Here is a 72,089-nt window from a genome sequence, read left to right as displayed (position 1 = left end):
TCTCCTGCTTTCTCCCCATAACCCATGACACCCCTACTAATAGTAAGATTAAACGAGAACTTACCAGTTTGAAGTTTGATCTGTATTTTATGAGGAGTTACGATGAGGGATTACGTGAAGAACCCCGCCAGGACGCATGCGTGTCATTCTTCAAAGCAGCGGTGTGAAATCACAGATAACTGTAATGACTAAACATAGTAAGATTAGAGAAGAGATACCAGTTAAGTATATGATCAGGGTGGGAGCGGAGGGCACGTAATCCCTCATCGTAACTCCTCATAAAATACAGATCAAACTTCAAACTGGTAAGTTCTCGTTTAATCTTACTATTTTACTTCGGAGTCACGTGAGTGACTACGTGAAGATTTTAAAGCTCTGTGATTTCATGCCGTGGAAATGAGTCCATGCATCACGTCTGCCTTGACTGTGGGAGGAATAGTGTTAACATAATTTGGACATGATTCGTCATTGAAATCATAAAATTTATTAACACAAATTATAACCCCTTTTATGGGTTTAATTAATTTACAGAACTTTAAAAAATTTCTGCAAATGTTCCAGATTTCATCACTGGTTTATTGTAAAATAACTGGAAAGTTCTTTCCCCTGACCATCCTGCTGCTTCGAGGACTTGGTCCATGGGCACATCTAGTTGTACTGCTGCCGATGTAGCTGCAGCCCTGGTGGAATGAGATTTAAAAACGTTAGTATCCACCCCAGCCTGTGTCAGCACCTGTTTCAGCCATCTCGAGATGGTCTGGACCGTCACTCTTTTGTGAGGTTGCTTATGGCTGATCAGCAGTCCCTTCTCATTGCCTCTTAGGATTTTTGTTTTCTCTATGTATAATGACAGGTGTCTAACTATACAGAGACGGTCATCTGAAGGGTATGACCTAAATTGTATATTGAGGCCTGCTGATCCCTGTCTGTTCTGCTTTACCAGTTCGTAGATGTGGAATGTAATATCGTCAGGTGAGGAGGTCATGTTGTCCAGTCTGAGTTTATGCAGTGACTGAACCCTCTGTGCCGTGACCAGTGCCATTAACATGACTGTTTTCAAAGTTAGTCTGTGTAGGGACAGAGTTGATGCTGGAGACCAGTTCCTGAGCGTTTTCAGGACAATGCTTACATGCCAAATTTGGGAGTACCTGGTTTTTGGGGGATTTGTATTAAATATTCCCCTCATGAGCTTTGTTACCAGAGGGTGAGTCCCTACAGTGTAACGCTCTGTCCCTTGCCATAGGTAAGTCGACAGGGCACTTCTGGCGCTGTTGATGGCACTGTAGCTGAGCCCCTCATCATAGTGGAGGCCTGCCAGATATTCCAGAACAGACGGGATGTTCATGTTTCTGTTGGTGATGTTGTTCTTATGACAGTACATTTCCCACTTCCTGATGTAGACCAGATATTGTTTTTTAGTTGATTGTCTTTGGGCCGCCGAGATCATGTTCGCTGTTCGGTCCGTTAGTCCCAGTTGTAGAAGTGGTGTTTTTAAATTCTACAAATTAACAGGTTCAAGCTTTTATGGCATGGATGGCTATCCCCTGTCACGGGATGTAGCAACAAGTCTGGTCTATGTGGGATGGTAATACATGGTTCTAATACCATGTTTTGCACCACTGGGAACCATAGTTGTGTAGGCCAATCGGGTACTACCAAAATACCAGACACAGAGTCTTGTTGTACTTTCCTTAATACCCGACTGATGAGGCAGAAAGGAGGGAATGCATAGATAAACAATTTCCCCCAATGCAGCGAAAATGCATCTGTTGCTGCTGCCCCAGGGTCTGGTTCCCATGAAACATAGTTAGGTATCTGGTTGTTTAGTCTGGATGCGAATAGATCGATATCTGGTGTTCCATATTTTGCTGTAATATCAGAAAATACCATTTTGTTCAACATCCATTCGGTGTTTTCATTAAATTTGCGTGACCTGGTGTCTGCCACTAAATTTAGTCTCCCTGGTAGGTAAGTGGCTGATATCCAAATATCTCTCTGGATGCACCATTGCCAAATTGAATTAGCGAGATTGTCACATGATATCGATTTGTTACCACCCATGTGGTTGATGTATGCTACCACGGTGGTATTGTCTATTTGTAATCTAACATGCTGGTGATATGACCCAGTACAATATGACTTAAGGCCATGGAATGCACCCAACATTTCCAAGTAGTTTATGCCCAGTGTGAGTAAGAAAGATGCCTCCTGTGCTGTCCATCTACCTCCACAGCTGGTGATGGTATTGGTGGCTCCCCACCCAAGTGCACTGGCATCGGTTTGTAGTACCATAGAAGGGTTACTGACAATGATTGGGTTGGAACAAAGCCAGATGTTATCTATCCACCATTTTAGTTCCGTTTTGGCTTGGATTGGTAGTCTCATAGGTCTGTCAAAGTGACCTGCATTGATTTTGAGAGCTTGTATTTTTGCTCTCTGTAAGTTTTGGTAATGTAGAGGTCCAAATTGTGTGGCTGGGAAAGCAGCCACCATTTTACCAATTACCTTTGCTACCAATCTGATGGATGGATTTCTGATGTCAATGAGGTTATTGCAAGCCTCTATTAAATCTCTAGCCTTTCCCTTAGGTAGTGTCACCGTCATGTGAACTGAGTCAATGGTGAATCCCAAATAGTCCATAGTAGTGGACGGTGTTAGTTTAGATTTAACTGGATGGATGATAAATCCCAGTTTTTCAAATAACTGTTTTGTGGCTGTAACAGTTTGTATGGCCAATTCCAAAGTTATGCCCACAATGAGTATGTCATCTAAATATGCCATAACCATGTGTTTACGTTTCCGTAGAAACGCTAGGGCTGGTTTTAAGATTTTCGTGAACAGCCTGGGGGCTGATGATAGACCATTTGGCAGTGCTTTATATTGCCATTGTTGTCCCATCCAGTTGAATTTTAAGTAACATCTGTGGTCACCTCGTATGGGTACTGAACAGTAAGCATCTTTTAAATCGATGCTGGCCATGAAGTAACCTTTGGAAATTAATTGTTTAGCAGTAACAAAGGTTTCCATTTTAAAGTGAATATATTGTAAAAATGTATTCAATTTTGTCAGATCTATGATGATGCGACAACCACCATCTTTTTTGGTTTTGGTAAAAATATTGGACACGATTCTAATGGTTCGTGTTGAGTTATCGCAATTACACCTTTTATGTAAAGCCGCTCCAGTTCAGCTTGTGCCTCTGATTTTTCTTTATCAGAGAGTACGAACACTCGGTTCGGTCTATGTTGAACTGGAGGGCTGTACTCGTGTATAAACTCTATTGTATATCCCTGGATACTGCTTAAGATGTAAGTATCGGTTGTTAGCATGCTCCATGCATTCAAAAACCAGTATAGTCTCCCCCCAACCTCCATGCTCTCCATATCTTTTAGGGAACCAGACCCACCTACCTCCATTGTTACTAGTGGCAGGTTTACTTCTTTTTGTAGTTCTTCCGCTGTTGTTGTTGCGCTGGTGCCTGGTTTCTCGGGTTGGTTGGTGTTGGCATTGGGGTTCCCCGCATCTTCCAAGAAGGCCGGCCTGGGCCATGGCCTAAAAAAGACTCATGTTTGGAAAACCGTGCCTTCGAGCTTTCACCAGTTCTGCTGGTGGGTGCGTAGGGGTGCTGTCTTTGGCTGTTGTGGGTTTTTGTTGGTGTTCCTTTTATTAATCCCAAGGTTTTGGCTTCCTCATCGAGCTCTTTAACCTGCTTCGATAGGTTGCCACCGAACAAGAGAATGGGTGGTTTCGTGGGCCCAGGTTTGCACAGTCCCGCAAATTTTGGGTTCAGTGTGGGTTGTATGGCACTTTTCCTGATGTTATTTATTTCGTGCTGGGTATTACAGAATAGTGCCAGCGCATCTTGTTGGTCCTGGGACATATTCCTGTCGTCCACTGTACGGGCAAATGCTGTTATCCCTGCGGTCAGTAATTTCAGTACTTTTTGTAATTTTACATCCATACTCCTGACCCCTGTTCTGATGTGTTTCCATATACAGTTGTTGATAATTGGAACGTTCAGGGAAATGCAATTGCCCGGTGCCAGATGTCTTCCTGTGGTGTCCAGTACAGCCTGCTCTTGTAACTGGTTTAGTGACATGTAGTCAATACTGGCAGCAAGCTTTGGCTCCAGATTTTTCCCAGTCTGTTCCGGCTGTATAAAATTGGCCACCATGTCCAGCAAGTTCTCTTTTTCTCGCACCCCATGCACACTTATCTGTTCTTCTGCGGACCCCTCTTCCAGGTCAGCCCAGAACTGACCCGCAGTGCTCCCCTCCGATGAGGTGGAAACACTATGCAGCCCTTGAAAAGGTACTGCTGTGGGTTTGTCATAGGGCCCACAGTGACCCGACTCCATCTCCCGGAGTCTGTCACGTTGGAGCAAATGCTCCATACACCGCTCCATTCGGCTCCAGCGCTCTCGGTCGCTGGCCGCCCGCGGTGGTTCAAAGTCGGACTCCTCCGAGTCCACGACCTTGTTAGTTTTGTATTTTGCCTTGCCGCCCGGCCGCGTGGATTTGGCCGGTGCGGCGGCGACATCGGGCACAGCTGATCCCACTACGGGTGATCCAAGTGCCGTCGGCTGCTCTTGCTGGCTGCCCGCTAATCCGCGGTCCTCCCTCACCAGCTTTGTCGCAGCCCTTGTCTTCTTTGTTTTCTCCATTTCCCTGCCTGTAGTTGGGAAAGGAAACAAAAAAGACCGCAGAGTAAACCCTTACCTGCAATTAGCGGCTTTTAAACTGCCGCCGCGGAGGAACGTCCTTCCGCCGCGTCTGACGTTTCGCAATGCGTGTAGCGATATGACACACATGCGTCCTGGCGGAGTTCTTCACGTAGTCACTCACGTGACTCCGAAGTAAAATCAAGAATCTATCTATCTTTGCCTTAAAACTGTCCATTGATTTGGCCTCCACAGCCTTCCATGGCAAAGAATTCCACAGATTCACCACCCTGTGAAGCCCAGGTGAAGGGCCTCACCAATGCCTGAGCTGCTCACAAGTCCCACAGATGTCCTACAGGGAGCAATACATTGAAACACTGCTGGATTAGTGAAATCCAAGCCTGTGAAGTGTTTAATTAAGGTAGATGCAAAAGCTGATCCTTCACCACTGGGACCAAAATCTCGGCCGTTGTTAAAGGCATATTCATACAAATGGTAATAAATACAAACATCTTGGCAGGTCAATTGCATTTTTAATTGGTGAAAATGGCTTAAATCACATATAGCACACTACAGCTATTTGATACATTTAATTGCATAATTTTATATATACATTTAATTTTAGCCGCTTCAGAGCACTGCATTTCCATATTCCTTCCATCACATTGTACTATATGGTACATTAACACTGGCAAACTTTAGGTGATGTATTGAAAGCACTGCAACCCACTGCAGAACAGCAATGTTCCATTTAACATTGCTGCTCATTTTCTAATTCTGGTCATTGTGCTGCAGCCACCATACAACAAATAAAGCACCAGCAGCAGTAGGTTTCATATTTTCTTATCATTATTTCTCCTGCTGAACGAGTGATCGGATTTATGAATGGCATATAATCCATTAATTTCAATGTAGATAAATCATCTGAATACTTCTCTAAATTAATCATATTAACTATTCTTATTGGTGCTGCAATAGAATTATACTTATTTAATTAAAAAATCTTAATTAATGTTGCATTGCAAAACAACTACAATAAAGCAAGAAAAAATGAACCATTCCAGTTTTGAATTTTCTCTCAAGTCTACAAAACAGCCCATTTTGTAAAGTAATCTTGTACCAGCTTTAAATCAGACCATAGATTCAAATAATTTATTCATTAACTGTACCATCTGATTAAAAAAAACCTTCAAAATCCCCTCTGTTATGTTTGGGGTATGTAGCTCCAATAAAACTATCTTCGCCTTTGATACAGTGTTTTTTATTTGCTTTATTTATATATTTCATAATTAAGAATCCAATTTTACAACAGACTGAGAAAACAGATTGTTATTCAGTATAACCTGAACTGGAGGATTTTGTGAAAGTTGGAATGAAACTGCTGAATACTGCACACACTGGCCCGGATGGTACGATGCGAAAAAAAAGGCTTTGCAATTAAAAAATAAATTTAAAATCTGGTTTTCTAGGTCAGAGATCAAAAATGAGTGGTGCTCTACAACACACAGGGCCCAGAAAAAATTAATTTCACATTCTTTAATTTTCAGAATAAAATAGCCAGCAATTTCAGGGCAAATAATTGTCTGAACCCTGGATTTTATTTTTAATCTGTGAAGGCTGCTGAATTTAGGGTCATAGTAAGGGTTGATTAGGTACGAGGTGTACAAAGCTCTCTTCGGTCGATGCCATTGAAAGAAGCAAGTAATTTAGATTCAGAATTGGTCTAGGATTGAAGCTCACTCCATTACCGACCATTTTCAATTTCAGCTATACAATAAACATCAAACTCAGCAAGGAAATTAGTGCATTTGGTAATGTACTGGAATAGATGGGTGGGCCTCTGACAAGATGACAGTTATCACCAAAGCTTCAGTAAATGAAATCCTTGAGTGGTATCTGCATTTGACATATTTTGACATTTTTTGAAATTGTATCCTGCTTTTTTTAACAATGTTCATGTTAGAAGCATAAGTTCCACCGACCCTTCAGGAAGCTCAAGAAAAGTATTTTATCATAACTATTAAAATATGTTTAATTAGCAAATCTGTAGACTAAATCTAACAATTCATTTATAAGGCTTTCTGACTACGGAAAAAGCTATTCCAATTTAGAAATCAAATGTCAGAATTCTAATAATCAAATAAAAATTTGTAATGTTATGTTTTCAGTTTCAAGGTCGCAGATCTGGTCTCCAATATATTTGCCATAGTTGAAGTATAAATATATAAAACAGGTACAGGTATTTGTAATTTTTATATTTCTCTGTCCACTAGCTTAGAGGACATAATCGACTTCTGACGACAACCTAATGCCTGTATGAAAGAAATAAAAAAACACTTCTCATGTCATAAGGAATAAATGAGGTTTACGTGATTGTGTTGTGATAACTTAAAAGGATAAGTCTGAACAATATTTTATTATTAACCACAAAGACCTTCGGAAATGAAGTGAATTTTCATATTTATATTCATAATAATTTGTATTTTGTAATATGAAAAATTATAACATTGTATAAATGTAATAAGTATTTAATTAGCTTATCCCTCCGTGTAGCTAACATTTTTGAAATAGCTTTTATTATTTTCCCCACATTGCTTTCTGAAGAGACTGGAGTTTGCTTAGTTATTAACTGCTGCCATTATCTGCTTCAACTTCAACAAAATGGAATTATTATGAAAGTTATTTTTTAAATATTTAATTCAAATCTTATTTAATTTCATTTCAAGGTCAAGGTCAGTTTATTGTCACATCTATCAATTAAGGTACAGTGACATTTGAGTTACCATACCATCACACTAAGTGAAAAGAAATAAGACACTCAACCACATAAAAGTTAACATAGACATCCACCACAGTGGATTCCACATTCCTCACTGTGATGGAAGGCAATAAAGTTCAATCTTCCTCCTCTTTGTTCTCCCGTGGTCGGGGCATAATATTTACATATTATATTGAATTAATTTGGAACTACAGGTCGGCAGAAACTACATATGAAAACCTAATGCAAAATAGAAACTAGTGATAAGAAGTTTCTGACTGTATAGAACAAAACATATTTCATTGTCATGTGCTGTCCGTGAAGAATAATAGACAGCATTCTGGAGGGATCTAAATAATTGGACTGAAGGACCATCTTCATCCAAACCTATCTTTTGATTTTTATCTCTGCAGTGCATAGCAGGGGAGAAGGCAGGCACGGGTTATTGATAGGGGACGATCAGCCATGATCACAATGAATGGCGATGCTGGCTTGAAGGGCTGAATGGCCTCCTCCTGCACCTATTGTCTATGTTTCTATATTTCTATTTAGCATTAGATCCTGCCTCAATGCCCATTCGCATCCATTCCTGACAATCTCACCATATTCAATATGACAATATGCAATCAAAGATTCCTATTAAAGTGTTGGGTTTATGAGGTGCCAGTGTACTGGTCAAAACTACACTCCTCGCATCAAATTCCCACATTCCAATTCAAGCACTGGCAAAAAGAAAAGATGCTACAGTATGTGGGCCCTGTGAAGATTAACTGTCTTACCTGTTAGCCAAAGAATAACATGTCACCCAGAGTGAAAGGGAAAATAGATTGAGAGAAAATATAAATAGAATACCCAAGAGAAAATACAAAAAAAAATGGCAAAGGCTACTGCTGGGAACATTGCAGGTTCTTTCTCAGTTTGTAGTACCATCAGAACATGTCTTCTTGTGTTATTCTTTTTGCATCAAATTTCTGAGTCAGTGTGGAGCCGATTTTGCTGCAAATCACAGCATGTTTAGACACAGCAATTTGAAAAAAAAAGCAGTGTGTAGGGAGGCAGGTGCTGATGGAGGGCATTTAAAACATGAGTTTGCCATCAGGACCTCTTTCCACAGATTAATTTTAATGACAGCCTTTCTTCTTGCACAGCGAGTAGTGTTGTTTTCATTGCACTTAAAGTAAAACAGAGAAGGCACTGGGACAGAAAATGTTAAACAAAAGGAAAAAGGGGAGCACAACAGAAGCGATGAATGGGAAAAAGGACGAAAAAAATAAAAGGAGTGAATTGGGATATTTGATGTAATTTGCATCTTGTATTTGTGAGATTCAAATGTGACTATTTGATGCTCCAGCCGAAATGAAGCACGCAACTTGCATTACATTAAGTCTCTGAAGAACACAGTAAATCCAAGGACACGATAAAGCCACTGAACTGACTGAAGCTTAACCATCTAATTAAAGCCAGTGATCATACCATCTGAGTCCTTCCATCAATCCCTTGTTACTCTGAAGTTGATTGACAAATGCAGATCCTGATCATCTCTCAATATCACTTCCAACTGAGAACCAAGAAGTTGGATAGTAGAAAAGAGAAAATTGAAGGAGCTATACAGTGGGAGTAAAATGTAGGGGGGAAAGCAGAACAACATTGGGGTGGAGTGATGCAGAGAGCAGAGTAGAAAGGAGCATTCTCACACTGCTTTAGGACAGAAATGGAGGCATTTGGCCCATTGAGTCTATGCCAGTTCTCACTGAGCAATCCCATCAATCTCATTCACCCTGTAACCCATTCTTTCTCGCATGCTCATCAATTTTACTCTGATTCCCCTGTCAGCCTTAACATTAAGGATAATTTACAGTCATCAATTAACCTAGCCAAGAATAAGAATAAAAGAGAAATAGATGAAGCTGAAAAACTATCTGCATCAAATGAAGCCGGATACAAATAATGGCAGGAACAATTCCAGGGCAGAAAGGAAAGAAAAATCCCAGTTTGAACGGATGGTGCTACAAAGAATGCAATTGGGTTGGTTTGGAGAAGAGTGAGTGACAAACTCAATTTACAAGGAGATTAATTAAATATATATATATATATATATATATATATATATTAACAATAATCGGTTAATCTGCAAAGTGGGAAGTTCAGAGAAGGAAGCATCACTGTGGAGAATGGGAAGCTGGATGGGGTATAGTGCCTTCACAAACTAGGCCCACAGGAATAGTGATTTTAAGAACTACAGGAGTAATTTACTTTGCTTTATTTCAGAGAGACAGCGCGGAAACAGTCCCTTTGGCCCACCGAATCCGCAGAGACAAGCAATCCCTGCACATTAACATGATCCTACACACACTAGGGACAACTTACATTTATACCAAGCCAATTAACCTATATACTTGTACATCTTTGGAGTGTGGAAGAAAACCGAAGATCTCGGAGAAAACCCACGCGGTCACGGGGAGAACGTACAAACTCCATACAGACAGCACCCGTAGTCGGGATCTAACCCGGGTCTCCGGCGCTGCAAGCGTTGTAAGGTAGCAACTCTATCATTGCGCCACCATGCTGCACGCCTTATAATATAAACCACAATGGAAAAACCTAGGCTTTAGTCATAAGAGGATTAACAGGGACTTGAACCCTGGACCCACAGATTAAAAGTCTGATGCTCTACCAACTGTTCAGGCCCTGGATAGGAAGATTGACAGGAAGAATGATTGAGGGAAGTCTTAAGCAATAGAATGTTTGCTTAATTGATAATCCAGATCCCAATTTATTTCCCGGACATTTCACCTTTTGCAAACCTGTGTATAGATATAGTGAATATAATTTTAGATGTCACAATTCAACATGGTAATGGAAAGCAGTCCTTGGACATTTCCATTAACAGAGCATTTATAGAGATCACCTTTTACAGAGTAAAACATCCAAAGACTTTTTACAGGAACATAACCAGAATGTACTAAGCTCATAACCTTCAGTTTGTGATCATGGTCAAAATCCACCAATGTAGTATTGATGGCAGCAGGCGTAATTGAAGAATTAGTAAGAGCAGCAACCAGCATCATCCTGTATCCTACAACTAGCATCTTCCCCTAATATGAAGATGGACACAAAACACTGGAGTAACTCAGCAGGACAAGCAGCATCCCTGGAGAGAAGGAATGGGTCGAGGCCCTTCTTCAGACTGGTTAGGAATAAGGGAAATGAGAGATGTAGATTGTGATGTGGAGAGATAAAGAACAATGGATGAAAGATATGCAAAAAAGTACCGATGATAAAGGAAACAGGCCATTGTTAGCTGTTTGTCGGGTGAAAATGAGATGCTAGTGCGACTAAGGTGGGGACGGGTTAGACAGAGAGGGAATGCCAGGGCTACCTGAAGTGAGAGAAATCAATGTCATACCACTGGGCTGTAAACTGCCCAAGCAAAATATGAGATGCTGTTCCTCTAATTTGTGTTTAGCCTCACTCTGACAATGGAGGAGACCGAGGACAGAAAGGTCTGTGTAGGAATGAGAAGGAGAATGAAAGTGTCCAGCAACCGGGAGATCAGGTTGGTTCAGGCGGGCTGAGCGAAGGTGTTCTGCGAAACAATCGCCCAGTCTGCGTTTGGTCTCGCTGTCCCTCTGAGTTACTCCAGCTTTGTGTGTCCATCTTCGGTTTAATCCAGCACCTGCAGTTCCTTCTTACACATCCCCTAATATGGTTTGATAAGACATTAACATTATCCTATGAATGAGGAAATCATCTTTTTACCCTCTAGATCCCAGGGGAGTTGCTCCTTTATTTTTGAAAATGTGAAACGTTATTTGTCATTGATATTAATATTAAAATTATCATCAGTTGTTTAGTTTAGTTTATCGTCACATGTACCGAGGTACAGTGAAAAGCTTTTGTTGCATACTAACAAGTCAGCAGAAAGTTGTACGTTATTTTCAATCATGAATGATGAAATATATTTAATCACAATTGCCCAACAACTTCACAATGATATGATAGCCAGAGTAAAAGATTATGGAGAGTCTATAGACCTTTCCTGGCCATTGACGGTATGAAACAAGTCTGTGTGCTTGCCCCCAGGCTGTTTAGCATAAACCGAAGATAGACACAAAATGCTGGAGTAACTCAACGGGACAGGCAGCTTCTCTGGACAAAAGGAATGGGTGATGTTTCGGGTCGAGACCCTGCTTCGGTCTGAAGTTTGAAGTATGAAGAAGGGTCTCGACCCGAAACATCACCCATTCCTTCTCTCCAGAGATGCTTCCTGTCCCTCTGAGTTACTCCAGCCTTTTGTGTCTATCTTCGGTTTAAGCCAGCATCTGCAGTTCCTTCCTACACTGTTTAATATAAAGTTCTTTGCAGTGCTGTCTGATGCCACCCTGTTAAAGAAGACAGAATCAACCTTCGATCTAGACAGACAGTCCTATTGTTAACCTAAAGAGGCTCTAAGCCAGAGCAATATTATGAGACACTACTACCTTAAAGAAGTTTTTTCTTTGTTAATCACTGTGCACTCAAAACGTTGATATTCAGGTAAGCTTGGGCAAATTTGTCAGTGCCAATGGTAACTTTGGCATCACTATTTGCACAAAGAAAACAAAAATTATGCACCAACCTGCACCAAACACCCCATCCAGGGAACCAAATATCCTTGTGAATGGTTACTGGCTTTTGGTAATGGATAAGTTTACATATCCTGGCAGCACTCTTCTCAAGATCAGTCAACATTGATGAAGAGGTCAAAATGGCAGGATAGCAAAAGTCAGATTTGCTTTTGAAAGACTAAAAAATAGAGTGTAGTAGTAAAGAAGAATCAGACTAAAGACCATGCTGAAGATGTACTGTGCTGCTGTCATGCCTAACGTATTCTATACTTTGGACAGTATCAGCAGACAGGCCAGACAACTTAACCACTGCCACATGATCTGTCTGCACAGAATACTTCACCACAAGCGGTAAGACAAGGTCACGGACACAGAGATTCTGTCCCAGATAAACTGCTCAGCATCTACACATTGTTGAAAGATTCACTGAGCAGGTGGCAAGACATGTCAGAAGAATGTCACCTGTGTGGAAGGATGATCCGTGCCCAGATTGGTCTAATTAGACATCTCCGTACACATTGCACACTAGAGACCAGATGCCATGGTCTTACTCAGGAACAAGTGATGAACAAAGAAATTATATCCTGACATTACATCTCCAACTTTACAACTAGCAGTGCACTCTTCAATCAATCAATCAATCAATTTTTTATTTATATAGCACATTTAAAATCAACTCACATTGAACCAAAGTGCTGTACATAGAAGAATTTGGGTTGCCATACATCCAAACAAATAAAAAGAAAAACACAACACACTATAGAATTTAACATGAACGTCCCCCCACAGCAGAATCAACGTGTTCTACTGTGAGGGGAGGCAATAAAAAGTCCAGTCCTCTTCCTCTGTGTTCACCCGTGGTCGGGGCCTATTTCAGGCCTCCGCTGTCGCCACAGCGGAGGCCCGATGTTTCAGGCCCTCTCTTCAATCTATACAGAGCACATGTAGTTTTATAGCTGCATATCAGTGGTGCAGGGTGTGAAAATGTCATCTTCATGTGGTTCCATGAGGTTGGCAGCTCAATGCTTATTCTCTTTGGCTGATCCCTTTTACTAAGAGTGATCAGTATAAAATAAAGACACCTATTTCCAAACTTTCAATATTCTACAACTTAGCATTTCTTCAATGACAAGTTTTAATTTTGCTTTGAAAATCAAGCATCTCTTTTTGATAAAGAGACATGTCGCAGTGTCAAAGGAGCAATACTGCCAAGCAGGAATCGTAAAATTAATTTAGTGCCTAGCCAAGCTGTTTAAAGCATTTCAATGTATTTTTCTCCATACTAGATAATTAGTTACACTTCAAATGATACCCATAAAATCGCATTCATAAAAACAAGCACTGTTGACTGAATCTCTTACTAAGAAGTGTATGTCATTCACAATATATGAAGTGGTAGCTAGTTACCAGTCAGAGATTTACTGACAATGTAGCAGATTTCTTTCAATTCAATGATACACAAAATGCAGCGCAGGTGAAAATCAATGTTCATGGTTTTATTCATGTCGTCATCTCTTTTACTTCATGGGAAAGAGTAAAATCTAACTTTATGCATGTTTAATTAATTGTTTTTATCTAGACCACAATGCAAACTTAGCAAGCTGAAGGCTGGTGAGTATTTGAACTGAACAACCTCAAGACTCAAAGAATCTTGGAACAAGGAATTTAGTCAATTGCTTGAATATATATCATAAGCCTTAATTTACAAATTCATGACAAACGTGCAGTGAATAACGACAGTGTACATAGTGTTCAGTTTGCACAAAAGTAAAGTCACCAGATAAATATTTGAAGGTGCTATGTTACTTGTTTTATCTATCATTACAACCAACGCCAATCCATTGTCTGCAAAGCCAACATGAATAAGATATAAAACATGATTTACACTGATGCTGAACTCTTCTTGCATCAGCAAAGTGAAGATAATCTGTTATGGGCCTGTCCCACTTAGGAGACTGCAGGAGACTGTGCGGTCACCACATGGTCACCACATGTTCGCGGGTGGTTTCCGGGGAGTCGCCTTCATTGTCGTGAGAAGTTCCCACATTCCGGGAACTAGTTACGGCCTCATTATGGCTGCCGTGAATTTTTCAACATGTTGAAAAATTAGCGGAGACCAGAATGAAGCCGCCATGGAGAGTAGCGAGAATTCTCGTGCCGTAGGTGGGTCGTCAGGAGGTCCTAGTGGGTCGCCAGGAGGTTGAAGGTTCTCGTAGGTTCTCATAGGTTGTAGCTGACCGTTGAATTTCATTGTCTCATTGGGAAATAAAACGTAAGCAGTAGTTTTCAGGACCAAGGTTAACTGACGGGTAATGTTAAATTCCGCCGAGCTTCACAGCCATGTATCTCTGGCTTCTTAAAAGTTATCTCCACTCCTTTTCCACTCCTTCTCCCCCTCCCCTCTCCCTCCCCCTCTCCTTTAAAGTACTTACCGTACACTGTGCTTTAGCCATCTTTAGTTACCTTCCTGTTCATCATGGTGTGTGTCTGTATCACCATGGCTTTGCACCGTGTGAATTTCACTCAGACAGCGCCCCACCCCCATGCTTGCCCTGTCCCCCGCCTGCATAACAGGTGGTGAAGGAAGCGATGTGTGTGTGTGTGTGTGTGTGTGTGTGTGTGTGTGTGTGTGTGTGTGTGTGTGTGTGTGTGTGTGTGCGCGTGTGTGTGTGTGTGTGTGCAACTAGCTACCACCTCATGTAAGACATCATGTAATTACATATTTTTTGATGATATGGCTTGAGCCCATCCAAACAGTAGAGTTCCAAATATTTATGGCATAACCATTTCTTATTCTTAAATGGGTATTTCTAACAGAGCATATTAATAATAAACTTAAGATAGGCACAAAAAGCTGGAGTAAACCTTAAAAGGCTGAAAAGAATTCCTACCAATTGGTGCAAACAGGGCAGCATGGTTGCTGACTTACAGTGTTTGCAGCACGAGAGACCCAGGTTCAATCCCAACCAATGGTGCTGTCTGTATGGAGTTTGTACATTTGTACATCCTGTAAAGGTGTACAGATTTGCAGGTTAATTGGCTTGGTATTAAAAAAATGTGTAAATTGTCCTTAGTGTGTGTAGGATAGTGTTAATGTGTGGGGATCGCTGGTCGGTGTGGACTCGGTGGGCCGAAGGGCCTGTTTCCACGCTGTATCTCTCAACTAAACTAAACTGAACTTCATTGGCAATTAACTAAAAAAAAGAGAAAAAAACATCTGGCCGTAAAATGTCAATCTTCTCTCACTTTGGTGTTTGGCTACATTCAGGTTGGTTTCAATATTTTCGCTTCTACTAACTCATACGTTCATCATTTATTTATATCAATTCTTCCATTTAGTTTGAAATTTACTTTCAAAAATGTCAAATCTTCTTTATAGTTTAGTTTAGAGATACAGCGTGGAAACAGGCCCTTCGGCCCACCGAGTCTGCAACGACCAGCGATCCCCGCATATTAACACTATCCTTCTACTAGGAACAATTTACACATATACCGAGCCAATTAACCTGCAAACCTGTATTTCTTTGGAGTGTGGGAGGAAACCGAAGATCTCAGAGAAAACCCACTCGGTCACGGGGAGAACGTAGAAACTCCGTACAGACAGCACCCGTAGTCGGGATTGAACCCGGGACTCCAGCGCTGCAAGCGCTGTAAGGCAGCAACTCTACCGCTGTGCCACAGTGCCACCCAATTCTGAATTTACTTTTGAGTCTTAAGGAATAATGATATCCTGGATTTTTCTGATCATTTTAATTTCATATACTTTTGCAATCATCTTTCCGAACAGCGAGTCTTGAACTTTTATGTCCCTTTCAAAATTTCAGCTCGTTTAAACTTATAATAGCCCTTAATATTTCTGTATGAATACAAATTGACTACATGTTGTGTTACAATATTATTTATGTAATTAAATAGGTATTTTATTTGCATTAAAATATGGGTATTGTTATTTGTTTAGAAATACATATTAATATGATGAGATTTGCAAAGAGAAATAATGCCAACCGCAACTGTTTGAGTATACGCTACTTATAAATGAAAATAGGACAGGCAATTACTACTAACAATAACATTTCTACAATCTTTTAATGGTAGTTTCCACAGCAACTATGTAAAGGAAATCCATGAATAGCAGAAACATAGGACATCAACATTATCTATTCTCTTTTCGTCAACAGTGGAGTAGTTACTTATTCCGATGTAACTAATGCAACTAACCTATTTGCAAACTATCATAATATGCAAAAAAGTGTGCATTTTACCAATGTAGTATTCAAAGAGGCTAAACTAAAGAAATCCTGATGTAAATGAATGCCTATACTTTGTGTGCAAAGATATATTATATGTAGAGGAAACAGACTCAAAGGGGTGGTACAATTATTAACAATTACCAGATAATGAAAATAAATTCACCTTTCTGAATAACAGTTTGCAAATCTATATTACTAAATCTGTGATCTTGACCGCTTTTGGCCCACTGTGCTGCAATTTCCGACAGAACGCCGCCACCTACGGCCGTCATTTTTGGCCACCTCGCTCAGAGCCCCGTTCCGCCTTACGGGTGCGGAGGATTTTTCCCATCAATGACAAATCAGAGAGATATTAATGTTTTTTAAAAATTCACCATTCTCTCTGCTGCCCCTGCTGGAGGGAGGGGGAGGGACTATAAAACCAGGAAGTTGTGTGCCTCACTCAGTCTCTGCAAGATGGTTGAAGCCAAGGGTCACGTTTCTCTGAGCTCTGAATAACACTGAACAAATGTCTACACAACTGTGAGTACCCTTAATGTGGTTTGAAAATGAAAATATGGTTTATTTGAAGTAAAAAGGCACTGCCTGCAAATGGTTGTTTGGGTGCTTTGGCTTGAAGTTGAAAGGCACTACATACTGCAAGTGGTGGCTTGGGTGCTTTGACTTGAAGTTGAAAGGCACTACTAACTGCAAATGGTGGCTTGGGAGCTTTGGTTTAAAGTTGATAGGCACTACATACTGCAAATGGTGGCTTGGCAGCTTTGGCTTGAAGTTGAAAGGCACTACTTACTGCAAATGGTGGCTTGGGTGTTTTGCTTGGTTGAAAGGCACTACTTACTGCACATGGTGGCTTGGGTGCTTTGGCTTGAAGTTGAAAAGCACTACTTACTGCAAATGGTGGCTTGGGTGCTTTGGCTTGAAGTTGAAAGGCACTACTTACTGCAAATGGTGGCTTGGGTGCTTTGGCTTGAAGTTGAAAGGCACTATTTACTGCAAATGGTGGCATGAAGTTGAAAGGCACTACTTAATGCAAGTGGTGGCTTGGGTGCTTTGACTTGAAGTTGAAAGGCACTACTAACTGCAAATGGTGGCTTGGGAGCTTTGGTTTAAAGTTGATAGGCACTTCATACTGCAAATGGTGGCTTGGCAGCTTTGGCTTGAGTTGAAAGGCACTACTTACTGCAAATGGTGGCTTGGGTGTTTTGCTTGAAGTTGAAAGGCACTACTTACTGCACATGGTGGCTTGTGTGCTTTGGCTTGAAGTTGAAAGGCACTACTTACTGCAAATGGTGGCTTGGGTGCTTTGGCTTGAAGTTGAAAGGCACTACTTACTGCAAATGGTGGCTTGGGTGCTTTGGCTTGAAGTTGAAAGGCACTATTTACTGCAAATGGTGGCATGAGGTTGAAAGGCACTACTTACTGCAAATGGTGGCTTGGGTGCTTTGGCTTGAAGTTGAAAGGCACTACACTGCAAATGGTGCCTTGGGTGCTTTGGCTTGAAGTTGAAAGGCACTACTTACTGCAAATGGTGGCTTGGGTGCTTTGGCTTGAAGTTGAAAGGCACTACTTACTGCAAGTGGTGGATTGGGTGCTTTGGCTTGACGTTGAAAGTCACTACTTACTACAAATAGTGGCTTGGGTGCTTTGCTTGAAGTTGAAAGGCACTACTTACTGCAAATGGTGGCTTGGGTGCTTTGGCTTGAGGTTGAAAGGCACTACTTACTGCAAATGGTGGCTTGGGTGCTTTGGCTTGAAGTTGAAAGTCACTACTTACTGCAAATGGTGGCTTGGGTGCTTTACTTGAAGTTGAAAGGCACTACTTACTGCAATTGGTGGCTTGGGTGATTTGGCTTGAGGTTGAAAGGCACTACTTACTGCAAATTGTGGCTTGGGTGCTTTAGCTTGAAGTTGCACTACTTACTGCAAATGGTGGCTTGGGTGCTTTGGCTTGAAGTTGAAAGGCACTACTTACTGCAAATGGTGGCGGCTGATTTGGCTTGAAGTTGAAAGGCACTTCTTACTGCAAATGGTGGCTTGGGTGCTTTGGCTTGAAGTTGAAAGGCACTACATACTACTACCTACTAATTATAGGAAGGATGTTAACAAAATAGAGGGAGTACAGAGGAGATTTACTAGAATGTTGCCTGGGTTTCAGCAACTAAGTTACAGAGAAAGGTTGAACAAGTTATGTCTTTATTTTTTGGAGTGCAGAAGGTTAAGGGGGGACTTGATAGAGGTCTTTAAAATGATGAGCGGGATAGACAGAGTTGACGTGGATACGCTTTTCCCATTGAGAGTAGGGAAGATTCAAACAAGAGGGCATGACTTGAGAATTAAGGGACAGACGTTTAGGGGTAACATGAGGGGGAACTTCTTTACTCAGAGAGTGGTAGCTGTGTGGAATGAGCTTCCAGTGGAAGTGGTGGAGGCAGGTTCGATTTTATCATTTAAAAATAAATTGGATAGGTATATGGACGGGAAAGGAATGGAGGGTTATGGTCTGAGTGCAGGTAGATGGGACTAGGGGAGAATAAGTGTTCAGCACGGACTAGAAGGGCCGAGATGGCCTGTTTCCATGCTGTAATTGTTATATGGTTATATGGTTATACTTACTGCAAATGGTGGCTTAGGTGCTTTGGCTTGAAGTTGAAAGTCACTACTTACTGCAAATGGTGGCTTGGGTGCTTTGCTTGAAGTTGCACTATTTACTGCAAATGGTGGCTTGGGTGCTTTGGCTTGAAGTTGAAAGGCACTACTTACTGCTAATGGTGGCTTTGATGCGTTGGCTTGAAGTTGAAAGGCACTACTTACTGCAAATGGTGGCTTGGGTGCTTTGGCTTGAAGTTGAAAGGCACTTCTAACTGCAAATGGTGGCGGGAGCTTTGGCTTGAAGTTGAAAGGCACTACGTACTGCAAATGGTGGCTTGGGTGTTTTGCTTGAAGTTGAAAGGCACTACTTACTGCAAATGGTGGCTTGGGTGTTTTGCTTGAAGTTGAAAGGCACTACTTACTGCAAATGGTGACATGACGTTGAAAGACACTACTTACTGCAAATGGTGGTTTGGGTGCTTCGGCTTGTTGTTAAAAGGCACTACTGCAAATGGTGGTTTGGGTGCTTTGGCTTGAAGTTAAAAGGCACTACTGCAAATGCACTTACTTCCTGTTTGCACTCTATATTGATTTTAGATAAAACGCTACCACTTACAGCCGTGATTTTTGGCCATCTTACTCAGTCCCCCCTCCACTGAGCAGGTGCAGAGAATTCTTCCCATCAATGAAAAATAAAAGTGTTATTAGTGTTTAAAAAATGTTGAGAATCTCTCTCCTGTCAATCACGCCATGAAGGCCACACCTTTTCCGGTGGAAGGAGGAGGGGTTATAAAACCCGGAAGTGTGGTTGTGGCTCAGTCTCTGCATGATGGGGGAGGGAGAGGTCATGACTCTGTTTGAGCTGTGAATCAACTGAACACACTGAATGTCTACTGAACTGTGGGTTTGGTGTTTTGTGTGGTTTTATGGTGGTTTCACCCTGCATGAAATGGTATGAAGCTGCATTCGAATTTGGTGCCCTTGCACCCTGCTTGAAGTGGAATGAAATTGCACTTGAATTTTGCGGCCTTGCATCCTGCTTGAAGTGGTATGAAACTGCTCTTGAATTCGGTGGCCTTGCACCCTGCTCAAAGTGGTAAGAAACTGCACTTGAATTTGGTGGCCTTGCACCCTGCTTGAAATGGTAGGAACATGGATTTGAATTTGGTGGCCTTGCACCCCGCTTGAAATGGAATTTCAGGGAATAGTCATGAGTTAACTGCCAGCCCACCAGCCGTGAGTGAGCTGCCAGCAGATCAGGCTTGAGGGACTGAACTGCCACCCCAAGAACCCATACCAGCGCTCCAGAAAGCCCCCCCACTGGCCACCAATATTGGAATTGGTGGAGAGGTGGAATATTGCGTCGGGGGACCAGCCATCCCATGTGAACATGGGACCCAACGGGCCCCACTTTGAATTTGAATTGAATTTGAATTTGAATCCTTTATTTGTCATTCAGACCTTTCGGTCTGAACGAAATGTTGTTGCCTGCAGCCATACATGTAATAATAACAACACACAATAAACACAAATTAACATCCACCACAGTGAGTTTACCAAGCACCTCCTAACTGTGATGGAGGCAAAAGTCTTAGAGGTACTGTCTCTTCCCTCCTCTTCTCCCTCTGCGCTGAGGCGATACCCCACCGGGCGATGGTAAGTCAGTCCCGCGGTTCAAGCTCCGCGGCCCGGGGGTGGTCGAAGCTGCCGCCCTCCAGTCCAGCGGATGCAGCTGTTGCCACGGGAGCTCCGGAAAACAGGCACCAGCCTGTGCCCTGCAAGCTCCCGACTATGTCGCCCACTGGCCCGCGGCCAAGCCCCGGATTCAGGTCGCTACCGCCAGAACGCCGCCTCAGCCACCGGAGCACCGTCTCCGCCCCGCCCACACGGCAGCGTCTCAGCCCCCATGGGAGCACCTTCCAGCCAGGAGCCAGTCCGCCCACACCGGAGCACCTTCCAGCCAGGACCCAGGCCGCCCTCACGGGAGCGCCTTCCAGCCAGTAGCCGCGCCGCCCGCACGGGAGTGTCTCAGCCCCGCGCCGTCCGCCCTCGCCGGAGCGCCGAGTCGTGCCGCTGCCCGAACTTCGCCGCAGCTCGAAGACGGCCAGCCTCGCTGGCTCTACCTCCGGATCCTCGAGGTTGGTCGCAGGTTGGAGGCTGCCAGCTCTGCCATTATGCCTCAGCTCAGGAGGGGGAAGAGAAGGGGGATACGACAAAAAAGTTGCATTCCCCCGAAGAGAGAGACAGAAAGCCCTGTTTCACCCCCCCCCCCCCCCCCACACACACATAACACCACCTAATAACCAAAAATTTAACTGAACTAGACAAAAAAAACAACACAAAAAAGTAAAAACAGACAGACTGCAGGCGAGCCGCAGCCATTTCACAGCGCCATCACATCCGGTACTTAGTCTAGTATCCACTAAAAATATTTCTAAAATAAAGCTATCTCTTCCTGAAATAAGGTCTACAGAGCACTAAAATAAAGTGGACAAACCTTGTATGCTACTGGTTAAATTGCTCATTTTATAAACTAAATTTCAAAAATACAGCTACTTGACAGATAACCTTATCATCTTCCTTAGCTTTAATGACTAGTTTCCATTATATTATCGACAATGAAGCATGCTATAGTAAATTGATATTATTCATTTTAATTAATAGGTCAAACCCACTGGGCTAGAACATAGAACATAGAACGGCACAGCACAAGAACATGCCCTTCAGCCCACAATATCTGTGCCAAACATGAAACCGACCATCTCTTATCTACCTGCACATAATCCATGTCTCTACATTCCCTGTATATCCATATGCCTATCCAAAAGCCTTTTAGATGCCACTATCGTATCTGCTACAACAACAAATCCTGGCAGCACTTTCCAGGCACACACCACCCCCTACGGAAAAAAAATTGCCCCGCACATCTCCATTAAATGTTGCCCCTCTCACCTTAATGCTATGCCCTCTAGTATTTGATTTTTTCATTCTCGGAAATAGGTTTTGACTGTCTACACTATCTATGTCTCTCATAATTTTATATACTTCCATCAGATCTCCCTGCAGCCTCCAGCGTTCCAGAGAAAACAATCCAAGTCTGTCCAACCTCTTCACAGCCCCCATAGAATGCGACCCCAGCAATCTGGGTGTAGCATGGGCAGCATTTGTACTTTCACAAGCAGGAGTGGAAAATCTCTGAACACAATGTCCGCCATTTAAGATAAAGAACATTGGTGCAACTAGTAAACTTTGTTGGAAACTAAACATATTCAAGCACTAATGCAAAAATTAATGTTAATGAAGAGATCTAAAATATGGAACATATTATACACTCCACCTTTACTCCATCAATTATTTTTACATTTCACTGGTTTTCAGTAATATTGGAATCCTTTACATTATATTACTAATTTCATTTGGGTTTTTGTTTCGTTTTGCACTAATATTGATTTTTAAACATTTATTGAACTTTGTTATGTTTGTTTATTATGTCGTCTATTGAGTGCTATATTTACAGACCTGTTATGCTGCTGCAAGTAAAGGGCCTGTCCCACTTGGGCGACCTAATCCGCGGGTTCTGGTGAGTTTGCCCTCGACTCATACTCGCAGCATGGTCGACACAAGGTCGTAGGAGCTTCGTAACTCTTCTTCATGCTCGAGAGTGGTCCTCGAGGCCCCAGCTAGGTTGCGGCGTTTTTTTCAATGTGTTAAAAAATGCCCGCGAGTAAAAAAAGGTCGCCATGGAAAAAATCGATACTTTTTTTACTCGTAGGATTAGTTGTAGTAGGTCGTAGTATGTCGGCATGTTAGTCATAGGTAATCGAGTGTGGTAGATGGTCTTCATCATAGTCGAAGGGAGGTCGAAGGGAGGTCGAAGGAAATCGAAGGAGGTCGTCTTCACTCTCCACTATTCGGTGTTGAATTTTCCCGAAGTTAGTCGTAGCTAGTCGTAGCTAGTCGAAGCTGGTCTTCAACATTATTAAAGGAGGTCGAAGGAGGTCTTCTACATAGTCAAAGGAGGTCTTCAACATGTCATTTTTTCAAACTCTTTTAAACTCCCTAATTAGGTGGCCCAAGTGGGACAGCCCCTTAAGAATTGCATTGTTCTGTCTCAGTACATATGACAATTGAACAATCTTGACTCTCATTCCAAACTTCAAAAGATTACTGCCTGGATATTATTTCAAATTAGCTATTTGTCATATACACAAGGGTGCAATGAAAATCCTTGTTCGCATAATGCTCATAGAATATACAGTATCTGGTAATGATACATACAACAATAATTACACCAAGGAATGTAAAACAGCAGAATGGTACAAAGATTGTAGTGTAATCTGAAGTAGTGCAAAAAATCTGCATTGATTGAAAATGCACTTGCCATTTCATTTTGTGTTATTTTGGAAATGCAACCAGGCATTTCCTGGTATAAGTTATGCTTGTGCATCTAATGTGATTTCAGCATCATTTGTATTGAATCATACTTGTGCAAATCTTCTTTTTCAGTATTTATGAGCCTGTCCCAATTAGACGATTATTTTAAGCAATTACATGCGACTAGTTTGTCGCCACATGTTCGCCGGTGATCGCCGGGTGTAGTCTCCTCAGTTGCGCAAAAATTCCTGGCGTCTTTCTGGTCACCACTAAATTTTCAACATATTGAAAAAGTTTCAGCGACAGTGGGTTTGACGCCAATGAGCGTAACTTGACTTCTCCTGACGTAGGTGCTGTCGTAGGTTGTCGCCAGGATGACGTAGGTTGTCGCCGGTTTTCGGTGACCTGCTACGACTATGACAGCCGCCGGCAGTTGCGTAAAAAATCGCCAAGCGGGACAGGCCCCTAAGATGGAAATTAGATTGTCTGCCTGGATGACAAAGTCTTCAAAGAGCAGCGCTTCACAAGAACCATACTGAGCCCTCTTGCATACATTCTATCTTGCTGGCACTCATCCTGGTACCATAATCCCTTCCAGCAATTCAACATTGCTCTGGTGATCCGTACCATGCTCCCACCCCACCCACCATACAAAATATCATTTTGTTTTTGACATGCATTGGAACAACTTTCCATCTGTATTCAATTTTCCACTGACCACTGGCTACTGAATCTTCTATTGCCATCCATGCATATCTGGTTGATGTATTATTAATCTGTTTGCCCTAACAACCTGCTAACAAATAGACACTCCAGCACGTTTTAGCACCAAAATAATGAGAGCAGAAAAAAAAGGTAGCTCTATGTATGAAGTAACGACAGTGGTGAACAATGGTAATTATCGCGGCACAGTGGTGCAGCGGTAGACTTGCTGCCTTACAACGCTTGCAGCGCTGGAGACCCGGGTTCAATTTCAACTATGGGCGCTGTCTGTATGGAGTTTGTACATTATCCCCGTGGGTTTTCTTCGAGATCTTCGGTTTCCTCCCACACTACAAAGATGTACAGGTATGTAGCTTGGAATATGTGTAAAATTGTCCCTAGTGTGTGTAGGATAGTGTCAATTTGCGGGGATCACTGGTCGGCGTGGACTCAGTGGGCCGAAGGGCCTGTTTCCACGCTGTATCTCTAAATTAAACTAAATATAAAGGTGATAATAACCAAAGTAAAATTACATAAACCAATACTTTCCTCAGAGATGCAGTACAAGCTTTTGCTACTGACATGAAAATCTAAGTTTATATCCTCAGCATAGTTAGTGAAACCATTAGTTTCAACGCTAGCCTGAAAGGGCATCTTTGAATGGAATAATAATTGTGGTAAACTCAACTGTGGGTGGTCAAAGGGTGCGGCTACACAGGAAAAACACTCACCATCATGACCTGTCATGTTTATCTGCGGGAAAAACATTGGCACCAGTATCCACACAGTTAACACCAAGTGATTCTTTCCACACATATTCAACGGTGAGGATTAACAACCATTCTGCAGAATATACCAAATGACACTCTAATTCTTTAATGAGCACTTAATGAAACAAATATCAATTGGTGTTTCCAAACTGAAGCAGTGTGGCCAAAACATTAAGTTTACTTAACTTTTTGAAGATTTTATTTTGCAAAGTTTTGTGTGGTGCAGTGAAAGTTCATCTTTATAGTTGTAGCAAGGAAATGTTTAAAAGATCTGAAATTGGGAACGTTGGTTGAAATAAATGAGAGGCCACACTCTGACTTGTTGACAGGTTTAAGAAGATCGGTATATATTCCTATTTTTCTCTGGAAGTTAAATTATTGCAATACTGCATCACAGCAGGTAAATATCTGAGAGTTGGTAAGAGGTGATCAGCAAAACAAGATTTAAACAAAAAGATACAATGTGCAGCTCCTCTGTGAGACCATAGATCCTTGCCTGCTGCAGAGCGATGATGGACAAATTGGAAAAATCCAACTAAAATGTTTTCGTTCCACAGGAGGTGATCACACCTTATATAAAAACAGAAAAAAAATGTTGCTCAATTTCCCCATTGTGAAGCCATGTGCCTGAGTGAAAGGGACGTGTTTTAAAGCTCAAGTGAAAGTGCTCCAGCTGTGCGTGTGAACAGGAAAATGTAAATAATCTACTCAGGAAGACTTCTGGATCAGCAGGAAAGATAAATCTTTTACTTTCTCACTCTGATTATCTACCGCCTTGTGCTGTATTAACCAATATAGAGAAATTGTAATAGCTAGAAATTCGATCGTTGACTCTTGCCAAATGATCTCAGCTGTAACCATTTCCAAGCCAAGTATACTTTGGTGGAGACAATCTGGTTTAAAATAAAAGCTCCGCTTACAAAATTACTATCATTAATTTTTTCCCTTTTTGTTTCTTCTAATACCTTCACCAATGCATTCAATACATAAGTTCCCTATATAGCGAACGTTTAAAGCGATTCATTACAAGATTAATAATTATGCCGCTGAAAAAATTTGTCTCATGGTACTGTTCTTTTTCGCAGTGCCACACTCATGAAAACAATTCTCCGCCACAGAAACCAATGCAATTAACAATGCTTATTAGGTCACATTTAAAATTCAACCAAATATTAATCTGGTTGTGAATCACAATTACATGTATGGAACACAACCCAGTTCTGCATTCTGCCTCATTGCCCTTTTAAACATTTGTCTATGCATTTTTGGCCTCAGCTGATTTCAATACCACTTCTTTGTATTGAGCAGTAAGATTTAAAAGTTCTCCCTGAACAAATGCCAGCATCATGTTGGAAAAGTGATTCAGGTAGGGTCCCTTTAACTTTATTAGTTATATGCTCTATTTTTGAGAAATCCGTTCCTGAGCTCTCAGCTTTCATCCCACATCCTCGGTGTTCTCGGGCATATACTGTGTTCCCTAAACACGCACAATTAGTGGCCAAATATTGCACTAACTCTATTTACAGATTTGCAGATAGAGTGCTGGAAGGAGACATAGAGTTTAGTAACATAGTGTCAAGACAACAAACTCTCCCACAATGTCAGCAATATGAAGGTGCAAGTTATTGACCCAGAAATGGGGTGAAGTACATCCCAATCAAGATGATGCAGATGTTCTACCGATCGGTGGTAGCCAGTGTCATCTTCTTCGCTGTCGTGGGGCAACAGAGCGAAGGCCGCGGGTGCTAATAGGATTAACAAACTCATCAAGAAGGCTGGCTCCGTCCTGGGGGCGGAGTTGGATTCATGGGAGGTGATCTTGGAGGGGAAGATGCTCCTCAAACTGCAGAGGATCTTGGACAACACAGCTCACCCCCTCCATGACATACTAGTCAACCTTAGGAGCACCTTCAGCAACAGATTAGTTCCACCAAGATGCAGCACAGAACGCCACAGGAGACACTTTTTCCCTGTGGCTTTCAAACTGTACAACTCCTCCCCCTTCTGTTGTGGGGTGGACTTACTCCCCTCCCCCCTGCCCCCAAATCTTTGTACACCCCCAATCCTTTCCATTCGTCACTTTATTTTCATGTTTCATGTATCTTGTCTTTTATGACTTGGCAGATCAATTTCCCTCCTGGGATAAATAAAGTTGTATCGTACCGTATGTCGAAGTGGAGATGGTTAAAAGCATCATGTTCCGAGGTGTAAATATCATGAACGATTTGTCCTGGATGAACCAAACTGAAGCGAAAACCAAGAAGACACACTAACCCATCTATTTTCTCAGAAGACGAAGAAAGTTCAACATCCCCCCAACAACTCTTACCAACCTCTATAAATGCACAGTATCCAAATGCATCAGAGTTTGCTTTGGCAACAGCTCTGCCCAAGACCACAAGAAAGTAGTGTTGTGGGTGAGCCCGCCATATAAATCAACCTTCCCATCCCCCCCCCCCCCTCCTCCCCTCCCCACCAACTCCATTCGCCACCACGCTGCCAAGCAGCCAACATAATCAAGGGAAAGCTGGCAACATAATTAAGGACCATTGACATCCTGGCCATTCCTCTTCTCCCCTCTCCCGTGGGGCAGAAGAAATAATACCTTGAAATCACATACGACCAGATTCAGGGACAGCTACTTCCCTGCTATTATCAGACCTACCAATTGGTCATCTCTTAAGCTAAGGGTGTGGTACTCATCTCCAAACCCATTCCATTGCAGTCATTGCATTTGTACAGTTGTAACATGATGTCTCAGCTCTTGTATTCAATATCACAGCCAGTGACGGCAAGCATGGCAAACGCCTACTTCACCAACTTGTCTACCTGTGTCACCACTTTCAGGGACCTATGTATTTCTACCCCATGTCTCTCTGTTCTACAACACCCTCTAGGGGCCTATGTGCAAGTCCTGTCCTGGTTTAACTTACCAAAATGCAGCACGTCACACTGTCTGAGTTAAATTCCATCTGCCAATGCTTGGCTCACTTTCCCAGTTGATCTAGATCCTGTTGTAATCTTAGATACTTCTTCACTGTCCAGTGCATCATCATTTTTGGTGTCATCTGCAAACTTACAGATAATGCCGACTACATCCTCATGGAAATCTTTAATATAGATGATTGACAAATACACTTCTTACCTGGCATCCTCCTCTCCTTTGATCCCCACCCCCCAAAACAATCTCCCTGCCCCCCTCTACATTTTGACCATTCAACTCAGCCCCAGATCTATCTAGTCTCTTTTGCATGTGTTGTACTATGTATGCAAGCAAGTCTTTATTTTATTTAGACACAGAAAGCTGGAGCAACTCACCGGGACAGGCAGCATCTCTGGAGTGAAGGAATGGGTAACGTCTCGTGTCTCGACCCGAAACGTCCCACTGGGTTACTCCAGCTTTTTGTGTCTATCTTCAGTTTAAACCAGCATCTGCAGTTACTTCCTACACTTTATTTTATTTAAGACTAAGTCAATGGAATTTGACCTTGGATCATGGACAGTACTGACTTTTGAAGCACTAGGCCCACAAAAATAGACAAAGGCAACAATAAAATTAAACATGTCTTTGTGGAGGACGATTAATTTCTAGCCAATAAGTAAACTTGTAAATTAAAATTAGAAAAGAACTCCAGACAATGGAAATCTAAAACTGCAACAGAAATAGTTGGAAACACTCAGCTGGTCAGGCAGCATATGAGGAAAGAGAAACAGAGTTATTGTTGCAGATCAAAGATCCCTTGTCAGGTCCATCACGAGTACTATCGAAAGGATCCATAAAGGTAGCCAGCATCATCAAAGGCCCATACCACCCTGGCCACGCTCTCATTTCACTCCTTTAATTGGGAAGAAAGTATAGGAGTCTGAAAAACATTACCTCCAGGTTCAGGAAGAGCTTCTTCCTAACAACCATTATACATGAAAAGTACAAACAGCAACAAAAATACGACTTGTCTTGCTTGCAGGGATTTCAGGCTTTTGTTTCACACAAAAAAATTCATTGAACATTTGTTTATTGTTATCTAAGAGTGCTGTGTTTATGACCTGTAATGTTGCTGCAAGTGTGAATTTGATCATTCCCTTTTCGGAACATAAGACAATTAAACACTCTTGACTCTCTTTAGAGATTTTAAAAAATAGTTTTAAATTACAGAGCAGTTGGCAAGAAGGGTGGATAAAACAAAAGAATATCTGGCAAGGAACCAAAGGACTGGAGTGTAGCCAATGTTGTTCTTCTGTTTAAGAAGGGAAATAGGGATAAGCCAGGATATTATAGACTGGTGAGCCTCTTATTAAAAGTAAGAAGGTGATGATTCTTAGAAGCATAGAATGGTGGAGCTAAACAGCAGGGAAACAGGCCTTTCTACCCACTTTGTCCATGCCACCAAGTTGGCATTCTATGCTCCTCCTATTTACAGTCATAAAGTCCCAGAGCCATGCAGGACGTTACAGGCCTTTCGTCCCAACTTGTCCATGCTCACCAAGATGCCCCATTTATGCTAGTCCCAAGATGCCCCATTTATGCTAGTCCCAAGATGCCCCATTTATGCTAGTCATGGTGTTTGGCCCAAAATCCTCTAAAAATAATGTATCCCTGTACCTGACCAATTGTCTTTAAAATGATGTTATAGTGCTTGCCTCAACCACCTCCTCTGGAAGCTAGTTCCATATACCCACCATCGTACGTGTGAAGAAGTTGCCCTCATGTTCCTATTAAATCTTTCCCCTCTCACCTTATACCTAAGACCTCTGGTTCTTGATTCCCCTACTCTACATAAAATTCACCTTATCTATTCCCTTATAATCTTAAACATTTCTATAAGATTACACCCCCTGCGCTCAAAGGAATAAAGTCCTTGCCTGCTCAAGCCCTCAAATCCTGGCTACATTCTCTTAAATCTTCTCCGCACTCTTTCCAGTTTAATGACATCCTTCCAGTAGCAGGGTGACCAAAACCGAATATAATACTCCAAAGGTGGCCTCACCAACATTTTGGACATCTGTAATATAACATCCCAACTTCTATGCTCAAAACACTGACTAATGAAGACCAATGTACCGAAAACGTTCTTGACTGCCCTATCTATCCCTAATGCCATTTTTAGGGAATTATGTACCTGTACAACACTCCCCATGCCTGCCATTCACTGAGAAGGTCCTGCACTGGTTTGGCTTCCCAAAATTCAACAGCTCATACTTATCTGTCACCTAATCACCCCAACATTTCACAATTCCCTGTATTAAATTTCATCAACTATTCCTCAGCCCACCTGCCCAACCGATCAATATCCTGCAGCAATTTTTGACAACCATCTTCATTCTCTACAATATCACTCACTATAGTGTCATCTGCAAACTTGTGAATTATGCCTTGTACGTTCTCATCCACATTATTGATATAGATGACAAACAGGGCTGTACTGTTCTTTGTTTAGTTTAGTTTAGTTTAGATACAGCATGGAAACAGTCCCTTCGGCCCGCCAAGTCCGTGACTATCAATAATCACCCATACTCTTATCCTGTACACAAGGAAAAATTTACAGAAGCCAATTAACCTACAAATCAGCCTCAGCCCTGCTGCCCAACTGATCAAGATCCTGCTGCAAGTTTTGACACCCATTTTTATTATTTACAATACCACCTACTGTAGTGTCATCTGCAAACGTATTAATCATGTCTTCTACTTACTTACTTACTTACTTACTTACTTACTTAGAGCCTATTATGCCTCCTGGGTCCTCCACTCAGTGGTGTTGATTCCTTCCGTTGTTGTTTCCATAACATATTTGTTTTACGAGACAGGGTTGTTAGCCCAGTGCTCAACCCCCAACCTGGAGGACCAGTGGATCGCTCTTCGTCTCGCCTCTACCCTTCGACCTGTCCAGCATGGGAGACCCTAACAGGAGACGAATCTCCCGCTGGCATAGCTCTAGGGGTCACTGAGACACACATGCTCCCCGACCACAACAAGGTTGCAATCCAACGGGGAGATGTCTTGTACGTTCTCATCCAAATCATTGATATAGTAGGTATGTTGCAAAGCCTACCTGAAGCGTCGCTGAATATCTGCCGCTGAGGTTGTGCGCGATTTTGGCGCCGTTTAGAGGGGGCGGGTTTAAAACGCGATTTTCTCTAAGCTGTTCCAATCGAAAATGTTCAGCCTAGTTAATTATTAACGAAAAATCGCTGATAGACCCCGTCGCAAAAGCTATTATTAGGTTTAAAGGCCTTGAATAATAGTTATAGTAGTTTAAAAATCAATCTTTAAACCCGCGACCGTCAGCAACCGCAGGGTCTCATAAAGAAAATAGCAGAAGGTAGGTTGTATATTTTTACATTCAAAAGGGCTTCTAAAGATCCTTTTATACAAAATTTAATATTGCGAGTAGCTCAATTTGGGCCCATTATATCGCGCAGTATTTTTCTCAGCATTTGAGGCACAAATCTACCGCAATGTGAACGTTCTAAACCAGCGCGTTCCACAGGGACCCACTAGAAAGCTGATTTAAATGGGCATTTATTTACAGCAATTGAACACTGAATTCCTTCCATTTGGCCTATAAATTAATGTAAATGAGATTTAAACATCATGTTTTATTGTGAATTATTTGTGAATATTATTTGGACATTTAGGCTATTTAAAAATGTTAATCATTTATTAAGAAATGGATAGATGTTTAGATCTAGTAATTGAAGTCTGAAATTAGCTACAATTAGGTAACTAACTAATTATATGCTTTAATTTCAGGTCATCCAAGTAAGATTATTTTATATTTGTTTCAGAATGCTTCAATCTATGATAACTGAAAATTTCATTCAGTTCTCTTAATTTTTAAGAAAGTTATGGGCTTTTGACTGTTCACGATCACAACATTTTTGTTATGTCCATAGAAAATCAATAGGGAACAAGATGCTCATTTCCGAGTATGAAAATGGCCATAACTTTTTAAATACTTGAGATATGAAAGTGAATTAGATGTCAAATTAAACTTATTTTTATGCTTTATCTGATGGGATAAATTACAGACTTGATTTTTAAAATCTCAAAATTTTGTAACATTGCTAGATATAGATGATCAACAGATGTAGCAAACAACTGAGTTGCACTATGTACTGTATGTACTCTATGTACTGCATTGTTCAATGTTTAGTTTAGTTATACAGTGTGGAAACAAGCCCTTCGGCCCACTGACTCCACACCGACCAACGATCACCCATACAATAGTTTTATCGTGCACACCAGGGAAAATTTGCAGATGCCAATTAATCTACAGACCTGCACGTCCTTGGAATGTGGGAGGAAACCAAAGCACCCAGAGGAAACCCACATGGTCACAAAGAGATGCGCAAATTCCATACAGACATATTCAGAACCAAACCTGGGTCTCTGGTGCTGTGAGGCAGCTGCTTAGCTGCTGTGCCACTGTGCCACCTGGTATTCTATGTAAAGCAGAGTGTATGTTGGGGTAAAAGGTGGAGGCAATCCATTCGAAGAGCCAGAGAGTGAGAATCCAAACAAAGATGATAAAATGTTATAAAAATAAGGACGGTAGAACATATCCAGCAGGTCAGGCAGTGCAATGGAGAAATAAAAACTGGAGCCACTGTCACAGATGGATGACTTACAGAAGAAAAGGCCAGTTCTGATAGACAAAGAACACAAGTTACCCAAGGTTGAATATTTCAATAGTGAGTCCAGAAGACTGCAACATGCAAAGATAGAAGGAGGAGGTATTTTACATCAAGCCGGCATTGGGCCTCATTGTAATAGCTTAAAATGACATAGAGAGGTAGGTAGGTCAATTGAAGTGGGATAGAGAATTAAAGTGGAAGGCAACAGAAAGCTGATGATAGACACTAAAAGCTGGAGTAACTCAGTGGATCAGATAGCATCTCTGGAAAAAAGGAGTAGGTGACCTTTCGGGTTGAGATCGTTGAGACCACTGATAATAATGATGGTACAGGAGAACTAAGACAAATGACCCCAGGGTTGCGTTTTATCACCTCTTCTGTACTCTGTATACACACATTTTTGCTGTTCACACTCTGACTCTGTCTTGTTATTTAAGTTTGCAGATGACACATCTGTGGCAGGTCTTATTACCAATAATATCGAAACCGTTTACCGTAGTGAAGTAGAGGAGCTAGTAAGGTGGTGTGAGAACAACAACCTCATACTTAACATCTCAAAAACTAAAGAGCTGGTTGTTGATTTCAGAAAGAAGGCTACCCCCCTCCTCCCTCTCTTCATCAATGGAGAGGTGGTTGAGAGGGTCACCTCCTTTAAGTTCCTCGGGACCACCATACATCAATCCCTATCATGGGAGCTCAACACCAGTCTCATAATCAGTAAGTGCCACCAGCGACTCTACTTCCTGCGGCAGCTCAAAAAATTCAGGGTCAGTCGACCAGCCATGACCCACTTCTATAGGTCTACCATAGAAAGCATACTCACATTCTCCATGCTTGTCTGGTATGGTCACACAACCTCGCAGGATAAGATACGGCTGGAGAGAATAGTGCGCCGAGCTTCTAAGATCATCGGTTGCAGCAGACTCCCCTCAGTGACATCACTTTACTCAACAAGACTCACCAGAAAGGCCAAAAAAATCATAGCAGACCACTTTCACCCGGCACATTACCTCTTTAATCTCCTCCCATCAGGAAGGAGATATAGAAGCATTAAAAGTAAAACATCTCGCTTCAGAGACAGCACCTACCTCCAAGCCATCAGATATTTGAATTTGCACTAATCACTCTGCACTTTCTTTTGCACTTGCACTTACGCTTAACATGACGCTGCTGGGTACTGTCCTTCCTGTATATATTGTCCTTCGTACGGTATTGTCTGTATTATTTATTGTGGTGTATGTGGTGGTTGTATTGTACTGTATTGTATCTGTCTGAGAGCGAACCAAGACACATTCCTATCAACTTGTTGACATGGCAATAAACTTCTTGAATCTTGAATCTTGATCACAGGTGGGAATGGGACTGGTAAGGAGTGTTTAACCTGTACAGTTTTAGTGATTCGCCATCAAAACTACTTTCAGCTTTGAATAACAAGGATCCAGATGTGAAACATTTACATCAAAGATTTGAAGTTCAAAGGTCAACTTGAACTTGTTGGAACTGTACAGCAAACCATTTCAAAATGCAAAACATTGATAATGTTAGATCAATAAATTAAGCAAACAATTATTCATTCTGTTTTTATTTAAACAGCCAAATTGACATGAGTAAAAATATTTTATTGGAATATATAAAAATATGTGCTCATTACCCATTTATGTAAATGCCTTAAAATTTACCTCTGATTGGTGGTAAAAATGTGAAATGTAGGTGCACATTGCCTTCATTGACTTTGATATTTTGGTGGCAATGTCACTAATATAAAACATAATTAGTACTCCCCTCGGTGTTGAATATCATGGCAGTAATCTTTATCAGCACAAGAACACCAGCTGTACCACGAAAATTGACCACTTTTAATCATGTCAGGTCAAATAAAATTATACAATGCTTATTAACAACGATACACATTTATTAATGGAGTCGAGGTAAACATTATTTTCTAAAAATCTCTGCAAAAAATGACGCAAATCTCAATAGATCTGGGCAGCATATCTACTACATAATTCAGCTATCTCATTGAAAAATGAGCAGTTACCAGTTGAAATATCAATGTCTCGATGACAATCTTGTGGATTGATCAGTAAACACCTGCAGTTTGGTTTCACTGGCAACAACATTACTGATGTTGTGTATCTACCTACACCTACTTTTAAGTAAAGAAGGCGTATACATTGAAAATTGCACAATCCAACTGATCAAAAGCTTGAAGTATATTTGCTTTGAACTTTCTTATCCACTGACCATATTGCTATCTTTTAAACTCAAAGAGTACTTGAATTGCAATGATCACAGGCTTTCCCTAACCATGAAGAAAAAGAATGTAAATATTTGAGGCGTCAGCTAAGCATTACAAAATGTTTCTTAAAGCCAAGTTATTTGACAAGTAAAATACCAAAAATAAAAGTTACTGCCAAATACCTTAACCTGGCTGAGCAAAAGACTAAATGAAATAACATCTAGATCAGAGCCAAGACTGCAGAGCTCATGTTTAAAGAATAAGAATATTGAGTTTTAATTTATATTAAATCTCAGCTGCCTAAAAATTCAATTTGTTGTTTTCAGGATGTGTATGAATGACATTTTTTTTTCCTTTTAAGCACACTGAAAGTAATATGTTGGAAGGAACTGCAGTTGCTGGTTTACACCAAAGATAGACACAAAATGCTGGAGTAACTCAACGAGACAGGCAGCATCTCTGGAGAGAAGGAATGGGTGATGTTTCGGGTCTGAAGAAGGGTCTCAACCCGAAACATCACCCATTCCTTCTCTTCAGTGAACTCTATGCCCCGCTGAGTTACTCCAGCATTTTGTGACTCAATGACTGTCACTGCATTTTGTGACTCAATGACTGTCAGATGACTGCAAGACGTTGCATTTTGATAAGACAAATCAGGGCAGGACATACTGAGTAAATGGTAGGGCTCTTGGGAGTTTTGGAGAATAGAGAAATCTTGGGGTGCAGGTACATAGTTCCATGAAAGTGGTGATATAGGTAGATAGGGTGGTGAAAAAGACATTTGGCATGTTTGCTTTCATCAGTTAGGCTATTTAAAACAAGCATTAGGACATTACATTATAGCGTGCAAGCTGTGAAAAGGCCACAATTGGAGCACTGGGTACAGTTCTGGTCACCATGCTAGAGGAAGGATGTCATTAAATTGGATTGGGTGCAAAAAAAAAAAAATAATTGTTACTGGGTCTGGAGGGCGTGAGTTATAAAGAGAGACTATATAGGTTGGAACATTTTTCCATGAAGCACAGCAGATTGAGCAGTGACCTTTTAAAGGTCTATAAAATAATGAGAGGCATGGATGTGGTAAATGATCAGAAACTAGAGGGCATACATTTAAGGTGAGAGGGGAAAGATTTAAAAGGTACCCGGGGAGCAACTTTATCCAAACAGAATCCGATGTGTATATGGAACAAGCTGCTGGAGAAAGTAATAGAGTGGATACAATTATGACATTAAAGACACTTGGGTAGGCCCATGGATAGTCATACACCACAGTCACCCACCACCCTATGAGTGAAAATGTTGCACCTCGGGTTCCAATTAAATATTTTCCCACTTTAAGCTTATACCTACTGTAGTTCTTGATTCCCCTACCCTGGGGAAAAAAGGCTGTGCATTTATCCTATCCATCCCCTTCATGATTTTATACACCTCCACAACATCACCCCTCAGCCTCCTGCCTGCAATGAAATGAAGTCCCTATCCTGTCCAATCTCTTCCTATACATCAGGCCCTCGAGTCCTGGCAAATCCCCATAAAATCTTCTCTGAACCCTTTCTCGCTTAATGCATCTTTCCTATAAAAAAGAGATAAAAACTGAGCTTAATATTCCAAGCGCAGCATCAACAATGACCTGTATAGCTGTACCTGTAGCCTGTAACATAATGAATCAACTTCAATACACAATTCTTTGAGTGGTGAACAGCCCACAGGCCTTCTTCACTAACCTACAGTGCCCTCCATAATGTTTGAACAAAGACCCATCATTTATTTATTTGCCTCTGTACTCCACAATTTGATATTTGTAATAGAAAAAATCATGCGGTTAAAGTGCACATTGTCAGATTTTAATAAAGGCCATTTTTATACATTTTGGTTTCAACATGTAGAAATTACAGCAGTGTTTATACATAGTCCCCCCATTGCATGGCACCATCATGTTTGGGACACAGCAATGTCATGTAAATGAAAGTAGTCATGTTTAGTACTTTGTTGCATATCTTTTGCATGCAATGACTGCTTGAAGTCTGCGATTTATGGACATCACCAGTTGCTGGGTGCTTTCTCTGGTGATGCTCTGCCAGGCCTGTATTGCAGTCATCTTTAGCTTATGCTTGTTTTGGGGACTATTCAGTTTTGTCTTCAGCATGCTCATTGGGTTCAGGTTGGGGGATTGGCCACTCAAGAATTAACCATTTTTTAGCTTTGAAAAACTCCTTTGTTGCTTTCGCAATATGTTTGGGATCATTGTCTTGCTGTAGAATGAACTGCCAGCCAATGGGTTTTGAGGCTTTTGTTTGAACTTGAGCAAATAGGATGTGTTTATACACTTCAGAATTCAGTATGCTACTACCATCAGCAGTTGTCTCATCAATGATGATAAGTTAGCCAGCACCTTCAGCAGCCATACATGCCCGTCCATAACACCCCCACCACCGTGTTTCACAGATGAGGTGGTATGCTTTGGATCTTGGGCAGTTCCTTCTCTCCACCATACTTTGCTCTTGCCATCACTCTGATATAAGTTAATCTTCATCTCATTTGTCCACAATAGCTTTATCCAGAATTGTGGTTGCTCTTTTAAGTACTTCTTGGCAAACTATAACCTGGCCATTCTATTTTTGAGGCTAACCAGTGGTTTGCATCATGCAGTGTAGCCTCTGTATTTCTGTTCATGAAGTCTTCTGCGGACAGTGGTCATTGATAAATCCACACCCGACTCCTGAAGAATGTTTCGGATCTGTCGGACAGGTGTTTGGGGTTTTTTCTTTATTAAAGAGAGAATTTTTCTGTCATCAACTGTGGAGGTCTTCCTTGGCTTGCCAGTACAGTTGATTTTGGTAAGCCTAAGGTTTGGCTTATGTCTCTAGCAGTTTTATTCTTGTTTCTCAGTCTCATAATGGCTTCTTTGACTTTCATTGGCACAACTTTGGTCCTCACGTTGATAAACAGCAATTAACGTTTCCGAAGGTGATGGAAAGACTGGAGGAAAGATTAGGTGCTGAGAGCTCCCTTATACCTGCATTAAGGAGGCAATTAAACACACCTGAGCTATTATAAACACCTGTGAAGCCGCGTGTCCCAAACATTATGGTGCCCTGAAATGGGGGGACTATGTATAAACACAGCTGTAATTTCTACATGGTGAAACCAAAATGCATAAAAATACCCTTTAATAAAATCTGACAATGTGCATTTTAACCACATGTGATTTTTTTTCTATTACAAATCTCAAATTGTGGAGTACAGAGGCAAATGAATAAATGATCGGTCTTTGTCCCAAACATTATAGACGGCACTGTGTCTACCTGTGACGCCACTGTGTTCCCTGTATGTCTTTGTAATTCTTGATCCTTTTGATCCACACACTCCCAAGGGCCCGACCATTCACTATGAAGGTCCTGCCCTGGTGTGGCTTCCCAAAATACAACACGTCATACTTATTTGAATTAAACTGCATTTGCTTTTCCTCAGCCCACTTGCCCAGATTTTCAAGATCATGCTGACATTTTATATAACCCTCCTCACTGTCTATGATACCACCGATTTTAGTTTCATCTGCAAGCTGAAAATCATGCCTTGTACATTCTCATCCAAAGTATTAATATAGATGACAAACAGCAATGGCCCCAGCACTGATTGCTGAGGCACATGTCTCCACTCCCAAATCCTTCCACCACCCCCACCCTCCACCACCCCCACCCTTGACTTCCTACCATAAAACTAATTCTGTTTCCAATAAGCTAGTTCTCCCCAGATCCCATGCGATCTAAGCTTCTGGAGCAGCCTACCATGCGGACCTTATCAAAGGTCCTGCAGAATTGCACATAGACTACAGTGCATTCAGAAAGTATTCAGACCCCTTCACTTTTTCCACATTTTGTTATGTTACGCCTTATTCTAAAATGTATTAAATTCATTTTTTTTAATCATCAAGCTACACACAATACCCCATAATAAAAAAGCGAGAACAGGTGTTAAAACATTTTTGCAAAGTAATTAAAAATAAATAACTGAAATATCACATTTACATAAGTATTCAGACGCTTCACTCAGTACTTTGTTGAAGCACCTTTGGCAGCGATTACTGCCTCAAGTTTTCCTGGGTATGACGCTACAAGCTTGGCACACCTGTATTTGGGTAATCTCTCCCATTCTTCTCTGCAGATCCTCAAGCTCTGTCAGGTTGGATGGGAAGCGTCGATGCACAGCTATTTCCAGGTCCATCCAGAGACATTCGATGAGGTTCAAGTCGGGGCTCTGGCTGGGCCACTTCAGGCCATTCAAAGACTTGTCACAAAGCCAGTCCTGCTTTGTCTTGGCTGGGTGATTAGGGTCATTGTCCTGTAGGAAGGTGAACCTCTGCCCCAGTCTGAGGTCCTGAACGCTCTGGAGCAGGTTTTCATCAAGGATCTCTCTGTACGTCGCCTATTTCCTTCGCTCCATAGATGCTGCTGCACCCGCTGAGTTTCCCCAGCAATTTTGTGTACCTTCTCTCTGTACTTTGCTCTGTTCATCTTTCCCTCGATCCTGACTAGTCTCCCAGTTCCTGCTGCTGTAAAACATCGCCACAGCAAGATGTTGCCACCTCCATGCTTCACCGTAGGTATGGTATTAGCCGGGGGATGAGCGGTGCCTGGTTTCCTACAGTCGTTACACTTGACATTCAGGCCAAAGAATTCAATCTTGGTTTCATCAGACAAAGAATCTTGTTTAGGTGCTTTTTGGCAAACTCCAAGCAGTCTGTCATGTGTCTGTTACTGAGGTGTGGCTTCCATCTGGCCACTCTACCATAAAGGCCTGATTGGTGGAGTGCTGCAGCTACAGTTGTCCTTCTGCAAGTTTCTCCCATCTCCACAGAGGAACTCTGGAGCGCTGTCAGAGTGACCATCGGGGTTTTGTTCACCTCCCTGACCAAAACCCTTCTCCCGATTGCTCAGTTTGGCCGGGCGGCCAGCTCTATGAAGAAATCATGGTGGTTTCAAAGTTCTTCCATTTAAGAATGACGGAGGACACCGTGCTCTTCGGGACCTGTAATGTTGCAGAAATTGTTTTATACCCTTCCCCAGATCTGTGTCTCGACACAAACCTGTCTCGGAGATCTACGGCCAATTCATTCATCTTCATAGCAAAAGGTCTGAATACTTATGTAAATGTGATATTTCAGTTATTTCTTTTTAATTAATTTGTAAAAATTTCTAAACACCTGTTTTTGCTTTTATATTATGGGGTATTGTGTGTGGATTGATGATAAGAAAAAAAGAATTTAATCCATTTTAGAACAAGGCCGTAACGTAACAAAATGTGGAAAAAGTGAAGGGGTCTGAATACTTTCTGAATGCACCTTATGTGCATGGCTTTGTCCTTGTCAATCTTTTTGGTTATCTATCTCTATACTTATAAAACTCTGATCTTGGATGTGTATTTATTTGTGTGTGTGTTTGTGTGTAATCACATCTTCGTGAAAAAACAACACAGTAACAGTAAAAAATTTACATATTCCGGTAGACATTTCCCCCTCCCCCCCCGGAGTCCAAAATCGCCTTATCTGAAATTTGAATGCTTTATTTCTCGAGGTTAATGAAAATGTTCAAAAATCTGACAAAATTTTGAATTTAAAAAACGACTGTCTTTTGCTGATGATATTACAATTGGTCTGAATGCCTTCTTCCTCTGCGAGTGACGTCACCACCCCCCATCCCTCCCTCCTCACCCGTTATTCAAAAGACGCAGTCGGAGATGAAGTTGGGCCCTGGACTGAAGACCAAAGATCATAGCTGAAGATTGCGGTGGCCCATCTCGCGGTCCCTTTGGTCGATGCTCGCTCGCACGCCCGCTCTCTCACCCGCCCGCCGCCTCGCTCGGGGTCCTCGTGTTGGCGTATGGTGGAGAGATTGCTGCCGCTCTCTGCCTCGTCTCTGTACTCTGTCTCTGCCCCCTCTACCCCCCTCCCTCTCCCTCTCCCTCTCTGGGCGCGCTTGCGAGTTGGGGGCTATGCGTGAGTGGATAGGGCGGGGAATGGGGTAAAAGGAGCGAATGAATAATATTAATAAAATATCAAGGGGGGTGGTTAGGATGTGTGTGTGTGGTGGTCAGTGTTTGTGTGACGCCGCAGTCTTCCCCCCCCCCCAACCGCATGTTGAGTTGCCAAGACCCAACAGGTCCCACTTGGTCTTATAACTCTAAAACTCTGATCTTGTACGTGTGTATATGTATGTGTCTTTACATCTACGCAAAAAAACTACGCGGTAACGATAACATTTTTACATATTCCGGTTGACATTTTTCCTGTTGAGTCCAAAATCATCTTATCTGAAAATATCATGCTTTATTTCTCGACTTATTACTGCAAATGTTTAAAAATATCAAAAGACTTTGAATTCTAAACGATGGGCTTTCACTGATGACATCACAATGGCTCTGCTCGGTCTCACCAACAGAATCTTCCGCGCGCTTCGAGTGACGTCACCCCCCCCGACCGCTCCCCCCCCCCCAGGGTTATTCCCCCCCCCAGGTTATTCAAAAGACACCGCCGGTGGAAGAAAGGGTAAGCCCGGAGATGAAAGTCCGAGCCCTGGGACTGGAGACTGCAGGGCCGAACTGGCGGTCCTTCGGTCCACGCCCACAGCCTCGCTCGTGTTGACGAATGCACGCACCTAGTCACGGCCTTCGGTTCGATGCCCGCCGTTGCCCATGGGTGTTCGAATCGATATTTGGGTGGCCGAACTCTCGAGTCTGGGTCACACCGTCCATCGCTCGTTCAGGGTCCGAGGTCGCACGCCCCTCCGCCGTGTCCGCAGCCTCTCCGGGTCCACGCCCACAGGCAGCCTCCCTCGGGTCGACGATTGCCCACGCTGCCCCCTCGGCGTCCTTGGGGTCGACGCCATCCTGCAGAATTTACCCTCCCCCTCTACCCCCTCACTCTCTACCCCCTCCCTCTCTACCCCTACCTCTATACCCCTCCCTATCTACCCCTCCCACTCCATTCCCGACCATCCCTCTCTTCGCCTCCCTCCCTCTCTGCCCTACATCTATGCCCTTCCCCCTCCTTCTCTGCACCCACCCCCCTCCCTCTCTGCCCCCACCCCCCCTGCCCCCTCCCTCCTTCCACCCCCTCCTTCCCTGCCCCCCTCCCTCTCTGCCCCCCCTCCCTCTCTGCCCTCCCTCCCTCTGTGTGCAGTGGTGAGTATTGGGACCTATGGGTGAGTGGTGGAGTATTGCTTTCAGGAACCAGTCCTCACCTGTGACGCCGCGTGCCCCCCTACCCCTCAAACTCTACCCCCCTTCCTCTCTACCCCCTATCCTCCTCTCTACTCACTTCATGCTCTCCCTCTCTACCCCTCCCTCTCCATCTCTAGCCGCGCCTGCAAAGGTGGGGGCTATGCGTGAGTGGATAGGGCGGGGATGGGGTAAAAGGAGCGAATGAATAATATTAATATAATATCAAGGTGGGGGGTTAGTGTGTGTGTATGTGGGGGGTGGTTATTGTGTGTGTGTGTAATGATGCCCTTCTTAAATAGAGGCACAATATTAGCTACCCGTCAGTCTGCCGCCACCTCATCTGTGTTTAACGGTGATTTATATATCTCAGCTAGGACTCCTGCTCTGCTTCTCCAGTTTGCTTGCATATGTCTGATCAGGCCTGGGAGATTCACCTACCTTCATACGTCTTGGGACATCCAGCATCTCCTTGACTATAATACAGATTGTCCACAAGATATCTCCATTTAACTGTCCTCATATCTTTCTCTATGGTATAACAGGAGAAATATCCTTTGAGGACCCTGCCTATCTGTCTCCACACATAAGTAAATGTATAAATGTAAAATTGTCCTAGTGTGTGTAGGGTGGTGTTAATTAGTTTAGTTTAGAGATACAGCATGGAAACAGGTCCTTCAGCCCACTGGGTCCACGCCGACCAGCGATCCCCACATATTAACACTATCCTACACACAACATACTAAGGACAATTTTGACATTCACCAAGCCAATTAACCTACATACCTGTATGTCTTTGGAGTGTGGGGGAAACCGAAGATCTCAGAGAAAACCCAGGCAGTCACGGGGTGAACATACAAACCCCGTACAGACAGCACGCATAGTCGGGATCGAAACCGGGTCTCTGGCGCTGTAAGCAGTGCAAGGCAGCATCTCTACCGCTGCGCCACCGTGCCGCTCGTTAATGTGTGGGGATCGCTGGTCGGTGTGGACTGGGTGGGACGAAGGGCCTGTTTCCGTGCTGTATCTCTAAACTAAAGAAAACTAAACTAGATTGTTTTTATTACTTAATCGAGTGGTTCACCGGTCACATTTGGTGTCTTTTTCTCTGGGGCAAAGCTGCAAGCCATCTAAACAGATTTTTTTTTCCCCAGCATGGGATATAATACAAAGGATCCTCTCCTGACCCATGAAATCTTTGTCACATTCTGAGCAAAATCCCCATGCAACTCAGGCCATTTATGTCAGGTTGTGTTTTCAAGGTTTTTAACTTCGAAAAATAAGTAAAAGTTGATTCCAATGGTCGAAGGTAACTAATGTTCCCAGATTGTACATCTCGACACAAATTTGAAAGGCGAGGCATTCGGACTTTAGTTTCACTGTCTCCGCTGTGAAAACAACATTAATCAATTGTTAAACTTTCACTTTAACTTAACAATGAACTTCCGTCTATTTAAAACAAAGTCAACATGTATTATTCCTCTCTGCATCATTAGAAAGGTCCTTGAATTATCAACCTGTTAATAACAGGTAAGATGTATGTATGTAATATTAAGCAAAAATACCAAATAGGTCAGGGATAGAAATTGATCCCCAGTTCTCAAAATGTTGTAACTGTGTGGATGTCAAGACTAACTCTTTACTCAGCAATCATTGCTTTGGACCAGTTTCCATTATTATTCCATTATGTCTAATTTTTCTTATCTTTTCGTCCAATACAGGAGGTCATTTGGGCCATTGAGCCTAAACTGGCTCTCAGAGCCATATAATCAATCCCATTCCCCACTAATTCCTGACTGGAGGACAAAGTAACATTTCTGACACCATCTATTTATTACAAAGCTAATTAAGCCCATAAAGTAGAGCCAAGAAAATGCCAGGAACATTGGGGTTTAAGTGGAGAACACAATTCTCCAGCCGTGCATACAAAAGGCAGATTACAGCTAGCTCAGTTGCATTGGAGTAGCCTGATAAACAGTTTCAGCCAAAATCTCAGAATTCCTCTGCCTAAATGCACAAAAAAATCTCCAGCTCAAATGTTTGAAAATCCACTCACAGAACTGACCTGGTCTGACCCTATCAGCCACTCGCTCACCACAAGAGTTGGATTATTCTTCCTCTTCCCAAGCAGGAAGTTACTTTAATCCAGATGGCAAGTAAATGAAACAAAATTCAATTTTGATTTTGTTAATTTAAGGTAATTTGGTATGGTCAGCATTTGGATCCCATCCTAAACTATCCTTGCGAAGGTGGTAGTAAGGAGCCTTTTTGAGTCACGCAGTCTTTTGATGAAGGCACTTTAACTGTGTCATCATGTAAGGATTGCCAGGATTAGACTTAAGCATTAATGAACGAACAGCAATATATTTCAAAGTCAGGATCTTGTGCGACTTAGCAGGGAACCTGTAGGAGGTAGTGTTCCCAAGCACGTATTGCTTAGTTCTGCTTGATGGTGGATGTTTTTGGATGTGATAGCTGCTAAAATAGTGGTCTCAGTGAAGAATGACACATTTGTGTGCATTACTGATGGATGAAAGAAGTGAAAGAAGTGAAAGAACTGAATGGGATTTCAATGAAATTAGCTGTTTTCTCCTGGTTGGTGGAGAGCTCTTTGAGGTTGTTTATATATTCATAAAGACAAGTAGAGAGTATTCAATCAAGTCTCTAATAATCAAATATATAAGCCTCTGACTTGTGGCTAGTGCATGATAAAAAGGCTTTGGGGGGGTCAGTGGGAGAGCCCCTCACTGTAGGATTGCCAGCCTCTGGCATGAGCCTCACGCTAGAAAGGGTGAATACACCTAGCAGTCCCCTTAACTCTTGGCATCTGTACAGCAGGAAATATACAACACAAATGTGTATGCTCAGAGCAACAGAAATGAACAAAAGGAAGTTGGTTTTACCATTGGCTATGCATTGGTCTCTACAGTCAATAAATTAAATTCAAAGGTGCAGAAATTAGTTATCTTCCCAATCTGTCAAAACAAATTGCAAGAAAGGTTTTCAGCTGAAAACAGCTTATCTGGCTTTTTGGATCGGTGATATTATGAATGTACCTTGTTTCCAGCAAAGACCAAGAAGCTATTAGTCTCAGAAACAAGGTAGGTAATAAGAGAGAAAACCACAAACAAACGGGAAAGAATGCACATGCAAAACCTGTTCTGCTGTCAATATTATGATAAGGTGCAGGAAACACTAATCCCAGCCAAATAGTGCTCAGCAAACACTCACTCGCCTTACAAAATGAGCAAGCACAAAAGCTATCCATGTTAGTATTAAGTTATGTGCAGCTAAGGAACAATGGTAACATCTGATCCAGGCAAAGTGAGTTACCCATTTAAAATAATGAGCAAATATACAAAGCCTTTGTTAATCCTGTGTACATCCATATTTGTCATGAATGATGCCATTCAAAATTAGTGTTATTGTCTTTGCTCATTAGACATGTCTATGGATACAGATAAAGATATGTACTGGAGAGGAAATATAGCTTAATATTTCTATATTTTGCATCATACTGCAGATCTGCAACTGCAATAATAAATGATAAATCTTCCAAAAAAAAGATACTTCATTTGCTCTCAATTATTTCAGATTCTGAAATGCCGTTAAATGTTTTAAGCTTTCACCCAACAGCCTTTAATCCACTCCTTCCTGCAAAAGTTGAATTTAATGAGATTATCTTTACTACAGTCTTATATTTATGTTGATGCAGCCAAAATAAAATGCACCCAGAGAATTGTGAATCGGTGGAATTCTCTGCCACAGAAGACAGTGGAGGCCAATTGGATGTTTTCAAGAGAAAGTTAGATATAGCTGTTAGGGCTAACGGAATCCAGAGATATGGAGAAAAATCAGGAACAGGGTACTGATTTCGGATGAGCAGCCAAGAACGTTGAATGGCAGTGCTGGCTCGAAGGGCTGAATGGCCTACTCATGCGCTTATTTTCTATGTTTCTATATTTCTAAATTACTGAAGTGGTAACGTGCATAAAGATCATAAGGCCAAATTTAAAATGTTTTATACTAATGCAATCTATTTTTCATTACTCACATGTTTGTTTCATTTTGTATTTTTATTTTTTTCTGAGGTAGGTACAGAATGCAAAACACAGATTTCCAAAGACAGAAATAACTTGAAACATTTGGAGACTATCCAGGATATTAAGTAGGTTTTTTTTAGCACATCAAAATTGTACTCTATAGAACCAATGATGTCTGTTTAATGGAGGTAACGATGCCTGGCCACTTGTGCCATATTAACCACTTGTAAAACTGAGATGACAGATTCCTAATTTTCTGGGCTCAGCTTATCTTATTCACTACTTGTTGCACAGCTTCATTGTTGGATACTCGCGAAATCAAGAAAATCACAATTTAGCTGAGAGTTAAAAGATTCATAGATTTGTAAATAGGTATCGGAAACAGCCTCATAGGCCCAACTCATTCATGCTAACCAAGATGTCTATCTACACCAATCTCAGTTGTCTGTATTTGGCCTGTATGGCACAAAACATTTCTTATCCACATACCTGTCCAAATGTCTTTCAAATGTTATAATCACACCTGGCCCTACCATCTCTACTGGCAGCTTGTTCCATATACCCACTACCCTGTACGAAAAAACTGCCCCTCAGTTCCACTTTAATTATTTCTCCTCTCACCTGAAACTTGTGCCCTCTAGTTTTAGACCCCCCCTAGAAAAAATCTGTGATTATTATAAATAATCTCAACATTTTAGAAACCTCCTTAAGCTACCCCCCTCAGTATCTCTCACTCCATGGTAAAACAGTCCCAGCCTACCCAATCTCTCTTTAAAATGCAAGCTCACCAGTTCAGGCAACATCCTTGTGAATCTTTTCTATACCCTCCCTATGTTAATCACATCCATCCTATAAACAGGCTGATCAGAACTGCACATAATACTCCAACTGCATTCTAACCATCGTTTTGTATAACTATAACATGACATCCCAACTCATCTACTTAATTCCACAGCTGATTAATGTCAGCATGCCTCATGCAGCCTTCCCCACCCACCTACCTGTGTCACACGATTCATTGGGATGCTTGAACCAAAACTGGGTAATAGCTTTGGAAAGCTTAAATGCATTTCATTCCTTTTACCAAATTCACAAGACACTCCAAGTTGTTTTGGATGCTCCAACAACCATTGGCCTGATTCCATAAAAAGTTGATGAAACAGGTAAGCTTTTAGATGAAAGGAAAATACATTACAAAAATACTAATTTCATATAGGGAGGGACATACTGAATATGTGCATACTCACCTTAGCTCCCCATTCTTGCCATTCCCTGACAACTAACATCAGGGATGTTGGGATGAATGTTTATTAGGATCACATTCTTTAAAAAAAAATTAAAAGCAGTAAATAATGTAATTTATGTTTAAGGGGAATTAAAGGATCCAGAAGCTCGGGTTGGATTGAAATGTCAAGATTAATAAATCCAAGGTAGACACAAAATGCTGGAGTAACTCAGCAAGGACAGGCAGCATCTCTGGAGAGAGGGAATGGATGACGTTTCGGGTCGAGACCCTTCTTCAGACTGATGTCAGGGGAGTTGGCGGTACAGAGATAAAATGTAGTCGGAGACAGTAAGACTGGTGGGAGAATTGGGAAGGGGGAGGGGATGGAGAGAGAGGGAAAACAAGGGCTACTTGAAGAAGGGTCTCGACCCGAAACATCACCCATTCCTTCTCTCCAGAGATGCTGCCTGTCCCGCTGAGTTATACCAGCTTTTTGTGTCTATCTAAGGGCTGCTTGAACTTAGGGAAGTCAATGTTCATACCGCTGGAGAGCAAGCTACACAAGTGAAATATGAGGTGATGTTCATCCAATTTGCGCTGGGCCTCACTCTGACAATGGAGGAGGCCCAGGGCAGAAAGGTCAGTGTTTGAATGGGAGGGGGAGTTAAAGTGTTGAGCAACTGGGAGATCAGGTAGGCTTAGGCAGACCGAGCGGAGGTGTTCAACGAAATGATCGCCGAGCCTGTGCTTGGTCTCAACAATATACAGGAGTCCACACCTGGAACAGCGGATACGGTAGATGAGGTTGCAGGAGGTGCAAGTGAACCTCTGCCTCACCTGAAAAGACTGTAGGGTCCTAGGACGGAGTCAGGGGGGGGGGGGGGGGGGTATAGGGACAGGTGTTGCATCTCCTGCGTTTGCAAGGGAAAGTACCTGGGGAGGGGGCGGTTTGGATGGGAAGGGACGAGTTGACCAGGAAGTTGCGGAGGGAATGGTCTCTTCGGAAAGCGGAAAGGGGTGTAGATGGGAAGATGCGGTTAGTAGTGGGATCCCGTTGGAGGTGGTGAAAATGTCAGAGGATTATGTGCTGTATGCGATGGCTGATGGAGTGGAAGGTGAAGACAAGGGGGACTCTGTCTTTGTTACGAATGGGGACAGGGTGAGCAAGAGCAGAGCTGCTGGATATCAAAGAGACCCTAGTGAGTGCCTCATCTATAATGGAAGTGGTGAACCCCCGTTCCCTAAAGAATGAGGACATCTCCGATGACCTGGTAAGGAACACCTCATCCTGGGCGCCGAGGTGGCGTAGATGGAGGAATTGGGAGTAGGGATGGAGTCTTTACAGGAAGCAGGGTGGGAAGAAGTGTAGTCTAGATAGCTGTGGGAGTCAGTGGGTTTGTAATAGATGCCAGTCAATAGTCTGTCTCCTGACATGGAACCGGTGAGATCTAGAAACGGTAGGGAAATGGTGTAGATGGTCCAAGTGAATTTGAGCGCAGGATGGAATATCCTGATGAATAAATCCATGTTGACAGTTCTCAAAACTGAGTAAAGACATTACTTTTAGTGTTTACTTACTTAATCATTTTAAAAGAATAAACTTATTGGAACAAACAGTCACTTGCTTCAAACGGTTGATATCCCCTTCTGATATTTATTACATATTATATCTGAAATTGGTTAGCATATCTAGATTTATTGATCAACAGACACCTTTTGTGAATACAAGTTTGGGGATAGTTATTGGCTTAATGGCCAAAAAATAATTTGGTTTTTAACTTACAGTAGTTTCTAGTTTATCTTCACATCAATAAATCTGTTAACATATTATTTTTGGGCCAGATAATGTTTTTGTTGTTAGGGTATATTACTTTAACTGCAGGAAGAGAGTGGCCTCTGTCAAATAAGTTGTGAGGTTTTAAACAAATATATACAGACAGACAATTAATTATTCTGGAGTCACTGCCCACTTGTCTGCATCTGCAATTGAAAAACAGTCAATCCCAACTCACTCATCCCATACTTGCTACCAGTATTTCTCCATGAATGAGACTGCCACTGACTATACAAGAATCATTTTGTGTCAGCAGGTATTTCAACCCACAGCCTGGAGAAGAATTGCATTCCATACAAGAGCAATGATATCAGAGGCTGGAAAGGAGAACAAATAAGGCAACATCATGGAGCAAAGGAACCAGCAGAACTTCAGGGTGACAGCAAATGAAACTCTTTTGTGATGATAAATACATGTATAAATAACTAAATAGTGAAATGTAGCAACAGCAACATTATGTATCCTTAATGCTGGCCTAGCCAGGGATGCTGATATTTGAAGAATCATTAAAAAAAAAAAACATCCTGGCCTATGTTAGTCTGTGTCCAAGATGGCTGTCGGAAGGGAGAGTGGACGCTGGCGCGCTTTAGGTGCCGCTGCTCTCTCTTCACATTGTGTTTTTTTGATTTTTTGTCTTTGGAGCGATTTCTGTTTTTAATTTGTGTATTGGTGATGTCCTTATTATTTATTTTACTCCGACTATATGTTTTTTCTCTTTTGTTAATTTCTGTAAGGTGTCCTTGAGACTTTGAAAGGCGCCCGCAAATAAAATTTATTATTATTATTATCATCTATATTTCAGTATTTTCAAATAATGGCCAAAACTATCAGCATTTCTTCGCATTAACTGCCAGCAAGAATGTCATTGTTGCATACACATGTAATAACCTGGAAGTCCCAACTTCCTGCTAGAATGGCTGCAAGGAATTGAGGCAAGGTTTGGTTAATTTAGTTATTTTTTTATTTAATATACTTCAAATGTTTGAATTGTTTTTCAGTGTCTTAGGGCATAATTAAAGGTTGTTCTATTTTATTTAACAATTATTGAACAACTTTACAATTTTAAAAACATGAATACTATGTTTATAGATGTAAGATACAGCCAGATATCAGATTTTTTCCCCAACTTTTTTGAGGGAGTGGGTTTGTTTGAGCAGCCACCGAACACCCCCTCACTATGGGACCTAGGTCCTGTCTGGTTTACATTGAATTTTAGACCATTATTGTTTGTACTTGTATACTCAGTAACATGTAACTAGATGGGTGCTAATGTTGGCTAACAGCTTCAAGGGGTGGAATGTAATGTAAGAGTTAAACAGACTATGTCAGCTAAAATGGAGTTGTCAGCTAAATTAGCAGCACCACATTTCAAACCCTGCTTAGGAAAACCAGTAGATGTTTTCGAAGAATGCTTAGGCTAACTCGAAGGGACCAGTAGATCACGAGGTTAGTTGGCTTTGAGAGATCTGCACGAGACATCTTTTGCTATTGCTCATCAATGACTCAACAAGTTTGGGAACATTCTGAGTACAAAAGAACAGGGGAAGCTGCCCATGATGCTTCCATCCGATCTCAGTGTCACCAAATTTAATAGAAACCTTGATGAATTTCTGTCACAGGGAATAATTTCACAAAACTTTATATTAGAAATGAGACCAAAATCATTAGTAATGTGGTCTGACAACAACAGGTTATTGCGTAACTTTACATATTCCATTTATGGCATGCATGGAAAGAAGTTCTATTCATGTTCTTAGCATGTAAAACCAAGATATTGTACATTTCCTCATCAGTTTTCTGTAATGCCTTTGGACAGATAAAGCTCCTTGAAATTCATCTGACAGGACCAATTGTGTTTCTGCCATTAACACAAATGACCTTATAGTATTGTGTTCCATTCTGGGTACCATGTTATAGGAAAGGTGTTGTCAAGCAGCAAAGGGTACAGAAAAGATTTACTGGGATGTTGCCAGTGCTGGAGGGTCTGAGCTATAGGGAGATGCTTAGCAGGCTGGAACTCTATTCCTTGGAGCGCAGGAGGATGGGGGTGATCTTATTGAGGTGTATAAAATTATGAGAGGAATAGATCGGGTAGATGCAAAGTCTCCTTCCCAGAGTAGGTGAATCGAGGACCAGAGGACATAGGTTTAAGGTGAAGGGGAAAATATTTAATAGGAATCTGAGGGGTAACTTTTTCACACATAGGGTGGTGGGTGTATGGAACAAACTGTTAGAGGAGGTAATTGAGGCTGGGACTATCCCAACATTTAAGAAACAGTTAGACAGGTATGGACTAAATGCGGGCAGGTGGGACTAGGGTAGCTGGGACATGGTGACCGGTGTTTCCACACTGTGTTGCTCTATGACTGTGATTCTATGACTAACTTTTGTTCCGGTCAGTTTCCTGTAGAAACAGTCGTGCAGCCTGGAGAAAGGATACTCTGCCTGATATAAGCATTTCACATTAACTGTACGAGTTCACTCCGTTCCATGTCGAGCTTTCACAGTAGATATTCTCTATTATTCTATCACAAGCGATATTCTATAAAACATGACATGTGGCAAAACAGAAAAATATGCTGACATTTCCTCTTTTCTTGCTGATATTTATACATGTCCTCAATCAGGTTCATTCTTACAAACAAATTAAAATCCACATGTGAAGAAAGCTTGCTGTCTTTATAGTGTAGGGAAATGAAGACAATTTCTCTAATAATCTTAGTTTTCATATTGTGAAGAAAGTGAAATAATGTGTCCCATATTGAAATATATGGTTCCATAAGGTTAATTGCATAGGTACTAATTCTGGTGTTCTACTTAAGAATATAATTCACCATAGGCGGATATGCTCCATTTTTGTCCTGTAATCCAATCTTCTCAGGCATCCTCTAATTTTCATAAAGCTTTGAGTAATGTCATCAGTTTTAGATGGCCATGTACTGAATAATCTACTCTGTATTCTCAAGACCTTAATTTTCCTGGAACATTTTTGTTCAAATATTTTCAATAAGTGAATCATTGTTTTCTACTTAAACAAAGGTTTTATTTTGGTTATCTTGGAGGGAAAAAAGTATTCATAATTCACAACCCATTACATACTTCAATATCTTGCCTTTAAATTGGCCTATGTTTAAGATAAACCAATAAACCAAATGAATAGGCAAGTTAGAAAACTTTCTGAGGAAGGGCCCTGACTCAAACGTCACCTTTCCACATCCTCCAAATATGTTGCCTATTCCGCTGACTTACTCCAGCAGTTTCTAATTGAAAACCAAAATCTGCATTTCCCTAGGAAACTTTCTTTGCACCATCACAATTTATCTTAGCCAACCATAGTATTTCTTTACCCTACTCCACCACATCCTTCCATTTTGTTATGGATAGTGCCTTTCAATAAGAGTAGGAGCCAGTAGCAATGTCAAGACCTCCCACACTTTCTTCCAAATGCCCACTTTTGTTATGCCTGAGCAAATGATCATGGGGCATCACAACTTAACTCAATTCTGTCCTAGCAGCCGGTTTCTTCGGCCTTTATTTCCCTCTGCCTTCCTCAAAGTGGAGAAACTAAAGCCTACAACTGCATCTCCTTTCTCACTTCAGTTAGTAAATCACGTGTTGAGATCTTTACGATCTAAGACCAGCAAAAATCAGCAGTTGATAGACATATGTTACAGCTGTGAATCTTCTGCCCTGCAATAGCAGGTAATAGCTAATCGCTGTAACTCAGAGACCCTGTTCAAAATTTCAATGTACCATAAAACTTTTCATAATTCACGCCAAGTTGCAATCACTGTCAGTGATTCACAGTAAACGTGATGCTCACCACAGAATATTTGTTATGGCAAGCAATTACACTTTTTAAAAAGGTAATTGTAGACTATCAAAGATTTTTATTTTTTTCTTGTAACCTTTTTGCCCTGTGGTTTTATTGTTACACTGTATATCTGTAATGTTCCAGGTAATAGCTTTCCATGGTGCAAATACTGTCCGGAATCATTTCCACACAGACAGTGCATGTTGCTAACATTACAAGCACAGAAGCATGGCGATAACAGGCTGAGTTTACAGAATTAGACTCACTCCACAAACTTCAAAGCAATTTTCAGAATTGCCACTAACATAAATCACCTTTACAGTTTAGGAAAATAATCATCAACAAAATGAACAACATATCACGTTTGAGGTTAACCCACCGATTAAAAACATTTATTGAGTTAAAATCCCAAGTAAGTTAAACGTTACTGTATAATATCATTAAAAAGCGAACACCATGTCTCTTTTTTGAATTTTATATGAAAAATTGAAGATCTTGCTTCTGGTAGTAAAGACTAACTAAACCTTATGTACAAATCTAGTTAAATATTTACAAGAAACAATACGGGCAGGCACACTCTCAATTCAGCCAAGGGGATGTTTTTATAAAAAATTAGTCCAACAATGTTTACATAAAATATCAGAAGCCACTTCAAGTGAAATTAGGGCAAAATTGTGAAATTAAGCTTCCACTATGGAATAATAGCCACTGAAAGCAAATCCTTTTGTACACATATACTGCCTGCAAATGGATTCAAAATATGCTAATCTGTTCTCACTTTCACTCCATTCATTTCCACTTAAATGCCCTGAAGGATTAGTTCTGATTTATCAGACATTAAAAACACCACAAACAATTTCTTCTGTACATAAATGTGACCATTTTTATTTTTTATTTCTTGAGCAGGTACAATGGAAGATGCCCTGTGCGTCCTCAATGCACTCTCACAGAGGTTGACAGCTGCTACATACATATTTTTCCATTTTAACGCCTTTAGATGATCAAAGCATCAGCTTAATGTAATCAGCTCAAACCCATTTACTAGTGAGCCAACTGCTGAGCTTGGGGATAATTTTTCTCCACAGCCATATCTTTTCTGGAACAGGTGCTATAATAGTAAATTAATTAGTCTTATGAGATGCACCTTGTCCTTCTTCCCACAGGCTGTCTCCCCTCAGGTCAAACTCTACAGGCAAATGCCATCTGGGCTGGGTTCCCCCAGAGAAACTATCAAAGCTGCCAGGCTGCAAACCACAGAGCAATTTTTAGATAATAATTAACCTTATTACCTCTGATTTAAAACCTTTAGAGCGCCAACATGTTTGGGACAGCTAATAAATTTGATAGTGGCATTTAGCACTACAAATAAAACATGAATAATGTACACCTTCCAGAATTGATTAGCTTATGACAGCAGTCTAGTTCAAAATTGCTCTTTAATTTAGAACGAGATATAAATCAGGGTCAAGTGTATAATCTAATGAAATCTGATGGATTATGAAAAACAAAATCATTGAAACGCCTGTAGTTACATAGAAGGTCTTCACCAGAGCTGGAAAATTTCAAAAATTTGTCTTTCGGGTTAATTAGTTCACCATCAGTCACTACAGCCCTTTATGGTCCCATATTTTCAGAATTGTATTAATAATTGCTCATTATCCGATCAGTACATTGGTTAATCAACCAAGGGAAATAATCATTGCACACTAAGTGTGTAAGCAGATTGATGTAACATTGAAATTTTATGAAACCACGAATGAGAAATGTAAAGGCTCCATGTTCAACATCACTGACACAACAAATATCACTGAGCCTTGGGTCTACATAACACTTTCATATCGTTTCCACGGCACACAAAATCTCTAATTGTTATTACTTACAGGACAAATGGAAAGATCCCAAAGGCCTCATTAGGGTTGTGAGTAAAGTATTCAAAGTCTAGTCTGTTGAACGTATGTTTTAATATGAAGAGCTTATTCAACAGTACATCCCAAACCAACAATCGCTACCACCAAGGAAACAGTTGCAGCAGGCACATGGGAAAAGCAATACCTATTAGAACACTCTCACTAGACCATAGTGGGAGCATGTCTAAACATCTGACTGCAGTGCTTCACCACCACTTTTCAGAAGCACCTGGTGTTGAGCAATAAACCATGGCCTTGCCACCAATGTCATTTTTTAAATTAAAATTCTAAGAACGGAATCACACAGATTTGATCAAACATATTAGATATTTTAATTGGTAACAATTTTAATTTAAAGAATTGTGCAGTTTCTAATCTTGAAGACCATGTTTGTAGATTTATATCACTGTTTGGTAACTGGCCATTTTTCTTTACTTTCCACACGTTTAGTGTTTGACTGAACATTCATTAAAGTGCAGCCTTGAGCTATGTTCTCAACACGTCGGTTTTTATATTTTCACCATTATTTCCTGATCTTGGCTGTGATTTTGGAAGAAACACAAAGCAGACTGAAGGACACAAATGTGAGCTCTATCCTGTTTGTCCCTTGAGCTCCTCCTCAACTGGTTGAATGTAACCTCTTCCAGATCAAACTGTTTATTCATTAGTGATAGAGAAAACTGATTGTCCACATACTCTTAGTTGAATCTTGAAGAACAAAGATTATTTATTATTTAAATCATGACTCAGAGAACACTCATGGTGTGGAAATGCAATATATAGCTAAAATAACATTTGAAAACAGAACTATTCAGAAAAGCTAATGTTGACTAATAAGCCCAGTCAGAAGAATGTCACACATTCCTTCTCTCCAGAGATGCTGCCTGTCCCGCTGAGTTACTCCAGCATTTTGTATCCATCTACAGTTCCTTCCTCCACAAGCTAATGTGATGTTGGCTAGCAATATATTATTGATTCTGGGTGACAGAGGTATTAAATTATTTTCTTATTATGCTCATGTTTTCTTATCACAGCAATATCTAAAAAAATACCAGCTCAAACCCCTGCTCTCTTTGTAGTTCCCTTTGTAGTATAATCATTCCATTATTGATTGATGTACCTCAAAATGTCTTGCCTACCTGTAATCTTCATAACGATTTGCTGATGTGCTTTCAACACTGACCATATACTAGTTTTAATTACAGTCTAAATCCATGCACAACAAAATATTCAGGTGGTGACTGTGCCAATAAGCTTCAGTTCAAATTTATGATCAACCTTTTTTGTAATCTGTGATGATGGTTATCTTAAAAAGACTGATAAATGCCTTCCAAATCATCAAATCAAAAACCTGTTGGATTCTGAAGGACACGGTGGACTGCTTTGTTAGTTTAATTTGGTTAACTTTATCAAAGACTCAGTTTCCATTATACCATTTACAGCGAGGGTTTAAGATTCAATTTCTATACCCAGTAGAATGTTATATCATGCCTCCTTCACATCAATGAAAGCAGTTCATTATCTCTATTTTTGCAGTGTGTACTGCAAACTGCCTAAGGGTCTAAGGGAAACCCCTGTTTTCAGGTCTCATGGGCCCCAGGATCAGCCTTCCGCAAATATTAGGATTTGATAGAGTAGAAGCTGTGCTTCCAGCAGATGGTTTTGAATGTTCTGTTAACAGTGGCATTGATTACTTGAAACAGAGAACCCTGTTAAATTGACAGCTCCACTGGGACTGAGCTGAAGTGCTTCCTAACCTTTGGAACTCACGCTGGGGTGTAAAATACACAGCTTCCAGCTCCCAGTGCATAACGTAACAATCCGCAAACCTTTACAAACTCATCAATTCCACAGAATTAACCTTTAACCTGGAAAGAACAATACATGCCCATACGTGGCATTGGCACCACAAATCATGTTGTCATGCAGTTTACAATGCATTATGTCACAATTATTCAAGTAATGAAAAATGACTAATTTGATGAAAAACAGGGGAACAAGCATTTGCTCTATATGTTATTTGTATGGCAGGCTAAAGGTTAAATAAGAAACCTATAAAGTGTTAATGTGAGCTGCAGGCAATAAACTGCCACCTGCTGATGCACGGAAGCAGCATTAGTGAGCTGTCTGTTCTCATTTAGCCATTTTAGAATGTAATCATACATTATTAGCAGCAGAATAGACAAGCTGGGTGGCTATTCATTTTGACCTACAAAATGCTTTTCTAACTGAACTTGAACCTGCTTAAGACACAATTTCGGGAATAAAAAGTAAAATTACTTTCTGCTTTCCGAAAAATCACAGTTTGTCTTGAGAAATCCAACTTGGGCCCCAATCTAATGTATTAAAAATATGAATGATTGTTGGGATATTTCTTACGCTTTGGCACAGTAAATGTTGTATTTCTAACCGTTCATAGAAAATAAACCTTCCAAGCAGTAAAGTAATTATTTGAAGTTGCTTTGTATAACTTGCAATAAGAAAACGACAGTCGCCTCTAATGACAGCAATTTGGTTAAACTTAATAAAGCCTTGTGTTAATAGTTATTTTAAAAAGGGCTAGTAAATGCATATGTATGATGGATGCAGATGTAAAATGTTTAACATACAATGCCCACTGTTTTGCATCAATTACTTGCAACCCAGCAGCATTATGGGTAGAGATATTGTCCTAAAGCAAACAGTTATCATTAAAGGAGTATTTTCGACACTTGTATGTTCAAATCCCTTTAAACATGATTTTTTGTACCCTGCATAACTAAATGCTGCATTTGTCGACAGTGTTCAGAACAACGGCAAAAGGGTGGTTCCTACCTTTGTGCTTGTCACACGCTTCATCTTCATTCCTGCAGGTGTTAAATACATGCTGACAACTCTGTGTGTGTTACTGTTCTTCACTGTTGCCATTAACTTATAATTAGGCACTTACAATAGCTTAAAAATAAAATTATAATGCATTAGAAATGCAAAACCATTCTACTTCATTTCACTAGCCTGATCTGAACTAATCGATGCATTGCCACCTGAAATGTTTAAGCAGCTAACTGCTATGTTCTTCTTCTACCAAGGAGGAAAGGTCTTCTCACAGCTTTAAGTCACACCACTAAATTGTAGCCACAAAAGAAAAGACAAATTAGCTTATTGTAAGTTAACAAAAAGATTTTTTCTATTTGAATGTCATCTTCTCTCCACGCCATGTAATGCGAGCTGTGTTCCAGGGCTTTGTTATGTGACAATTTGTGGAAATGTTCTATAATGACTTCCCTGTGAAACAACATAGCAACCAGAAATTTCAAATGAATGCTGTCAACATTATCCTCCTTGCTTTATTTTAGAGGTCACCTTTTAAACTCTTCATATTAAAATATTACATGATATGCAACTTTTTAGAGTAGATAAGAAAAAATTAAATAACCAGTGGACAATACATTTTCTAATTGCAGTTTCACTGTATCTTAATTGATACACGTGACAATAAACAGACCTTTGAAACGCTTTGAAGTTATTTTTTTAAGAAGGGTGTTTAAAAAGGGATTACCATATCCTCATACTTCCTTATGCTATAGAGGGAGACCATTCATCCCATCAAGTCTATGGCAGCTCTCGGAGCATTCATATCAGTCATCTTCCCCTACACATTTCCCTGTAGCTTAATTTAGTTATTTTAGTTTAGAGATAAAGCGCAAACACAGGCCCTTTGGCCCACCAAGTCTGCACCGCCCAGTGATCCACACACATTAACACTATCCTATGCATATTAGGCAATTTGCACTTATACCAAGCCAATTAACCTACAAAACTGTACATCTTTGGAGTGCGGGAGGAAACCGAAGATCTTAGAGAAAGCCCACGAGGTCACGGAGAGAAAGTAAAATCTCCTTACAGACAGCACCCATAGTCGGGATCGAACCCGTGTCTCTGACGCTGTAAGGCAGCAACCCTACTGCTGCGCCACCATGCTGTTTCTCATACATCACCAACTCCCCCCTAATTTATCTGCCAGCCAACTAAATTAGGAGTAATTTACAGTCACTGATAAACCTATCAACAGGTGCATCTTTGGGATGTGGGAGGAAACCAGAGCACCTGGGCAAAATCCACATGGTCACAGGTAGAATATGCACACTCCACACAGACACAAGTTCAGGACTGTACTTGGGTTGCTGGAGCTGTGCAACACTTGAATAATACATTTATCTTCATGTGTTAAGTGAATTAATTACAGATCAATTGAGACCAAGAGAGATTTAATTGCCCTGATGAAACATGTCTCATTAAACATTAATATTACTTGAACTACACTGACCAATGACTTACTGCTTTACTTAGATTTATTTACTATGTCGATAATACACTCATAATTCTCCCAATGGATCAGCAAGTTTAATAAGACCAGAATCATATACTTCGTCTGTGCCGTGGCACAAGATCTCCCCCAAGGCAGTGCTGCCTGTTAGGGAAGTGAAAATTTAACCTGTGTTCTAGTTCACGATCGCTGATCTGAAACCTTGATTGGAGGTTCAGATGTATGAAAATAATAATGAGAATAAAACCAAGTGGATTAGAGTTCGAAGGAGTGATCTGAACTGATCTGCTCACTGGGTGGATCACGTGAGCTGCAAGATGCTTTTGCTGCATTTTAGTATCCATGTAGTCCAATTATTCAGCTTTATACAGCCACAGGTTTGAGGCGATAATCTGTTTGGCACCTCATTTTAGCCGTGTCTGCAACTGATCTTCCAATGCATCAGTGCTGCTTCTTGGCTTTAATGGAACAGGTAGAGTGAAAGATTTGCTGTGTTATGTGATGCTTGATGTGATAGAATACAGTTTGGTTGCTGATGTTCCACACTGCCTCAATATGGTCCAGTTTTGAATTTCTGAATCAATTCCTTTTATTCAGATTGCGATACCCACAACATGATGGGGGGTTGTTCAGAGTGAAAATGAACAATGGTCACTCCTAAGAGGCTTGTCATGGCCAGATGTATCTGCAATGAGGCCTTTTGGCCATGCATTGCTTTGCTCAAGATAGAAACATAGAAAATAGGTGCAGGAGTAGGCCATTGGGCCCTTCGAGCCTGCACCGCCATTCAATATGATCATGGCTGATCATCCAACTCAGTATCCTGTACCTGCCTTCTCTCCAAACCCTCTGATACCTTTAGCCCCAAGGGCCACATCTAATTCCCTCTTAAATATAGCCAATGAACTGGCCTCAACTACCTTCTGTGGCAGAGAATTCCACCGATTCACCACTCTCTGTGTGAAAAATGTTTTTCTCATCTCGGTCCTAAAAGATTTCCCCCTTATCCTTAAACTGTGACCCCTTGTTCTGGACTTCCCCAACATCGGGAACAATCTTCCTGCATCTAGCCTGTCCAACCCCTTAAGAATTTTGTAAGTTTCTATAAGATCCCCCCAGTCTTTCTTCATATGAAAGTCCTGACATCCCAGGAATCAGTCTGGTGAACCTTCTCTGTACTCCCTCTATGGCAAGAACATCAGTTGTACGCCCATTCAGCAGCACGTTCTTCAGCACTCAGTCAACTGAGTCTGTGCTGAGGGAAGGTTGATCATCTGGTAATTTCTTACCCCAAGCTTCAACTAATGCTTGGGGCTCATGTTGTCGACCTCCCTGTGGTGAGCCCTGTCAACTGACCTCAGTCAGGCGAATGACAACAAACAGAGACAGCAGCAGTGCCGCAGCTTGGCGCCAACCCGGAGCATGCGCCCTTGTTAGGGCGGGCACCTACGGATGTCGAATCGGATGGCATCACCCTGCTGCAGACTTCTGCTGCCTCAAACGCAAGAAGAAGAAGAACTAAGACTTGGAGTAAAGACTGAAATCTTCCAGAATCACTTCCTTTCACCTCCCTAATAAGAAGCACTGCCTTAGCTGAGACCATTTTCAATGGAACAGATGAGATTCTGCATCCAGTGATGAATGGAGGGCAAATAGCCAACTAAAGAAAGGACATTTCCTGTATATCCCCAAACTCAACAATGGCAAATCTTAACATTTAATTTCAAAGGACACGGAGGAAGCCTTTCCACACGTTCAGTCTCTGAGTGAATATTTTGTGTTGTTGTCCTTTTGAGGGCTCCACTGTCACACAATTCAGTCATTAGCCAATTACATCATCAGTGGATGTGTTAGTAATCATCTTCCAAAGAGCTACAGATTTAATAATGGTTCCCACAGACACGGGGGGGGGGGGGGGGGGAACAAATATAACCTCATTGTTTAAGAATGGAGGGAGAGAGAAAATGAAGGGAGAGAGACAATTCAATTTGCATTAGTTGTAAGAAAATTGCTAGCATTTATTGTTAAGGTAGTGATAACAGGGCATTTAGAGCATAATAATTAGATCAGGTGGCATCAACATAAATTTATGAAAAGGAAATTATATTGGACAAAGCTATAAAGGGTTATTACAGAATGCAACTGGTAGGACTGACAAGATGGTGTGGTGCATGCACTCTCTCAAAGGCCTTTGATAATGTATAACGCTCATGGTTATTTTAGTACATGGGGTTGGGAATGATAAACTATCATGAACTAATGGTTTGTTTATGGTTGAAAAAATATAGTAGGATTAAATGGGTCATTTTCAAGTTAGGATCCCAGCTATTCACAATCTACATCAATGGTTTTATATTTAGATGTCGATACAAAGCTTAAGAGTGGGTGGAGTACAGGCAGCAGTGAAGATAGGATGCAGAAAGATTTCAGTGGATTATAGGTAGGCTACATGAATAGGCAAGGACATGATAGATGGAACACATTCTCATGGTCATCCACAATGGTAGAAGAAATAGAAAGGCTACGTTTTAAACAGTGAGAAAATAGAAGTTCACAAAATGCTGAGGTAACTCAGCGGATCAGGCAGCGTCGCTGGAAGACTTTTAGGATAGGTGACATTTAAGGTCGGGACCCTTCCTCAGCCTCATTGTATAGAGGCGAGAAATATGGAAGAGCCAAAGCTGGACAGGGCAGGACAAAATCTGGCAGGTGATCTCAGTGGATACAATTCAGAGGGGGTTTCGATTGGCAGCTGGTTGAAAAAAGGATGCAATAAGGAGATTAAAATGGAAGTGTGAAGCCAGAAGAATGAATATGGGTGGAAGTGGACAAGGGGGATGGGGAAAGGGAGATGTGCATTCAGGGAGATCACAGGAAAGAGAGGGGGAAAGACAGGGGAGAGGAAAAAAGTTGGGCATTTGCTGGCTCGTGACCTAAAAGTGGGGAATTCAATGTTCATACCATTGGGTTGTAAGCTACCATTTTCTCCAGAGATGCTGCCTGACCTGCTGAGTTACTCCAGCACTTTGTGTGTTTTCTTGTAAAACAGCTGCAGTTCCTTGTGTCTAGACTATAAAGGGTGATGCTGTTCAGGGAATTCTAGGTATCCTTGTTTTCGAATCACTAATATCAATTGCCTTTATTGCAAGATATGAGTACGTATAAAGATTTTTTTTACTGCTGTTATTTTGGGCCCTGCTGAAACCATACTGAGGATAGAGGTTTAATATCCTAAGTAAGGATCTATGTACCTGTGATAAAGGAAGTACAAGAAGTATTTACCAAACTGATTTCTGGAATTGGACATTTCCCGATGAAGTCAGAATAAGCAGACTGGACCCATGTTCTCCAAGGTTTAGAGGTTACAGGAATGATCCCAAGGCAGATGGAAGGAAGATATTTTCCATTGTGGAATGTTCAGAATTTATGGTCAGGGTCTCAAGGTAAGGAATTAGTCATTCAGTGCAGCAATGAGCAGAAATTTCTTCACCAGTGGGTTACGAATAATTGCACCATTCCACGCAAGACATCTGTACAGGTTCAATCACCAAGTACTTGCAAGACACAGAGATTAGTATATTTTTGGTTATTAATGGAATCAAGGGCTATGGTTACTATGGAAAAGTGACTGTGAGATAAAAGGTCAGCCGAACTTTTATTGAATGGAGAAATAAACAGAGATTGTTGAACGGTCTAATCTTACTTCTATTTTTTTATGTTCATCATACTTTTAATAAATGGCTGACAGCATTGGATATGGCAACAATTACAGGACCAGATAACACCCCAGTTATGATGCTGTGGAATCACCTGCACATTTACCAAACTGTTTCTCAAAGGCTATAAAACAAGAACAATGTGATGCAGCAAATCAGCAACGCAATATAATTAATTTACCATCAATTGTCAGGAAAATTATATGTGCTGTTGTCAAGTGTCCTATCAAGCAGTTATGCTCATTTTGTGTTCCACCTGAGGAATCCACAATTTTATTCTCAGCTCTGCAGCTCATTCTAAGATTCTCCCACCATAACCATAAACTGGAGCAGACGTATACATCCCATGACTGGGTGTCCTCCAGCAAGTGACTCACTTCTTCATACCTCAAAACCACTTCGCTGGAACTAAAACTAAACTAAAAGAAAATGCTTTGCTGTACGAAGCACAACTCCGCAAGAGTACGATGGAATATTTTCCATCTGGAGTATTACCACCCACTCCACAGTGTCAGAGACCTATATATCGATGGTACGTTTGCCAACTTTACACAGCTACGGAAGAAATTTGAACTCCCAAATAGTAACTTCTTCAGATACTTGCAAATCAGGGATTATATACGAAAGCATATGTCGGGATTTGAAGTTGAGGCAGTCTCAAATAGATGACTGCCTCATAACATCACCAGATAAAGACAAATTCATCTCCTATATGTATGATGTCCTTCTATCAATAACCTCTCCATCCTCTAGCAAGTATAAGATCAATTAGGAAAAAGACATAAATGTGCAAATACCAGATGAAATATGGGAGGAAAGCCTCAAACTTATACATAGGTGCTCAAACAATGCTAGACACTGCCTCATACAGTTCAAAATTATATGTAGACTTCACTATTCCAAGGCAAAAATACACAGTATATATCCAAATGTTTCTCCTACTTGTGATAAATGTCACTCCTCAGATGCTACTCTTTTTCATAACTTTGTATCGTGCCTTAAACTCACCTCTTTTGGTCTGATATATTGAAGAATATCTCAGACATTCTTAACATCCCATTAAACCCAGAGCCCTTATTAATCATCTTTGGGGTATCTGAAACATCAAGACAACTCATAACTGCTCAACGACAATTCCTCTCCTACTGTCTCATTACGGCAAAGAAACTACTGCTCATGTCATGGAAAAAAACAACAGCTCCCAATTCCAGAATGTGGCTTCATGACTTGACCAGTACATGACATTTAGAAATAATAAGATAGGTTCTAAAGGATAGAGTCAACCAATTTAATAGAATCTGGCAACCATTTCTTGCACAGAAGAATATTGACACATAACACAAACCTATCTACACTCTAAATTATCCATTTTAATGAAATTATGAGTAAGGGATAGAAGACAAGAGAGTTAGAAGCTTTAGAAATAAGAGTCTTCACAAAGCATTATTGTATTGAACTGCTCCCTATGTACTGTAGTCACCTTCTGCACTTTACTTATGTATGTATTTATTTATTTTTATTCCTCCCCCTCATTATTTATTTATTGATTTGTTTATTTATGTTGTTTTTATAAACATTGACGTCCATATTGTTTGTATAATACTCAAATGCTCTGTTTTGATATGTGCATTTGGATATGGCAACATAATCTGTACCTGTTTTTTGATGGCTCAATAAAATTTCTTAAATTTTTTTTTTTTAATTGCAGAGCACAGGAACAGCCCTTCTGCCCTACTTATCCATGCCGTCTGTGAGGCCTATCTACTTTAATCCCATTTGCCTGCTTTAGCTCGATAACCTTCTACTCTCCAGTTCAAGCACCTGTCCATCACAGGTATTAACCTCCCCACCAAAGGGATTGACTGAAGCTGCTGCATGAAAGAGGCAGACAACATCATCAAAGACCCACATCACTCTGGCCACGATCTCATTTCACTCCTACCATTGAAACCCATAGCCACCAGGTTCAAGAATAGCTTCTTTCCAAAAAACCATCGGGCTTTTGAACACTACACAACACCAACCTCAACTTTGAACTTTTATAGAGTGTCTTTGGTTGTACTAAGGACTTTGACATTTTTGCATTGGTATTGTGGTTATTAACTTATTGTTTAATATATGTTATCCATGTGTATTGTGTTTACAGGCCTGTTATGCTGCTGCAAGTAAGAATTTCATTGTTCTGTTGTCATTGTATATGACAAACACGCTTGACTCTTGACTCCTGTCTACTCAGTCTATGTCAGTTTCTTCAGTAAATTTAAAATTCTGCATGTCCACAGCTACTTTTTGATATATCATAGAACTGACATTCGATTACTTTTCTACAAGTTAACTCCATTTTGTAATTTCAGTGATAATTCTGCCAAGTACAAGATTACATTTTAAAAGTAGCAATATAAAAGATATATCCACTAAATATGCAAGGATACAATTATTGTTTAAAGTCCAATACCACAGCTATTTGTACAAGATCATCTCCTGTCTGAGGAATGTATTAATTGCATCAAAATATTGCCTTACACCAATACACTTCAAAACTTAAAAACGGTGGCTATGTTTTCTTTTGTTCAATCAAATAGACTCTACAATTGTAGATATTAAATAAAATTCATGCATTTTTATCATAAAACAAAATACAAGTAGAAGCCAAATTTACTGCAAGTATTAATATTTCTGAACATACTAATAGATGCTGTTAAATAAACTTTGAAGATTTCTGGGGAGTACTAATCTTACAAAAGATGGAAACAAAGATGGTTTGAAAGGTCTCGACCCGAAGTGTCACCTATTCCTTTTCTCCACAGATGCTCCCTGACCCGCTGAGTTACTCCAGTTTTTTGTGTCTATCTTCGGTTAAAACCAGCATCTGCAGTTCGTTCCTACACAAGGAAACAAACGTATTGGTTTCAGATTCCCCATTCTGAATAATTAAAAAATGACCTGTATATATATAGCAATATTCAGGATTCTCTGCTGGCTGCAAAGTGTAGTCAGGCAACATCACTGGTGATAGTGCGGCTCTACCTGATCAACTTAATGCTTTCTATGTTTGCTTTGGACAGAAAGCCATCCCATCCATCCCATCAGGCTCGAATGAGCCTCTTCCCTGGGTCACTGGTGCAGAAGTTAGATCGGCCTTCCTGAGAGTGAACCCACGGAAAACTAATGACCTGGAACGAGTCCCTGGCCACATCTTTAGAAACTACGCAGACCAACTAGCGGGAGTATTCACGGTCATCTTTAATCCCTCCCTACTCCATTCTGAGTTACCTACCAGCTTCAAGAAGACCACTATCATCCTGGTGCAGAAAAAAAGCAACATCTCATGCCTTAACGATTACTATCCAATGACCTTGACATCCACCATCATGACGTGCTTTGAGAGGCTAGTTATGGAATGCATTAAATCCAGTCTACCAAGCAGCCTTGACCCACTGCAGTTCACCTAGCACCACAACAGGTCCATGGATGATGTCATCTCTCTGGCCCTACACTCATCCCTGGAACACCAGGATAAGAAAGACACCTACGTCAGGCTTCTATTCATAGACTATAACTGTGCTTTTAACACCATTATCCCATCTAAGCTCATCACCAAACAGGTGGAACTTTTAGTTAGCATTCATTTCTGCAACTGGATCCTTGACTTCCTGACCAACAGCCCCACAATCAGTGAGGATAGGGGACGAATCATTCTCTACTATAATTCTCAAATCTCATTCTCAGCCCCCTCTCTACTCCTTGTGCACCCACGACTGTGCAGCCAAGTACAAATATAATTCAATTTACAAATTTGCGATGACACCACTATTTTGGGCCGGATATCAAATAATGATGAGACGGAGTACAGGAAGGAGATTGTGACCTGGTAACTGGACAACAACCTTTCTCTCAAGGTCAGCAAGACAAAGGAGATGGTGATCGACTTCAGGAAGCAAAGCCATATACATACCCCAGTTTGCATTGACAGCATCAAAGCAGAGATGATTGAAAGGTTCAAGTTCTTAGGAGCAAATATCACCAACACCTTGTCCTGCACCACCCATATTGAAGCAATAGCCAAGAAAGCACACCAATGCCTCTACTTCCTTAGAAGGCTTGGGCAGTTCAACATGTTCCCAACAACCCTCACAACTCATACAGATGCGCTGTAGAAAGCATTTTATTGGAATGCATTACAGCATGGTTTGGGAACAGCTCCATCCAAGACCACACCTGGAGTATTGCGTACAGTTTTGGTCTCCCAATCTGAGGAAAGACATTCTTGCCATAGAGGGAGGACAGAGAAGGTTCACCAGACTGATTCCTGGGATGGCAAGACTTTCATATGAAGAAAGACTGGATAGACTCGGCTTGTACACGCTAGAATTCAGAAGATTGAGGGGGGATCTTATAGAAACTTACAAAATTCTTAAGGGATTGGACAGGCTAGATGCAGGAAGATTATTCCCGATGTTGGGGAAGTCCAGAACTAGGGGTCACAGTTTAAGGATAAGAGGGAAGTCTTTTAGGACCGAGATGAGAAAATTATTTTTTACACAGAGAGTGGTGAATCTGTGAATCTGTGGAATTCTCTCTACAGAAGGTGGTTGAGGCCAGTTCATTGGCTATATTTAAGAGGGAGTTAGATGTGGCCCTTGTGGTTAAAGGGATCAGGGGGTATGGAGAGAAGGCAGGGATGGGATACTGAGTTGGATGATCAGCCATGATCATATTGAATGGCTGTGCAGGCTCGAAGGGCCGAATGGCCTACTCCTGCACCTATTTTCTATGTTTCTATGACACCATGAAATTGCAGAGAATTGGGGACGTAGTTCAGCCCAAACCAACTTCCTTCCATTGACTCCATTTACACTTCACGCTGCCTCGGCAAGGCCACCAGCAAAACCAGGGATGGGTATCACCATGGTCACTCCCTCATCTCCCCACTCCCATCAGGCAAGAGGCACACTACAGAGCAGTCCTGAGCTACTATCTACCCCAATGGAGACCCTCGGCCAATATTCACTTGCACTTTACTGGACTCTACTTTGCACTAAACGTTATTTCCTTTATCATGTATCTATACACCGTGGATGGCTCGATTACAATCATGTCTTTCCACTGACTTGTTAGCACGCAACAAAAGCTTTTCACTGTACCTTGGTACACGTGACAATAAACTAAACTCAATTAAACTGATTGAAAATTTAAAAAGCCTGCAGTTGCTGAAATACTGCAATAAAACCAAAATGTTTGAAACGCTTGGCACATTAAGCAGCTTCTATGGAAAAAGAAACAGTTAACACTTTAAGTTGAATACCCTTCATGAGAAGTGGGAAGGAGACAAATCAAGTTAGTTTTAAGTTGCAGGGTGGGTAGAGGAGGAATAGAATAAAAGGAATATCTCTAATGAGGTGACTACAGGGTTGAAATGGATATCAGTTGTAGCTAAAGTCATCCAGTTAATAGATTCTTTTGGGAAATTAGAGAAAGAGAGAGAAAACAAGAACAAAAGGACACTAAAGCTCTAAAAAAAAGAGCAATTAAAGAATTATAGGAAGTGCCCAGTTATAGGAAATGGCCATGCTAATGAAGGGAGAAAAATTGATTCAATACTGCAGATGGACAATACAGCCAATTGGAACAGTTCTAATACAATCGCATCCAAAAGAATGCAAATAGACTCCATGACCAACAGACCCCAATCAGTGAGGATAGGGGACAAATCATCCTTCACGATAAACCTCAACACGGGGGCTCTGCAAGTATGCGTTTTCAGCCCCTTCTTTACTCCATGTACACCCACGACTGTGCAGACATGTACAAATCTAATTCAATTTTCAAAATTGCAGATGAAACCACCATTGTGGGCCGAATATCAAATAATGATGAGACGGAGTAGGGGAAGGAGATTGAGAACCTCGCGCCCTGGTGTGGAGACAACAACCTTTTTCTCAATGTCAACAAGACAAAAGAGATAGTAATGGACTTCAGGAAGTGAAGCGGTACACATACCCTCGTTTGCATTGATGGCGCTGAAGTAGAGATGGCTGAAAACTTCAAATTCCTAGAAGTCAACATCACCAACAACTTCTCCTGGACCACCCATATTGAAGCAACGACCAAGAAAGCACATCAACTCCTCTACTTCCTTAGAAGGCTTAGGAAGTTTGGCATGTCCCCACCAACTCTCACCAACTTCTACAGATTCACCATAGAAAGCACTTTATCAGGATGCATCACAGCTTGGTTTGGGAACAGCTCCATCGAAGACCACACAAAATTGCAGCAAATTGTGCACACAGAAGACTGTCACACAAACCAACCTCTCTTCTATTGACTCCATTTATACCTCACGCTGCCTCGGCAAGGCCAGCAGCATAATCAAGGATGAGTCGCACCCTGGCCATTCCCTCTTCTCCCCTCTCCCATCGGGCAAAAGGTAAAAAAGCGTGAAAACACACACCACCAGATTCAGGGACAGTTTCTTCCCAGCTGTTATCAGGCAACTGAATCATCCTACCACAACCAGAGAGCAGTGCTGAACTACTATATACCTCATTTGTGACCCTGAAACTATCCTTGATTGAACTTGCTGGCTTTTCCTTGCACTAAACGTTATTCCATTATCATGCATCTATACACTGTAAATGGATCGATTCTAATCATGTATTGCCTTTCTGCTGACTGGTTAGCATGAAACAAAAAGCTTTTCACTGTGCCTCAGTACATGTGACAATAAACTAAAATAAACAGATGTTTAGAAGATGATATCCTGTTCCTCAGGATGGCAGCTACTATTATTTATCTTACAGAAATACATTTCCTTTGTCCTAACCATCCGTACTCAATCCTCTCTGCAAATTCAAAACAAACTTGTTTTCCCTATTTTCTAATTCTAAGGAAGGATCTTTGTCCTGAAACACAAGCTATTTCATTTCCCTTAGATACTACCTGCCCTGCTGAGTACTTCCAGAATTTTCTGCTTATTAGTTCAGAATAGAAACAAATCATTTGGTGTGGCACAGTGGCGCAGTTGGTGGAGCTGCTCCCTCATAGCACCAGAGACCCAGGTTCGATCCTGACCTTAAATGTTGCCTGTGTGAAGTTTGCACCTTCTCCCTGCGACCACGTGGGTTTCCTCCAGGTGCCCCGGTTTCCTCCCACATCCCAAAGACGGGTTTGTAGATTAATTGGCCTCTGTTAAAATTGCCCCTAGTGTGTAGGGACTGGATAGGAAAATGGGATAACATAGACTAGTGTGAACATGTGATTGATGGTCAGCATGGACAAGGTGGGCTGAAGAGCCTGTTTCCATGCTGTGTCTCTAAACTAAAGAGGCCAACTTAGTTTTAATTTTGTCTGCAGTATCAAAGATAACCCATTTCCTGAAAATAAGCTGTATATATAAACACTGTGCCAATTATCGGCAATATACTGTTAATTACAGAATTTGTATTTCAAGAGATAATGGTCTAAAATGCATTTTTTAAATTTTCACTTAAATGCCAAAATTGATGAAGACTAACTAGGTAAAAAGTGAAGAAGAACCAGACTTAAAGGATGATTATATTTGCTGCTGTCACCATGTCCTTGAAAATGGATGTAAAACACTTGCATACCCATCAACTCTCTCCACATCCATTGTCCATCTTACTAGATTTTGGTTCACAACACTTTTGTTCATGCGAGCCTTGCTACACATTTAAAATATTTTCTTCTATCCATCTTGCTGTCCAGTTCTCAATATTGCTAAGTGTTCCATGTTGTTAGAGAGAAGTTATGAAATATGTACTGCGGCTGATATGAAGCTGAAAACAAATTTAGTCTGCCTTAATTTAACAATTAATTTGAAATAGTAATTAGAAAATTGTTTTTAAAAAGTGACTATTTCAAACACTGAATATTCACCAGTCTTGTATAATGAATACATGTACTGATTTTAACTTAGCCTTAAGAAATATTATCCATGCATTCATTCAGCCCTTTGTTGCAGGGTTGGGTAATTATTGCTTTCTTTCAAAGTGGGTTTATTCAACATATTATGTGTGCTTTTGTGAGTAAAGCTCAGAATTACAGCACTATCACAATCTAAAAATACTGAACTGTGATGTAAAAGTCAATGCTATTCTGTTAAGAAAAAGTATCTAATTTCTCTATTATATTTTCATGAACCCCTGGTCATAATATATCATGCACAAAATTAAAGGACTTAATATAAGTCTATTAATTACCAAATACAGAATAAAAACACAACTACAGGACATTGCATGCATCTTTAGTTGGCAAAATGTAGATTAAATTAGTGATTCAATAGTTTTCTTAAGTACAATGATCTGAATAGCTTCCATAAGAATGCTTATTATGAAACTTTTTTCTGTGATGCTGTTATTTTATGCATATTTATCTAATGCAATTATAATGTAATTAATCAACATTTAATTATGCAAAATCGAATACAGCAGTATGATCAGTTTCTCCATCCATAATCATTCCTCACATTTATGTACCACTATCCATATATTTAATTCTACCTAAGCACAACCAAAATAAAATGTAAGTAAACATGAATGAGAGAATATACCCTGACAACGTTACTGGTCGTTTTGCAAGATTCTACAACTGTCACTTTTGGCATGTTTGTATAGTTTTTATTTAGTCTTAATACTTAAGACTCTTACGTAAGTGCTTAAGTCTCAATTTCTACAAGAGCATTTCATCAAAATAATAGGAATAAGAAGTAAAATACGTTTTTTATTCATGTTACCAGGTTAGGTTCATTAAATACTTTTTATAAAATTGAAATGTAAACTAATCATAAACTTATTTTAATGCAGAAAGAACTGTAAAATACTATTATCTTCATGAAACCTCATCTGCTAAGCACACAATGATGAGAAGCAACTACACATAATATCTTTTCTTCATTTTCACTAAACCTATAAGGCAGGTTTACAAGACAACAATTATTCCGTGGAATAAGAAACTATTAATTTAAAAATATAAATAATTCCACAATAATGATCATTACATCTTATCCTGAGAAAAGCAGAATGTCCTGAAAGTAATTTTAGTAAATCAGCGCACAGGTAAAAAACTGCTTATGGTGAATAAGCTGTGTCATAAATGACTCTGTGGATCAGAGCTGGAAGCACAAAATTCAACATTAATCCAACCTGTTCTTTAGAATAAGCTAAAGAATATAGTAACAAAAATATGAAAATATCTTCTTTTTTTACTACAGCACCTCAGATTATTGCAGTGAGTAATTTTAAAAGATAGTCAAGCTCCTCTACTGACAAATTCTCTATATTTATGAAGATTCGTTTTTTTAATCCTATTTTCTTCCGTTTGAAAAATAAATTTTTATGTTATAGAAAAATAAATCTAATTTTTGTTAGTTTTAAAGATAGACATTTGAACTTATTAGCAAAATTAAACAGTGCCTTTGCATGACTTGATA

General features: G+C 40.9%; 1 long non-coding RNA gene across 1 annotated transcript; it reads right to left on the bottom strand.

Annotated features, from left to right (window-relative positions):
• Window positions 1-36,023: 36,023 nt before the first annotated feature.
• On the bottom strand, window positions 36,024-46,608 carry LOC116980193. Its single transcript, XR_004413886.1, has 3 exons — window positions 46,574-46,608; window positions 38,471-38,472; window positions 36,024-36,038 (listed from the first exon to the last, which is right to left on the bottom strand). It is a non-coding gene; the product is annotated as an uncharacterized LOC116980193 (long non-coding RNA).
• Between the last annotated feature and the right edge of the window lie 25,481 nt (window positions 46,609-72,089).

Source organism: Amblyraja radiata, chromosome 13 (assembly GCF_010909765.2).
Source record: "Amblyraja radiata isolate CabotCenter1 chromosome 13, sAmbRad1.1.pri, whole genome shotgun sequence".
NCBI classification, from domain to species: Eukaryota; Metazoa; Chordata; class Chondrichthyes; order Rajiformes; family Rajidae; genus Amblyraja; species Amblyraja radiata.
This window is presented reverse-complemented; position numbering and strand designations above follow the sequence as displayed.